The 70,343-nt window shown below is 38.7% G+C and overlaps 1 protein-coding gene across 1 annotated transcript; it reads right to left on the bottom strand.

Moving 5' to 3' along the window:
- Positions 1 to 11,454: 11,454 nt before the first annotated feature.
- On the bottom strand, positions 11,455 to 48,037 carry spsb4a (splA/ryanodine receptor domain and SOCS box containing 4a). Its single transcript, XM_060873902.1, has 3 exons — positions 47,610 to 48,037; positions 37,450 to 38,267; positions 11,455 to 12,426 (listed from the first exon to the last, which is right to left on the bottom strand). Exons 2-3 carry the CDS (start codon positions 38,153 to 38,155, stop codon positions 12,299 to 12,301), a joined length of 834 nt encoding a protein of 277 aa, XP_060729885.1. The 5' UTR covers positions 38,156 to 38,267; positions 47,610 to 48,037; the 3' UTR covers positions 11,455 to 12,298.
- Between the last annotated feature and the right edge of the window lie 22,306 nt (positions 48,038 to 70,343).

Here is a 70,343-nt window from a genome sequence, read left to right as displayed (position 1 = left end):
GTGGACAGTTGAAGTGTCCAATGGAGTTATGAGATTTGCGCTCAAGCTATTTTCAAGACTTTAGATTGGTTAATAACTTGTAAAAATAACAGACCCACGTGGGGACTGACCAATAGCATCGATATGTGAAAAAATATGAAATTGACCAAATTTGGACATACGAGGTTTCCGCCCGACAGCGACGATAAATTACTTCAGTTTGGCATCCTGTGGCTTTAAGGATGTGTGCACAGTATAAACAAATAAAATCCAAAATTGCAGGACGTGCTGGATCGAGTGCTATTTTATAAGCTGCTAAATAATTTTAAATAAACCCAAATAGTGAGACTATTTATGCAGCAATATGTTCGTAATATACAGTATGGTTAAGGCTCTGGGTTAGGGTTAGGTTTAGTGTGAGGGTTATATCATGGTTCAAATCCCAGCACCACCAAGCCACCACTGTTGGACCAGTGAGCAAGGCCCTTAATTGTGTTAAAAGTTCTCTATGTGATCCTCCTGTGTTCATGATTCTTCTTCTACTTTCTGACTATATGTACTGATAAATCTGTTCAGTAACACATGGCCACTTACAGACCCGTCAATCTCTATTTATCAATTCTTTTAGACATTCCTTACTTTTCTCCCTCATGCTTTATACTGCCGCCTTTTCCTTCTTTATGTTGTATGGAGCTCCCTCGATAACCAATGCTTTCTGATTTGCCGCTTCGTTCTCGCATCTTGATGGCTTTTATTTTACCGCAAACCTTCATCTGAAAGGCTGTGAGACAAACATATATTCTGAAGTCAAATCAAGAATGGCTTTCTTGTCGTCTTATTATTATTCGTATACGCTGACACAAGTGTAAAGCAAATCAGTGTTCAGCTACAGTTTCTGTAAACAATGACAATTAAAGGGCAATAAAATTAGGGAGTTAATTGTAATTTTTCAGCTGAGTTATCTGCTGCAAGGACTTGTGGTTGGAAACATTGCAATTCTAATAGCTGTCAGTGATGCAGCAACTCCGTCTATATAACCTGCAGGAAACTCAGCCAATTTTCCTCTATAAATGGGCTGTAGCAAATTTTGGCTTTATCTTCAGATTCCTTTTCTGTGTGTGCTCTAAGATAACACTTCAGGAAATATACAACAAAAGAGTGAGGAAACATAATGGAATGAAATGGAATCTGTCATGTACCATGCATTCATTCATTTTCTACCGCTTATCCAAACTATTCTCGGGTCACGGGGAGCCTGTGCCTATCTCAGGCGTCATCGGGCATCAAGGCAGGATACACCCTGGACGGAGTGCCAACCCATCGCAGGGCACACACACACTCTCATTCACTCACACGGACAATTTTCCAGAAATGCCAATCAACCTACCATGCGTCTTTGAACCGGGGGAGGAAACCGGAGTACCCGGAGGAAACCCCCGAGGAGAACATGCAAACTCCACACACACAAGGCGGAGGCAGGAATCGAACCTCCAACCCTGGAGGTGTGAAGCGAACGTGCTAACCACTAAGCCACCATGCCCCCATGTACCATGCAGAGGTGTGCAAATTATCAAAGGCGATGTCTGATGTTGTATGCTAAGACCCCACATGAATATGCCCTAACCCTAGGTTGTAGTTGCCCAACTGTAGGATGTCCAAGTGGTGCTCAGAAAACAATTAAACTCTGTTTTATTTGTAAAGTATTTTTATCAGTTTAGATCCCTAATGAGCAGTTAGGCAAGGGAAAAAACAACAAAGTGTGTTGTCTTACAAAGGGAACCTATTCTGAGTAACACAGGATAGTGGGATTATAAATTATTGCAGTAGACATTTGTAAAAGAGAAAAGACAAACAGTACTAAGCATATTAACACGAAGCTCAGTTTGAGCAGATTGCAGTTAAGACCCACTGAACGATCACATGTGCTTTTATTATTAACCATTTTTTTTCTTGCTCTATATGTGGTGTAAGGGGTCAGGTGAAGTTCTCTGTGCAGTTTGTAGCTTGGGGCTGTTTACATCATCATTACTGATTGGGTCCACCATGGGATCTAGATGATGTAATTTTAGCTGTTTTTGTCTATTTTAGCTTGCAATGAAAACAGCAACGGACTAAGCACACAACCCTAAGAGACATGGACATGATATAGTTCCCATGGGGAATTAAGTAAAAATGAGAAAAATCTATTATGTTAAAAGTTATACTGGATTCAGGCAGGTCAGTACCAGGTAAAAGGTAGTAGATATGGACATTTGTTCAGTATATACAGTTGCTTGCAAAGGCATTTAGACCTGCTTGAATATTTTACCCAAGTTTTTTGTATTTTTATCGCCTCGAATGGAAATGGAATTTTTTGTAATGGTTTGTTGTACATTTTGTTATTTACAAAATGTAATAGATTTTATTTCATAATTGCACTAACATTTTAAACTACTGTAGTTTGGGCACAATCAATTGCCATCAGAAATCATATAATTAGTTCAATGGAGTCTACCTATGTGTGCAATTGGTCAGTGGACTGCCCCAGAGTTTGTTTTACCAAAACATACGTAAATAAAACAAAATAAGTCTCAATCAGGGAAAAAATACTCATACATCCCATGCTGCACCATTAAATACATGGTTTAAAAATAGAAAGAATATAGCAAGACCATGACTCTGCCTAGAGGAGGCCATCCACCAAAAGGTAGTGACTGGATAAGAAGGGTATTAGTCAGACAAGCATCTAAAGCCCTATTCGGACGGGATTAGTTTTACGTGGGGACGTGGAGTAATGCTATTTTACCTTAGGACGTCTGTAATATTAATTGGCCAATTTGCACGGGACAAGACATCTCAGTAAAACTAGCAGAAGTGGGAGGGGTAACTCGCTTTACGCACCACAGTAACCTCCTTGTCGTCATGTGCGTATGACGTTGCTTCCTGTTATCACGTGCGCAAACAGACAACATGGCGCCTCCATGCTTGCAAAACGCGCCAAAAACTACTTTTAAACAGGAAATGACGGAACTTTACCGTACATATTTACAGCGGGTCTATTCGGACGGGATTAGTATTACCTGAGGTAATTTTTCCGGACCTTTTTACAGAAGGTAAAAGTCGCTGTAATCTTTACTGACATTGTCCGTAATGATTACCAAGATGGCACTTTCGGACGGGACTAAAATCACAGAGAAGCTCTGGTAATAATTACTTTACCCCCACCTCCTCACGTAAAACTAATCCCGTCCGAATAGGGCTTAAGAGGCTAAAAAGAGAGAGCCATAGTTTTGCTGATAGAAAATGTTACGAGACTGACATAGCTCCCACAAAGCTCAGGTTTATTGGTGAGATAAAAGTTATTAATGAAAAACTAATTCCGTTTAGAGTTTTCCAGAAGGTATATTAAAGAAACAAGTTCTCTGCCCTGGAACAAACTTTGCAGAATTGCCAAAATTAGGCAGAAACCCAGCATTGCTTATTACCTTGAAAACACAACCCTCATAGTGAAACACACTGGTGGTAGCATTAAGTCTTACTAAGGGAATGCGTTACATTGATGGGAAAACGGTCAGGAATGATTGGTCAAGAATGAATGGTGGTGCCACATACAGGGCAGTCTTAAAACAAACCTACTCCTGTCCAAGAGACTTAAGGCTGGGGTGGAGGTTTTACCTTTCAAAAGGGATATGACCCCAAGCATACTGGCAATGCTACACTCATGTGGTACTAAACCATAGTGAGAAACATAGAACTGTATGCATCCAATCTGACAGATTGTGGGCAATTTTTCCAAGAAAAATTGGAAGAAATCTCAGGATCCAGACATGCAAAGCTGTGAATGGAATGAATGTCTGGAATGAATACTTCTTCAAGGTACTGTACCTCAAAATGATCTTTTCAAAGCATTTCATGAATGAAAAGAGTGACACAATGTGGTAATAACCAAGAAAGGACACAGTTAGATTTTCATTGCCATAGAAATATTAGAGAATGGAGATAGTCAGCAAGGACACCAGCAAGCTGAACTTCAAATTACCCTGAGCTCAAAGCCATGTGTGTTGTCAGGGCCGATTACATGGGGTGACTTTGGATATTATTTTCCTATCATCAGCTGTGGATATGATGAGGATATAGTGCTTGTGGTCTTTCTTACAGTTTTGTATTTTCTGTAAAACTGCAAATTAATTATATTGATTTATTGATATTAAGATTTCGGCATCACAGTCCAACACGTGGCATTATTGTAGATGGTTTGATGCCAAGTTACATATAAAGTATTTTGTTGTTCATGCTGGGTGTGTGAAACTCGTTAGTTCCAGAAAAATATGTTTGTATATATTTTTTTTTGTTAAAATTCAATTTTTTGTTGGACTTTTTCCAAGTTATCTCTTTATACATAACTGGCAAAGATGGTTGATGAAAACTGATCTATATAACCCTGGATCTTGCTAAGTCTCTGAGCAAGCAGTACTCCTGGCAATGGGCCAGAATATGAATGATTTACTATTTTCTCTATGTTGGCTTGGTAAAGATAAAAACAGTCACTATTTCTATTTGCTCAAAAGAAAAAATTCCTATGTTTTCATCAAACTCATTCCTGTATGCACATTTCTGAAAAACACTAGTAACAGCTGAGGTCCGAATGCAGTATTTCAGTGTGCATCTTCTCACTATGCATGTTTAAGTCAACTCTGAAATGTTGTGTCACAACTCATTTTTTCTAGTTGCTGCTCTTTGCACTAGCTATAAATTGAAACAACAAAATAATTTGAAAAGTTTTCTTTTCAAATGCACAGAAACACAGTTCCCCAATACAAATTGTTCACACTTTAACTAATTAGACAGATCCAGGCCCACCGGTGAAAGACTCAAACAGATATGACGGCTTAGGACAAACCACATGAACTCTCCAAGCCTGAAAGAACTTGTTGACTTCTAGCCACTCCAGGAAGAGACAAGAAGACAAGAAGGTCATGATGGTGTCACAAACACAGACAGGCTCCAGATGGCGCACTAATTGGAATGACTCTTTTCACAAAGTTCTTATCTGACACCTGTTATTTATACTTTCCAAGGCTTTCTAAGGCTGAAGGTCTTACAGTAGACATAATCAAACTTTTACACCTCATGATGGCTGCTTCCAGGTTTTCTTGAGAACCCCGATTTTAGACCATACATGATGTTTCATATATTATTTGGAATGAAACAGATACAAATATAGATATGATTAGGGTACACACTATACATGTGTCCAATGAGTGAGTCGTCAGGTATGAAGATCATGGGAGAAACAAAGATTATGCTCATTAACACAGATTTACAGCATCCTTAGTATGTGCAACAGTGGTTTAAATGGTTAAGGCCCTGGTTTACTGAGTGGTACATTGGGGATTCAAGCCCTAGTACTTTTAGTACTTGATTAAGGACCTCCTCTTCTCCAGGGGTACTGTGTTATGGTTGACCCTGCTAACCGACCCCAGCTTCCTAAGCCAGAATATGTGAATAAAAGAATTTTACTGTGCTGCTTCTTCTTATAGTTACTGCCTAGTTAGGCTTGTGGTGGTTGAAAAAGACTAGGGGCTTGTTTATATTTGGGGATTAGGACCAACTAAACCTATTTGGACTGGTAAAGATAATAATTAGGGGAAGTGGTATTTCAAAAAAATCTAAATGTAATGAGCGAGAGCTGGTTGATATGGTACTGTGTTATGGGGCTCTCTGGAGGACATTAAGAGGGGGAATAGAGTAAGGTAGATGGAGGAGGAGGCCATGATCTTTCTTGTTTTCGATCATCCATGATGCTGAGTTACTGTGCTTTTGCTGGCTCTAGAGCATGTTCTTATGCAGACATCATGAGAAAATTAAGTTGTGATCACGACAAAACAACTTTTTTATGTTGAGATAACGAGAAGTTGTTTTGTCTTGATAATGAAAAAATTAAGTCTTTATCATGACAAAACAAGAAAGAAAAAATAGAATAACGTGTGGCCTCTGGGGGGCACGGTGGCTTAGTGGTTAGCACATTCGCCTCACACCTCCAGGGTTGGGGGTTCGATTCCCGCCTCCGCCTTGTGTGTGTGGAGTTTACATGTTCTCTCCGTGCCTCGGGGGTTTCCTCCGGGTACTCCGGTTTCCTCCTCCGGTCCAAAGACATACATGGTAGGTTGATTGGCATCTCTGGAAAATTGTCTGTAGTGTGTGATTGCGTGAGTGAATGAGAGTGTGTGTGTGTGCCCTGCGATGGGTTGGCACTCCGTCCAGGGTGTATCCTGCCTTGATGCCCAATGACTCCTGAGATAGGCACAGGCTCCCCGTGACCTGAGGTAGTTCGGATAAGAGGTAGAAGATGAATGAATGAGTGAGTGAGTGTGACTCACTAGGACTTCAATGAAGTATTGTCTTAGTATTTCAATGAAAAACTAATTGCTACTCTGTATAACGGTGTCTGATAAACGCTATAAATGATTTTTATAAATTTTCCTCAGAACATCCTTCATGCTTTTATAATTTTCAGAATACATTGTGTTTATGATTTTCCCATAGCTTTGAATACAAGCTCTTTTCTAATGCAGTGCCGCCCTCTGCTGGTCAATCAATTCACATCACATCACACTTATTTTAACTTTCACTGAGTAAAGAAATCAGCTTCCACAGATTCTAACATGATTTCTATGTCAGGGTTTTGGCTCTTTGCAATAATTCAGCCACATGTCCCAGGGCTCCTTGTGGCACACCCAAGACATTCTCTCTTTCCTCTGTCGATCACAATAACACTAGCCAATCAAAAGCCAAATGTGTTTGCATTATCCTGGCCTGTGATATGACTTTGTGTCATTAGTCCTCACACTTATTATTGTTGTTGTCGATTTAAAGACTTTCTCCATGCAGGATGGTGCTTCATTTATGTCTATCATTTTAAATAATTTGTAACTACCACTGTCATCCTGTAGAGGGCAGCCTGTGGTCTTGCATGTGCCCATTTTCAGACGGTGATCTCTGAACTTGCATGCCATAGAAAAGGAAATCCCAAAGCTAATTTTGAAAGATTGGGGTTAGTAGGGCTTAAATAAAGCAAAATAGTACAGAGAAGTTCAGGGTGTGTGAGACAGTTTGTATTGTTCTAGGTTGTCTGTGTAACAGATTTGACTGGAAAGTGGATAGAGAGGTCTATTGCCATTTGTCATGCTTGGCAAATTATGAGAAAAGGAATGAAGAGAGAGAGAGAGAGAGAGAGAGAGAGAGAGAGAGAGAGTCCTTGAAAAAAGAAAGCAAGGTTGACATCTCCAGAAAGTCCCAAGTCAGCGAAAAAAAGGTCATTTGTGAAATGACGAGTAGAACCAAGTGTCTAATGAGATAACAAGCAGAATATTCCTAACCAGTTCAAGAGATGGAGAGAATAATAGGAATAATACACAAACTAAATTATCTTTTGTTAATTAACAAATCAAAAATTCTACATTTGTCCATTTACAGTGGTGCTGTGGTATAATAGTGAACAACTATGGCTAGACATACTGGAAAAAAAAAAACACTAGTTAACAAATAACTGAAAATCACAGTTCAGATATTTGGTTTTTATTGTGAGATTTAAAAATGGTCACTTGTGCAATATTCTTTGACCCAGCATTCTAGCTTGTGTTACAGAGTCTGGCACTTTATGTCACTTTGAATGTCCACAGGAAGCGGATGTTTGAGCGACACAGCAAACGTCTATACATGTTTAATCTCCTTTAGTTGTTTGAAAAAGGGTGTTTCGTCAGACAGAAAGGAGGTGATTAAGAAACTGGTTGATTTAAGCATTTCTAATTAAAGAGAATGATGAAATTTGATGCTTTATGGGAAGTCAATGGAGCTGGTGAAGTAAAGGTGTGATATGGTGCTATGAGAAGGTAGGCAGCTGAATTTTCAATTCATAGAGCAAGATGTACATACACTGATGAGACATAAAAATCTATTTTTGGTCCATTTTACATCGTCATGTCCCCAACCCAGTCTCCCTTTTTCGCATTTTTGCATAGTTTTTCATCATATGAATATGTAGCTTTGGGGAAACATTTTCTTCACGTGTTACCATGTACACTATACTTTAACCTTAGCCATTTAAGCTTTCCCACAACTTTTGTTCACGCAAGGTTCTTCAAGCCTTCCAGGTCTGGAAACAGGTCCAAATAGAGGATCTGGATCCGTGCCCTCCTCTGTCTGTCAGTGGATCACCAGCTTTCTCACAGACAGGCAGCAGCTAGTGCGACTGGGGAAACTCAAATCCAGCACCCGCACCATCAGCACTGGCGCCCCCCAGGGCTGTGTTCTCTCCCCACTGCTCTTCTCTCTGAACACGAATGACTGCACCTCTCATGACTCTGCCCTCTGTCAAGCTCCTGAAGTTTGCAGATGACACCACACTGATCGGCCTCATCCAGGACGGTGACAAGTCTGCTTACAGACTGGAGGTTGAACAGCTGGCTGTCTGGTGCAGCCTTAACAACCTGGAGCTGAACACGCTCAAGACAGTGGAGATGATCGTGGACTTCAGGAGAAACCCCCCTGCTCTCCCCCCACTCACCATCATGGACAGCATTGTGACAGCAGTGGAGTCATTCAGATTCCTGGGAACCACAATCTCCCAGGACCTGAAGTGGGACATTCACATTGGCTCCATTGTGAAAAAGGCTCAGCAGAGGTTGTACTTCCTTCGCCAGCTGAAGAAGTTCAACCTGCCACAGGATCTGCTGAAACAGTTCTACACTGCTATCATCGAATCCATCCTCTGCACTTCAGTGACTGTTTGGTTTAGCTCAGCCACCAAATCTGACCTCAGGAGACTACAGAGGGTAGTCCGGACTGCTGAGCGAATCATTGGCACAACTCTACCCACACTCCAAGACCTGTACTTCTCCAGAGTGAGCAAAAGGACAAAGAAAATCACTCTGGACCCTTCACATCCAGCACGCTTACTATTTGAACTGTTGCCATCTGGCCGACGCTACAGAGCCCTGAGCACCAAAACGACCAGATATAGGAACAGTTTCTTCCCTCAGGCAATCCATCTGATGAACACTAACATACATCTGATGAACACCTAACATACACAGAACAAAACCTATTCTTACATTGTCTACAAGTACGCATTTATATTTTATTTTGCACATCTATATTTGAATTTGCACAACTTTACATTAATTTGCACACTTATATTTCAATTTGCACATACAACGGTCTATTATTTATGTGTTCATGCCTTACCATTGCTATATGTTTACACTGTGGAGCTCCTGTACTAGAAAAAATTCCTCGTATGTGAAAACATACTTGGCAATAAAGACCTTTCTGATTCTGATTCTGATTCTGGATAACCAGAATACTAGACATATCTGAAATCCCTTTTTGATCCACTATCATATTTTGATCACCACCCAAGCCTGCTTTTTAACTCACTTACGAAGGTCTTCCCATGATACTTCATAATTCACATGATACTTCTTTAATCTGTACCAAAATACCCTGGTGTCTATTGTGTAATACAGTATGAACATATGCCTGTGCTCCACTTCCTTTTTGTTCATCCTTTACCTTTGTTGTCTGTCAGCTGTGCCGTTGTGGTACGCTTTACATGTTAGCTTCATCTCTGATGCAATTCCTTCCATAAAATTGTAGTTAAAGCTTGTTCTTGGTGTTGTAGACCTAGAGGTGATTTGTCGGGACTTGAAGGAAGCTAAGGGGAAAATCAGCCAAACAGGAAGTAAAGAGGGTGGGAACAGCAGCAGCAGACTTGCGAGATGGGGAATGCTTTATTTACTCAGAGAGAGAGAAAGAAAAACAAACTGTTTGTACATCTTATCGTTGTTTATCTTGTTATATCTCCATGTTTTGGTGTGCTACATGACAGACAAAAGCAACCATGCTGAATTTCAATTCAGAATGAAATCCATGTAATCTCTTATTCAATAAGAAGACTTTTGGGAGTCTCTTGACTCTGATCTACCATGTTTGCAATGAAATTTAGAATAGCATAAATAAAAATCACACACATTTTTATTTCAGGGATGAAATCTCATTCATATTGTTGTTGGTAGATTTTAGCCTACCATTTAATATCACAACCAACCATCAGCGCTTGTTTGCAATGTCTATTAGCGTCATTTTCACGAAAACAACACTGAGAACGCTCTCAGGAGTTTATTGAATCCAGGATGCACCTGCATACAGTCTGGAGGTCATGAGGTCATATGTGTCACTGAGAAGCTCCCAGTCTGAATGCTGCTGTAGATATGTCACTATTTATATCTCCATTCTCTCTGATACGACACTTTGTCCCAATGGAGACGAGGAAGTGCAAGAAGGATGCCTCGCTCTTTTCACACTGTATTCACAAAGGCCCCACAGTGGTGAATGAGTTCCCTGTCTCTGTTTCTCTCTGTCTGTCTGTCTGTCTGTCTGTTTTCACACACACAATTATGTCTAATGGAAACACTCAATGAAAAGGCATTGAATGATTGACCGTTGCATATTTCCTGCACCGTGACACCTCATTCACAAGGACTAATTATAAATATTATAATACGTTCTGTTTTCTGGTGAGCTAAATGTTAAATGTATTTTTTTAAATAAAAAGAATTGTATAAGTAGTATAAGACTAATAACACTTCGGGACATGCTGATATTGAATAATTATTACCTTTAGGTTAGTATTGTTGGTATTAGCTGGCCTTTTTTTTTTTTTTTTTTTTTTGCCCTTTTTCAGTAGAAATGTCCTAACATGTATAATCATTAAGACAAAAGTGAAAAAAAAAAAACCTGACAAGGAATACTCACTTGCCCATGTTTTGTTTTTTTATTACTGTAATAAGGTAATAAAAAAATCCAACAAATACATATGAAATAACTAAACTTAGCTGTATATGTGAATATATATATATATATATATATATATATATATATATATATATATATATATAATATATAATTAATATTTATATCATTTAAAAGCTGTTGCAAAATGGCAGTATGTAATTCACTATAAACGCCTCCAGACTCATTAGCTGACAGCTGAGGATTAAATCAAAGTCTGCTTTCACATTTGTTTGGTCCCAAAGCGGGACATCACATTTATCTGAAGGACGATTTCACTGCAACACTGACATAATATATATTATATGTATTTTTCAGTTCTATCTGTGGTCACATCCAGAAGTAAACATATTTTGTTTTTATTTTGAGTGTTTGAGCTAAAGATGTTAAAGGACGGTATTATGGAATACCATCTTCTTGTAATTCTTCTTCTTAGTGCCACTTTTCAGTTATTATGAAGTGTCAGTATGACATAAAATCATCTCTAATTATGTTTTGAGTTTTGCTATAAATAGATTTACACAATACCTTCTTCCTCTACACACACACACACACACACACACACACACACACACACACACACACACACACACACACACACACGCACAACAGTGCAACATTGTTCTCATTCACTTGGATTTTATTCACATTTTTAAATATACTAATGTTTAGCGGTGTCCTTACATTCCTCTGTTTACTGCAGATCTCCTGTTTGATCAGGCAGACAAACCAGCATCAATAATAATAATAATTATAATAATAATTATAATAATAATAATAGAAAAAAGCAGCATCCTGGTTTCAAATAAAAAGCCATTTGGGATGGATTTATCACGTCCCTGTGCTCGTATGCACAGTGTCATTTTCATTAAAAAGGAATTAAATCCAGATAAATAAAAGAAAACATTGAAATAAACTTGTAACAGGATCTGTATCATAATATTCATAAATCAACCATGGGGAGAATCACACTCACCTTAAAATTAAGGTACACACTCAGGAAAATTACTTAAATTAGATCAAGTGGGAAATGTTTGCTTGGAGTGTTTGTGCTGCATCAGTGCACCTATTGACTAGACTCATTAATTGGGTCTTAATGTGGTTAGTGGTCGCCCTTGTGCAAAGGTAAGACCTGCTTGAAACCCTATACGGCTCCAGCTCCAGCTCCAGAGTCTGGCCTCTAAGGTGCCTGGTTTCCTTCTGGAATGTTTTAAGCATTCTTTGAATGAGCATTCTCAAGGTTCTTCAACTTTTTTTTGCCAAGCCCTAACATTCAGGGAGAGACTAACAGCGGCGGACACTGCGCCATCCTTACACTCTAACCTCACGGTCCACTCCTTCATGCCGTCCAAAATCCAGAAAAAAAAATGTAGGAAGAAACAGAACATCTCTGGTAGTAGCCACAGATTGTAGTGTAAACATTTGCCCTTGGTGGTCTGTTCTTAGGCGATCGAGATGCTGTGTGTGTGTTTGCGTGGATCTGTCAACATCATTGGTATTGGAGGTAATTTTTCAGAGATTGGGGTAAAGGCAAGGTCTCAATCTGTTGCAATCTGTCACGGCCCAGAGCTAGACGTGCCGCTCTCCTACACAGGTCCATAAGAGGCAGTGGCTCAGCTAAAAAAGAAGCAGAAAGAGAGAGAGAGAGAGAGAAAAAAAAATATTAGTTTGTGCTAATATGAAATGTAAACAGTTTTTCATACATCCTACTCACTTAAAGATCATTTTTGGTGCGCTGTTTTAGAATGGATGTTCTGTCAGGCCATCTGACTTTAGATGTTGTGTCTGTGTGGGATTGTTGTGGGCATGTTTGCATTTTTAGTTGTGTAAATAAAACTAATCAAGGTCAGGTTGTGTAAATAAAGCAGTTTTCCTCATGGTTACCAGCCAAATGTGCCTACAGAATAGCTGGCAGTTTGGCAATTGGGTTTTAAATGATAAAAATGGCATATAGGAATATACATTCGTTCATTCATTCATCCATCCATCCATCCATCCATCCATCCATCCATCTTGAGTAAGCTATTCATCCTAGTCAGGATTGTGTCAGAACTATCACAACAGACTATCACACAGACTATCTCAGGAATACATGCTGATGCTGGTACAGTACATCTCAAGAAAACAGATAAGGGTGATGAATCCTTGTAATCCATCTGTTTTTAGAAGGTGGCAGAAAACCCACACTGACAAAGGAAGAACATGTGAAACTCCACACAGACTGTAACCTAAGCTCAGGATCGAACCACAGACGAGGAAGCTGTGAAGCAGAATACCACCTGCCTACTGGAATAAGTTTGTTATAAATATTTATGTAGGATTATTGCAGTGTCATGGAGCCTGAAGTCCTGATTGGTACCAGTGAAGCTCTGTCAAGTGTTTCACAACTTTAGCCAAAGCAGAACACAAAATAATTCAACACATCTGTTTATGCGTGGCAAGATGGATAGTATTTTCCCGTCACTCCAAATCTCCCGTCACTGAACACCCTTCCACTCCAACTGACAGAGTTTTTGAATAATTGATACTACTTGCCAATGGAGCCAGTTCTTCCAAATGATACTTCTGTTACCCATCTGGCTATAACCAGACACCATGTGCCTTACATGCTCCCTCACTGCTACCGACAGCTTCAGCTAACTGAGACTAATCAAACGTTACAGAGAATGATGTAGGATTGTTAGTAAATGACGTGTCATGCTTTTTCACATCTGACATCCCAGAGTGCTAATGTGTTCTGCATGGCATGTCGTCAATTTGCTTCCAAAATGTGAAGCCAGGGAAAGGACTGAATCAGCTAGAACAATCATGTACCTCATGTATTTCAGTACTACATAATGGTGGATGATATAAATCTGTTTGCTCATGCAGTTAGGTGTCATTGTCGTAGCAATTGCTAACACAGCTGTTTGCTTCTCAGTTGCTTGAAGCAGAGGTTCTCAAGAGGTTCTTAAAGTGGTGGACGTAAAATAAAAAAGAGCTTCTCTTTAGTCTTTTACCACAAATTAATTCTAAAGATTAATATCTTATAGTTAGCGGGTTCAAAGTTGGAATTTTCATTTAAGTGAAATCATATTAAATGTCCTGGATGATATTAGCTAATATTTTTTTGTTGTGAAGGTCTATATTAAGGCTGGTTGGAATCATAAGTTTGGACATTAATAGAGAAACCATGCATTCATGCTAGCAGTGATTGATGAGGTAGTCATATTCCATCGCAGCCTCAATACCCATTATCATTTACCTCCTACCTCTCCTCACAGAAAAACACTCAGGATTTCTTTTCTACACCATACTCACAAATACAAGACCCTGCTGGCTTCAAGGTCGGCTTACCAAATTAGATAAGACACCACTATTTATGCAAAAGAGGGAAAATGCATGCCAAAGATATGAAATCAATATACACAGTAATATAATACAGCCTGCTGTGATACGATTGGTAAAAGCAAAAAAGCAAAAGTTTCCTTGTAGCACTAGATGAAAAGGATGTGATTCTCAGAGCATGCCAGTTTTTGTGTCCAAAATAAATTTTCGGTTCTTTAGACTAAGGTTATTCAGTTTTTTCAGATTATGCAACAAGTTATGTGTTTTTGATCACAAACTTTGATTTTCAGATTTTTCTTTTGTAGATCAGTCTAGCGCCAGATTATTTTTTTTTTTTGGATTGTCTAGTGCTATTAAAAACAGACTTTTGGCTTTAAACCTGAAAAAATAAATCAGGGAAAGAAAATGCAGACTTTTTTAGAAAAACATCCAGAAAATAAGGAAGTTTTTTTTTCCTTTGCTGTCAAATGTTATGCAGTTTTTTAATTAATTGCTTACTCTCTTCTCCCGAAGAAGTGAATTGCTAATCACGCTAATACATTACTATGCTGACAAAACTGTAATGACTTTGTAATGAATTTGTAACTAATATGACAAGAGTCAAACATTGCGCTGTCACTGACATATGTTGTGTTGTCTGAACAGGTCCTTAAAACTGAAAGCTAAAATTCCAATACCAAGAAAATTATTCAAGTACACAAAACCTCAATAGTCTATACATAAATGTTGTTGTTCTTTCGGATGCTCTGTGTTTGAGGTCACTACCGTGGATCAGATGGTGAGCAGATTTGATGTTGCTCACATTTTGGGGCTGGCACTGAGAGGTAGCTCTTCATTGGCTGGGTTAGCTCACTGCCTGAGAATCAGACCCAATGAGAGTGTGGGATCCTGCTTCTGGGCCACCAGGAGGCTAGCCTATACATAAATACACCCTTAATACACAAACACTTATTTGAACAGCACCCAAAATCCAACAAGCACTCAAAACTAAAAGCAGGTTTTTTATTACTCACTCACTCACTCATTACAAACTCCACACACACAAGGCGGAGGCGGGAATCGAACTCCCAACCCTGGAGGTGTGAGGCAAACGTGCTAACCACTAAGTCACCGTGCCCCTTATTCCTAAATCATATCTCTTTAATTTAGCATCTGGACTGTTTGTAGTTGTGTAGAATCCAGCAAAATATATATTGAAAATGCAGCATATTTTAACTAGTTAATCTAGTCATGAAATTTTTGAGCAACTCAGCTCAAGTGCTTCCTTGAGAGTCGTTCTGTTACCCATACCTGACCATTATTTTTCAATAACCATGCATCCCGAAGTGTTTAGCAATTTGCCAGCTATAACCATTTGAATTTCTAAATTTAAGCTTGTCGATTTGCCAAGAAAATGCAAAGCCATCCAATTGTTTTTTTTCGAGGCAAAAGTAAACATCTTGTTTTATTTAATTTCACTTGACTGATTTGACTTAATTAGAATATTACAAGCCAAGTACTTGATTTAATGGCATTATTAGTCACACATCTGCTTAGATTCTTTGTAAATAATTAAATTATTAGTTCTGACCCAAAGGCTTTCTGCTAGGTCATAAAAATTTGCTCATCATCAGTCAGAGTTAAGTTTCATTTTCTGCTTTTCAAAATGTTGCCATGGCTTTCAGTAAAGACGTTTCTGAAGAGCAGGAGAGTTGAGACTTTGAGGTCAGTGCGTTTTGCAAGTCACTAATAGCCTCAGGGAACGATGTGGAAGGATGCACTTGATGTCCAAATGACTCAGTGAATACCATATGAGTCAGACCTGAATCAGGTGAGAGCTAGTTTGCTCCCTTTTCTGTTTCATGAAAATCTCTTAATCTCAAGAATCATTCTTGCCATTTATGGGCTAAGAAGACAGTGCTGGCTGGTGGGGATATAAGATGGTCTAAAATTGAATATTGAGTTTGTGCACCAAAGTCCACTAGTCCATTTATACCATCAATACTCGGTTGGCAAAAATATTTTGCTTGTGCCATTGTCATGCTGTTCAGAGTTCTACAGCACAACACATGTTTTAGTCGTGGGTGAGCGTCTGTCGGATGGTCTCACTCTAGCAGGTTTCATGCATCGTCCTCTATGTTTTCTTTCAAGTCTAATCTTCCCATCTGGTGTACCATGCCGTTATTGTGTCGATGCTGCAGGTCAGAGACTGGCCAGACTGTGTGTTTCATCACTGAGATGACTTTCTCAATCATGATGTCCTCTATAATCAAGGGGTATATAAATGCTGAGATTTGTGAAAAGTGTTTATTCTGGACCTATACACTCCTGTTGTTCTCGGAGGTGTTGAAGCCTGTTTATCCCACCGGATGTATGTTTAGTACAGTTTAAAAAAAATAATAAAAAACCTGGGGGCACGGTGACTTAGTGGTTAGCATGTTCGATTCACACCTCCAGGGTTGGGGGTTCGATTCCCGCCTCCGCCTTGTGTGTGTGGAGTTTGCATGTTCTCCCCGTGCCTCGGGGGTTTCCTCTGGGTACTCCGGTTTCCTCCCCCGGTCCAAAGACATGCATGGTAGGTTGATTGGCATCTCTGGAAAATTGTCTGTAGTGTGTGATTGCGTGAGTGAATGAGTGTGTGTGTGTGTGTGCCCTGCGATGGGTTGGCACTCCGTCCAGTGTGTATCCTGCCTTGATGCCCGATGGCGCCTGAGATATGCACAGGCTCCCCGTGACCCGAGGTAGTTCGGATAAGCGGTAGAAAATGAATGAATGAATGAAGGAATGAATGATTTAAGAATTAAATACATTGTCAGGTGTTAGCAAAAGGTTTTTACAGAAGTCAAGCATTCAGTCAGTAATACTAAATCAGGCAATTCTAGACATAACATTTTTCCTTTATTGTTACAAACTGGAGTAGAGTTATTTTTTTAATATGCAGATTAGAGATGCCCAGACAGCCAGGATTTTTTTCTCACACTCCCAACAAGCCAAATCCAGAAACTGCAAAGTCTACACAGAATTAAGCCGTGTCATGGTATAATGGTATGACTGTAAACCATGAAAATGGGAGAATATATGGAATAATGGAAGAAAAGTGTTATTACGGGGTACCTTTAAAATGTGACTACCCAAAAATAGGCTAAAACATGAAAAAGTGTGCTGTTAAATCCATATAATCAATGACTTTTCCATACTCTTTCCTATTTCAGAGGCACGGTAAATAGCTTTGTCATACTGACAGGACATCCGGAGAGAAATGTAGTAAATTACGTGACTCCAGGGCTAGAACGGATGGTCATCTAATGGAAGGATTCATCACCTAGCCAGACCAGAGTGACACTTTCAGATATCTCTGTGTCTGTGTACAACAAACAAGCCAGTTTTACTACTTGGGTGGAATATAACGCTTCAAATATTTGGAAGGATTTTTGGAGTACACTCAGGATAATGGATGAACAACTTCTAGAAAACTTCTGCTCCGTTTCATGCAACTTCCAGTTGGTCTTTGACAATTGGACGAATAAAAGATACAAAGAAAACTTAGACGGATGTTCACATGAATACTCACAATTGCTGCCCACAAATTCTCAGAAGCCTAACCAAAATGGAGCCAAAGACTTGTTATGTTTATTAGATCATTGTGAGGAAAGTAATACTTTATCCCTATCATAAAAACAAACATTGTTGGAGTTAAGGGAGTTTAGAAAATGGCTCTAAACTGTATTAAATAAGTAAATGTTATGGTGGCATAGAAAGTCATCCGTAATGCTGATGTAACTCAAGCTAGATGAATAACACCAGTTCAATAATGTTAAGCAATGTTTCCAAGTCTGTTGGTCTAAAAATTATATGGTCTATTGCAATCCTCATAAATTAAAGGTAGGGTCTCCGATTTTTGAGAAACGCTTCAGAAAACTGAGTCGGGCCGAATAGTAAACAAAAATCAAAAAAACCGTGTAGCCAATGAGCAGAAAGTGGCGGGTCTTGTCAATATGGGAGGAGAGAGTGTTCAGTGTGCATGTGTGACATTAGCAGAAAGCGGTTTTAACATTGATATGAAGGATAAAAACAAAGAAAGAAAGCGAAGAAAGGCTTAGGACGTGTTAATATAGGATCAGCTTTCCAGCGCTGGAGAGAACTGAAGGAGCAGGAAGTTGGTCACATATACACAAATAACACCTCTTTTCTATCGTAGTAATGTAGAGACGCAGCTACAACCGTGTTTTGTGTAGTAACAGCGTTTAGCTCAGGAGTTATTGACTCGGGAAACTCCAATCTGTGAATATGCGGACAACTTTACTTAAGACGCCGAGGCGCTTTTTTCCTTCTCGATAGGTGAGTAACGTTGGTTTTGCTTTGTTACACAGAACTAATATATGTCTTTGTCCTTTACATGATTATGCTTGTGTGTCATTTTTGCTTGTTTGTTTATCTGCAATCGTATTGTTCTTCCCTTCAGCTATGATAAAGACACATTTCTTTCCATTAGTTGCCTGGGTTACGTATGTATGTGTGGGTGGAGCTATCACTACAGGGGTGGGACCCATTTGGGTTAGGGGCGTGTTTGTTTTGGTGATTTCAAATGTCAACATTGGCTTTCAAACATCGGAGACCCCACCTTTAAGACATCAGCAGTGGGTGAGTATTTTCCTACAAAACCAACCAGTTAAACAGTTTTCCAGAACTATGATTTGATGTGAGAGTATGAGGGTAAGAAAAGGTAATGAAGATGGTGTTTGTGTTGGTGGTGGAAGTATTAGGTTTGATAAAGGACTAGCAAAACATTTCAGCTAATCTAACAATGATCAAACGGATGGTGTACATTTTCCAGCAACTTTTTTAAAACTGCATGATTCTGAATCAAGTGCTATTTTCCAAACATAATAAAATAACAGCCATATTATTGGAGTTCTTATCACTTTGATGACGCTCTGTGCTGCTGAGGATGGTCCCACGTGGACATCCTGAAGATACGTGGGGTTGTTGTAGATAATATCACTTACAGAAACCACAGAGCTGGCTTAGGACTGCATGTGACAATGTCTATTATGAAAAGTGCTATAAACAATACTGTGTTGAACTGAGTCACTCGTGTTGCATACTCATTGAAGTCCAAACACTTGAAAGCAATTTCTTTTCCATGTACTTAGAATTTCAAAGTTATTATTCGTGTAAACAAAAAACATATGATTCGCTGTGTGTATTATTCCAAGCAGCAAGCCTTACCTTATGGGTCTTCAAATGACTCATTTGTTTAATGTGGAGGTTCTTTGTCTGAATGAATGGGACATTTTCCATGACTGATATGTTTTTGAGTTATATGTTATATGCTTATGTGGGTGTGCATTAAAAAACGTGTTCTTGTAGCTTGTTCTTGCATCTCATCCATCTGACACATAATTAATGTGACTTCATCCTCCCTGATTGCTTACATTTGTCACTAAGCATCTATCTCTTATACACACATACACACATCCTAGTCCAATATAAGATACACAGTCATCTTTTAAATGTGTAAGGCATAGCATTCGTACTTTATGTGGCTAAAGAAAATTGTTGACTTTTGGGTAAACTGGTAGTACTGGTAGAAACCCTGCAGGTTTTGGTTTTATGTGCAGTTTCTCTCCCTACAACATATTTTACATAGCACAAAGTTATGCATTATGCACTATTAGATTGCGACTCACACTCAGACAAATCTCAGCACATATTATTTATCGGTAATGCCTTTATACGTCTGCGAGTAGGCGCTGTTTCTGCTTAGTTAGCAGAGCAGCACCTGTGGTATTGCACTGTCCTGTACTGCTATGTAATTCATAATCTGTGGGTGATGATTTATGGCTGGATTTTGGATGCATGTTTTATGAAGATGTGAATTTGCAAATAAAAAAAATGATGGAGGTTTCACAAATACCACAAAAACACAGGTTAAATTTTTGAACCTCTAGGGTGGCTGTTTTTATAATACAAAACCTGGCCAAAGAGTATTATACTGAGAGCACAGACTGATATTTGGAGTATCTTGTGGCCAAAATGTAATAATTCATACATACACTCACCGGCCACTTTATTAGGTACACCTTACTAGTACCGGTGTGGTCTTTTGCTGCTGTAGCCCATCCGCCTCAAGGTTCGACGTGTTGTGTGTTCAGAGATGCTCTTCTACATACCTCGGTTGTAACGAGTGGTTATTTGAGTTACTGTTGCCTTTCTATCAGCTCGAACCAGTCTGGCCATTCTCCTCTGACCTCTGGCATCAACAAGGCATTTGTGCCCACAGAACTGCCCTCACTGGATATTTTCTCTTTTTTGGACCATTCTCTGTAAAGCCTAGAGATGGTTGTGCGTGAAAATCCCAGTAGATCAGCAGTTTCTGAAATACTCAGACCAGACCGTCAGGCACCAACAACCATGCCACGTTCAAAGTCACTTAAATCACCTTTCTTGCTCATTCTGACGCCAGTTTGAACTGCAGTAGATCGTCTTGACCGTGTCTACATGCCTAAATGCATTGAGTTGCTGCCATGTGATTGGCTGATTAGAAATTTGCGTTAACGAGCAGTTGGACAGTTGTACCTAATAAAGTGGCCGGTGAGTGTATATATATATATAGTAACATGAATTGAGACAACATTTTATATGTAGTTGGTTTTTCCTACCTAATACCTAACACGTACAGCTAAATATTTGGTGAAAATTGACAAAAATTTACTGAGAATTTGAGTATCATATAGTATAACTATGGGGGGCATGGTGGCTTAGTGGTTAGCATGTTCGCCTCAAACCTCCAGGGTTTGGGGTTCGATTCCCGCCTCCACCTTGTGTGTGTGGAGTTTGCATGTTCTCCCTGTGCCTCGGGGGTTTCCTCCGGGTACTCCGGTTTCCTCCCCCGGTCCAAAGACATGCATGGTAGGTTGATTGGCATCTCTGGAAAATTGTCCATAGTGTGTGATTGTGTGAGTGAATGAGAGTGTGTGTGTGCCCTGTGATGGGTTGGCACGCCGTCCAGGGTGTATCCTGCCTTGATGCCCGACGACGCCTGAGATAGGCACAGGCTCCCCGTGACCCGAGGTAGTTCGGATAAGCGGTAGAAAATGAGTGAGTCAGAGTAGTATAACTATTTCACAAACACCATTATCATTCCATGATTGAGGTAAAATGTAATATTATGAAATCCTACACTTAGGTACTTAAGATACCTCATTTCTCTCAAGAAACAAATTGGCGAAATATTACTCAGAAAAAAACTAATAACAAAAAGCAATCACTAAATCACAATTCCAGCTCTGAGGCACTGACTGTGAAATGATTTCTGTATTTTAAATAAATTCCTCCTCACGTATTAAGTGATAATGAGTTAGAGGAGTGACAGTTAGTGTGTCGCTAATGATGTACTTCTAGTTAGTGTGAATTCTTCCGGGAGATGCGGAACCACACACAAATCTATACAGTTTTTTTTTTCTCTCTCATTAAAACCAGAAAAAGTGCCAGGCAAATCCAAATTGGTGATATCCTGCTGACAAAGCAGTGAGTTGCGGAGGGGGATTTGAAATAATGAGCGGCACTTGGAAAAAAACGGCGCAAAACCCTGCAGAGTCTGGCCTGGCAAGTGGACCAAACTGAAACTGCATTTCTTATTGAATCTAGGGGAGAAAGGTGACATAAACGCTTCAAATATTTGCGGTGATGTGAGAGCATGTGGCTGAGAAATGGTGGTGAGGATGGGTTCGATGATGGAGAAGCAGAACCATTACAGCAAACCTAACAATGAGCAAACAGATTGTATTTATTTTCCAGTGACTTGTAGAAAACCACATGATGCTGGATCAAGTGCTATTTTCTAAGCATAATGAGATAACAGCCATATTGGATTTCTCATCACTTGGATGCTGCTCTCTGCTGCTGAGGAACATCCTGGAGATACGTGGGATTGATTTGGATTGTACCACTTATACTGTAGAAACCATGGAGATGGTTTTAGGATTAAAACTGATAGGAACATTTTCGCACTCAAATCTCCATGAAAGAACAACTTCAACAAGACTGACTTTAATTTCAATTCATTAAAATCTGGTTTCCTCTCAAGGTTTCTTCATAATATCTTCTCATGGAGTTTTCCCTTGTCATCACCATCACCCTTGGCTTGCTCATGCTTTACTGTAAAAACCGCAAAAACTGAATTCGATTGAATATTGTTGAATTAAACCAGATTTTCCGCAAACGATACACTAAAACACAACTAACAATACTCCTGCAGTGATATATTGGAAACACTAGACTCTAATTATTTGTTTATTTCAATCGTTTTATTCGAATATCATTATATAAGTCGCTTTATTTCTTATCGTACATTTCTTCTTCAGTCTGCATTTTCTATGCCTTTTTTTTTTTATGATAAATGTTCACATTTTTAGATGCTTTGTCTCACACACTTCTCTCACACAATTAAAAATGAGGTTATTGCTTAAATACCGACATTAATCTCAATTAAACTTAATTTGCTGATTCTTAGTGGCATGAGCTAGATTCAAAGGCCAAAAAAAATCTATATTAAAAAGAAATATTGAAATTATACTGTAATCCTTGAGTGATAGCCTCATACACAGAATACTAGACAGCCATAATAACAGCGTATTTGACACCGCCAACACAGAAATGGTGTGTGTGGGTGTTTTTTTTTTTTTTTTCAGGAAAGCCATAATTTCAAAAAAAAGCCATCATCTACTCTTTCCACACATGTACACACACACACACAATTGGCTGTAGATTTGGCTGTAGAGAGAAATATCATCCAGGTGCTACAGTAGCTCTCTCTCTTTCTCTCTCTCTCTCTCTCTCACACACACACACACACACACACACACACACACACACACCGAGAGACAATAGATAACACAGATGCTGAGATGGAGTTTAAAGTTTACCACACATCCAAACTGAGAATGCAGCATGCTGGGAAATATACAGCACATAATCTAAAAAATAAAAAAAAAAAAAAAAATGATTCTTTCTCTTGCCCTTTCTTCTCTCTTCAGCATGTTTCTTTCTTTCGTTTTTTTTTAAACAATACTCTTTAGCCGTGTCTCTGCTTCCCTGTTCACATGTCATCCTTTTTGTCTCTTTTTCATTTTCTCACTTCTATATCAAGTACCTGATTTCCCCTCCACCCCAGACATGAGTCATTTAATTTGAGTCAGATGAGTCATTTAGTCTCACTCCTTTCTTCTTCTTGTTTATCCTTCTCCATGGGGGAAGGAATCTAAATTAAGCTTCCACTATCGCTCAGGGAAAGCACAACACAGAGGGAGAAAAAGGAATGAGGAGGGAGTGGGAAACCTTCACCTCATACACACAGTTTAAAAGGATATTTTTTGGCTACATATAGCAGCTTTATCTGTGGCTTTCTCAGCTGTAGCATATGACTAAAACCATTCTACCACAGCGATGTTGAATTCTCAAAGCTGATCGTTCAGATGTGATGGAACAGATTATAGATTCTATATTATATTCTACAGGTTATAGATTTTCTATAACGTCACATTCGCTATGACAGATGTGCTGCCCGCAGGTTTATATTAGTGCTCTTTTTATTATGTTGTCGTTTATATAGTAACAACTTATTCACAGGCTTAATATTTACGGAAACAACAGACGCTACGTATCGTCTTACCCTAATAATAAACAGATTTTATGTTACTTAATAGAATGTAACAAAATTAAAGAAAACAAAATGTTTAATTGTTGATATTATGAAGTTTCTGTGACATTTTCTAAACCTTGGTGGAAGGAATGTTTGGAACCGTCAGTATGTTTTTACGCCACAGGAAAGTCTTCAGGACCGAGGACCTTGAGCTGTCTGAAGTCATATTTATATGAGTTTTTTTCTTTCTTTTTTTTTTTTAATTTAACAGGCTTGATCAAGGGGGCACGGTGGCTTAGTGGTTAGCACGTTTGCCTCACAACTCCAGGGTTGGGAGTTCGAGTCCCGCCTCCACCTTGTGTGTGTGGAGTTTGCATGTTCTCCCCGTACCTCGGGGGTTTCCTCCGGGTACTCCGGTTTCCTTCCTCAGTCCAAAGACATGCATGGTAGGTTAATTGGCATCTCTGAAAAATTGTCCGTAGTGTGTGATTGTGTGAGTGAATGAGAGTGTGTGTGTGTGTGCCCTGCAATGGGTTGGCACTCCGTCCAGGGTGTATCCTGCCTTGATGCCCGATGACACCTGGTTCCCCGTGACCCGAGGTAGTTCGGATAAGCGATAGAAAATGAGTGAGAGAAAATGAGGATCGATCAAAAATCTGAATACACACATCCTGCATGAACCCTTTTATAATATTTATTGCAACTCATAAATATTTGAGCAGACTTCCTGGAATCCAAAACAACTGCCCAAGGTTGTCACCAAGGTTGTATTCAACATAGAGTACAACACAATCAATAAATTTTCATTTTGATTACTATTATTGTTTTAAAAAGGAATCAGCATAATTTTGCATGGTGTGATTCTGAGCTCAGGTTACTCCTGGTATATAGTTTCGCATGTTCTCGCTTGGTTGGTTTCCGTTTTCCTCCCACCTCACAAAAACCTGGTGGAAAGTAAACTCGCTACTCCAAATTGCCAGCATGTGTGAGTAACTGTGTGAATGTGTATGTGCCTTGCCAGTATGTAGTCCCGTCTCACATCATTTGGAATCCAACTAGCATCAAGTGACATGCCTGTTGTTTGTGCTAGCATTAGCATATAAAATATCAATTTCATATCAGTCTCTGTTTTAACACCATCTATTATAAATTAATTTCTTAAAATGCTTTGAAAAACTGGTAGCTGATTGTCCATGCTAGTGATTTTGTCTGCCTCTGAAATTGTAATCTTCTTTAATTTATTATTATAAAAAAGAATTGTACATTTAAATTCATATTTATCCTTAACGATAAAGCCAAATGTCACGCTGGTGAGGAAAAACTACCTGAGATGATACGAGGATGAAACCAGGCTCAAAAGGGAACCCATCAGCATCTGGATGACACCGAATAGTGTGATTGATTTGGAATAATTTCCTTTCTATCACTGCACACTATATAGTCAAGTGCAATTGTTTTTTTGAATAACTTATGAATATGAGCATCAACGTAAATTGTATTTTATATATTATCTAAAATGTAACTAGTTACTTAGAAGCTTGCTGTTTTGAAATGTGCTGTATGGTAGTGTTTAATTGATATTTATTGTTATATAAATATTCTTAGCATAAATAAGGTTTATTTACAAGTAAAAACTTTTGGAACTTGTGGAATTTGGCAGAAGGACTAAGTCATATCTAGACCAATTTTATCATTTAAAATTATATATCAGATTTGTAAATTATATGAAAAAATGTTACTTGAAGTGTATTATTTTACAATGATACAGAAGACAAGTTTAAAATCCTCTAAATAGAGACCACCTTCTTCAATATATGTAAAATAACGTTGGGAATCCTCCAAATTTTTTTTTTTAAATGCTATTTTTAGTGACCCTAGAATTGCAATATTCATCCACTTTCTTCTCCACCTCCACCTCCACCTTTTTCACTGTTATAAAATCACTCCCATGTTATCTGAAAGGAAACAATGGTTGAAAATGCTTACAAATGCTTGCTAATGAGCTAGACAGTTCAATACCACCCAACCTACATCATGCCCTTTTAACCAACTAGAACTCTTAGAAAAAAAGTTACATTTAGGTCACAATTGGTTCAGATTTTATTATTATAGATAGTTTTAGATAATATATTACAATATATTCATTTAGAATTCCTGAAGCTTTATCTTTTTTCAGAGGGCAGTTTAGCATTTCAAGTATTTTGCACTAGCAGCATGTCTAGAATTGTAATCTATAGATTAATCAGGAGATTTCACTTCTTCATACCATTCTTAGTGTATTTTTTTATGATCATTGATGGTACTAATGCACTTGTTTCCACACAAAACAGTGTCTCATAATCTCATAAGTATCAAGCCAGGAGAAGCAGCTTTAACTAAATATGTGTGTAATGTACCTGCCCTGTGTGAGAAGCTTGAAAGAATAAAATGTTTGCACTGAAAAGTCACCTGAGAAAACACAATATGATTCACATTGCTGTTTTTAGCTCTAGGTTTCCCCAGGGCAGGTGATACACTAATTTGCCCTTTGTTTCTTCGAGCTGAAACCTTGAACTGAAACATTTTCTCAAAATCTGTATGTTGGATTTAGCTGAATTTTGGTGTACAGTATCTTTGTTCCATACTTTAAGAGGCTGCTGAAAAAAATTCCTTCAGAAACCTCAGCTATTAGACCTAGTAGCATGTTATGCGGATGATAATGTTGATGAAACTGATTGATGATTTTTCATCCTAAAGTTGTTGGGGCCTTTTTTCCATAAACTTTATTAATAAAGCTGTGGGTTAGAAAATATTAAATCAAGTTAAGACAATTCCTCATGACACAATACAAAGATTACAACAGAGTGACTTGGGACTGTATTTTGACTGAGATGCATTCACATGAAAAATGTATTTCAGCAATGTTTATAGTCTGGAAAGAGAAAATGTAAATTCTTTTCAAGCCATTAAGCACATAACATTAATTTGTTATTACAGAATTTCAGGAGTCAGTTAACCAGCTAGCCATTAGTGACTAAACATGATCTGGTTGAGTGTTTAATGTACTAAAGTTAATGACAAGTGAATTATAAATGCCTGCCAAGGTTACTTTGGAAAAATGTGGCTTTTGAGGCAGCTGCTTTTAAAATCCGTTCAAGCATGACGGTCCATCTTAATTTAGCACACAGGACAATAAGACCGAGACTTGGTCACTGAAAGGATTGTGTCCGATGAACCAAAAACAATTTTGTTCCCAGATATTGGACAAACCAGTTGGGAAAGAAAAAAAGCATAATGTTGCTGCACTGTGGGGAGAGACATTCAAGGGATTAGAAAGACCTGGTTCACCTAGATTGCAGATCATGTAGCAGGAGGCGAGGCAGAGCGAAGTGGAGAGAGAATCAATCAGACAGCAAAGAGATAGAGAGAGAGAGAGAGAGAGAGAGAGAGAGAGAGAGAGAGAGAGAGAGACTGGCGCCCAGTAGTACACAGTAAGACCGTTAGGCCCTTCATTGATTCATTAGTCCTTGATCCACTGTTTCATTTCCATCTCCCCATCACCAGCACAAAGCTTTTAAGGACAAATGCTGATTCGCTGAAATCTTTAGCTGAAGTGGAGGAAGGCGAGGAAGCCAAAGCAGACAGAGCAGATGTCTCTATCAGAATTCCCACGCTATCGCTCCCACTAAACACTCGAAGGCGTGAAGTTAAATTTGGACCTAGAGATGGAGAGTTGCAAAAAAAAAAAAACCCTGAATAAGTTCTGCAATAAGTTTCCTCTCTGCAGTTGTATTAGCATTAGCTCAGTTGTGATTTGTTTAATGCCTTCATGGAAGTATTTGGATCCTCTCAGTTCTTTTATATTCTCAACTCATGTAGCTTTAAATGTAGCCATCAAGTTTTACAATCCCTCCTCAAATCACCATCAATTATTTAAAAGCACACTGTTGACAGTCTTATTCCTGAACGTACATTACAGGATTGTTTTAATGGACCAACAAAGACAAGTGGAGTCCTGCTAGACCAAAACCCAGTCCAGAAGGAATTTCAGACCAAATTGCAGGTTGAATCAATGATGGGTTTATAGATCGCTACAGGCAATAAGCCTCTGTTGTCAACTCTGAGAGCAAAGCACATTCTGTACAGCTCAATTTCAGGTAGACAGCTCCGTGGATACGTCGTCTTTCCCCAAAGTTAGTAGTTGTCACCGTTCCTTTCATTGCCTCCCACTTAATCTAACATACTTTTTCAGTGTCTATTAATTTTTAAGTGCATATGAGCATGGGACCTTCATTCATTCATTCATTTTCTAACGTTTATCCGGACTATCTCGGGTCACGGAGAACCTGTGCCTATCTCAGGCATCATCGGGCATCAAGGCAGGATACACCCTGGACGGAGTGCCAACCCATCATAGGGCACACACACACTCTCATTCACTCACGCAATCACACACTACAGACAATTTTCCAGAGATGCCAATCAACCTACCATGCATGTCTTTGGACCGGGGGAGGAAACCGGAGTACCCGGAGGAAACCCCCGGGGCACGGGGAGAACATGCAAACTCCACGCACACAAGGCGGAGGTGGGAATCAAACCCCCAACCCTGGAGTTGTGAGGCAAACATGCTAACCACTAAGCCACCATGCACCCCCAGCATGGGATCTGTTAAGGGCAATTATTATGAATGAATCAAGAGCGATAGGTGATAAATACATTATAAATCATATTGGTGTTTTCAAAGAAACAAGAAAGCTTAATTAATTCAATGGGGATATCAATTTCCGGTTAAAACAAACTGTGATAATGTGTATTTCCCAGTTTTTGCCATTTTTCAGTGGCACTCGACATAGACGCCTGGCCAGGGGCAGCAGTGGGCAGGGGTGGGATTAACCCACCCAATTAAGGGGTTTAGGCCACCCAAATTTGGGTCTTAGCCCACCCAATCAAAGTTTGATTTTTTTTTATTAGTATTATTATTTTTTTTATTTTAGTAAAAGGGGAAAAAAAAAACAGAAAAAAACAGCATTATTTCTAACTTCTGGTTGTATGGGAAGACAATAATCTATCTGCAGCAGCCCCACATCATGGTACTTGGGTGTCGGGTATGGGGTCGGTTGTTGGGGGTTAGAGGGCATCGTTAATATTGGAGAACTAGTAGGTGTTTGCCCATTATTTGCATCAGCCCACCTCAATATAATGGGCTGGAAATGGACCTGCATAAAAGTACAACTGGACAGACTAAAGAACTAAAGTCTGCTCTGATGAGTAGTGGAACATTCTGAACTAACAAGAAAGAAGTCCAGTTGGCATGACTTAACTTCCTGATAACCTCACCAGGATGACTGAGAATCTTCACTGACAAAAAGGACTAAAGAAATAATGCTGTGTTCAATTAACTCAATATTTCCAACCACTGACTAAAAAAACAAAGAGATTTTGGAATTTCTACTTTAGATCAATCAACACAAGACACATTAGTTGGTAAAATTGGTAACACCGTAGAAAGGCATCCATGTAATTTGCTGGAATTTGGCTGAGCTTGAATCTTCCCACTTCTGAAAGTCAAATACAAACAGACGTGCGAGCAAAATGAAACCTGAACGTATTTGTGAATGTGAACTAAATCTTATAAATATTCGATATTCCTATGCAAATCGTTCATTGTGGATTTTTTCTCTCAAAGAATGGCGGAAAAGTAATAAACACAGACACATCTTAGCCCCAGCACAGCCTTGACACGAGTTAAAAAGGCTCCTGCTGTGAAAGTTGTTCGATTCCACATCCCACACCAGAGCTCTTTCCATTGCTTTCAACAATCGACGCTTGCCTCAGCTTTGTTTCCTCCGGAACAGAGAAATAAAGCTGACGTGCTGACAGCTCATAAACAGACGCATGTGTATATCACCCCCCAAAAAACCAACTGCTGGTAGTGGAGCAGCTTTTATTTCGAAGTGCTTTTCGTTCTCAACACGCTTTGCTACAGTCTAATCTGTTTCTATTACACAGAAGCACTCCAAGTCCAAGAAGAGTTTAAATACAGAGTGTTATAGCGTGACACATTTGTTCTAGAAAAGCATTCTTTTCCCCATTAACATTCCTCACTTTTTCTTCCTTGTCTTTTTCTCTTTTCTGATGTGTGTGGTATAGAGTGAGGACAGATGTAACAGCTGTACACGACAAAGTGGAACTACAGCTGTGCAACGTTAAAACGAAATCCGATCCAACCGCATAATCCTCAAATAATAAGCCCTCAATTAGCATGCAGCCGCTTTTCCTCGAACGCCAGACTTTCCTAACGTTTTCCTCCAACGTGCTTCTATTTTTCTGCCTTTTTTTTTGTCTCCATTACTTGCAGGTTCAGTCACTTCACTTCCACTCCACCTCATTTATAAACTTCAATAGCAAAGCTGCCAGGAAAACAGGTGAACAAACAAACGTGAGGTGTCCCATTCAAGCAGGAAATAAAAGACTGCAGACAAAAAAAAAAGGCGCCGTGTCCTAAGGGTGAATCCACGATTCATAAAATCCATTCAGAATTTTTTTTTAACATGAACTCATTTATAAGCTTAAAATCTCTTTCTTAAAATGTCATCTGTTCAGGTTTATGTCTGTTTTGTGTCCTACAGCTTTCACTCAACCCTGTTACCTAAACACGTTCACCCCCATGAAAGATTTGGTATATTTCATTGTTAAGTCAGAACAGATTTCTCAAAGGTCTTATTTTTCATTTATTTTTAATGATAAAGTAAGTGTGTGCTGTTGTACAAATATTCAAACCAAACCATTCTTAATGTCATCAAAGTCATTCATTTGGATGCTAGTTATGCTAGTTAGGATTTTGTATATTTATGTTGGCTTTGTAGAAGCCAACATTCTGTTTTCCTATTTAAGCTTAGACAAAAATTTATAAATAGTAACTTAGGGCTAGGGCTTTCGAGCCACATTCACCAAAAGTTTGTTGCTATTACTTTTCTAAGCGATCCGAGTACCGGTACTTCCGGTACCGGGTCTCAAAGTGGCCTTTTTTCCCCATAGACTCCCATTCTAAACTTTGGAGGTTTATAACTCGGCAAGCTTTTGAACTATCTACACCAAACTCGGCCAGCTTCTTTAGGGTGATAATCTGAACAAAGTTGGTGTACCAACTGGCCTTTCGGTTGTGCCGCAGTCCCGCCCCAAAATATGCAAAATCAAAAAACTTTTTACAACATGGACATGTGACATATCAAATCACTCAGCCCAATTTGGGGAACTTCCTCAAGAGTATTCGGATGACATCACATGCTCGTCTCCACTTACCTCCAAATGTTTTGCCACCCTAGATTTCTGTCTACTTGCTTCCAAAAGTAACACTGACCCTTATGTCCACTCGCCTCCAAAAAGCACTGGCCTTTGCAAATACTTGCATCGTCAAAGCCAACATCAATGTTTGTCGTGACGAATTTTACAAATCTAGTTGTAATTGAAATGTAGGCATTAGCAGGAAAAGTAAAAATGAGATATTGATAATGAAGTTTATATATATATATATATATATATATATATATATATATATATATATATATATATATATTCATGCTGTATATTCAGTCATAGAATTTGGACATTTTAAAATTACAAAAGCGATAAATGGCAACAAAATCACAGAATGACAAACAAATGAAATGGTAAGCACACATGATCAATACCAGCTACTCTGGCATTCTGCTACTGAGGGATACATATCGAGCGAGCGTACGTTTACACACGCTTTCAATATTTAATCCTCACGCTTACCCTTGCACAAGGTTTTTCCATTTTTTTCACAGCACATGACGGTTTAAATCTGTAAGATAATATGATTAAAACTTTACACTGAAGATTAACAACAAGGTTATTTTTGATCAGAATTTATTATACTACCAATTTAATTCAATATGTGCTCAATACAAAGTCCCCACCACACACACACTCTTGAGCTCCTTATAGCTTGGGGTAAAGATGCAGCCAATCCTCAACACGCTAGATGTTGCAAGTCCATTGTAGCACAACTCGGTAAACAAATTATTGACCCCTACATCAGGCTTCCATTACAATGCATGCTTGAGTAAATCTTTTACGTATATTAAACCAGACATGTTCAGGAAGATGCTTAGAACTGGATCAAACTGGAATATTTAAGCAAATACTAATAGTCTGACACTGATGGCCCGGACGTTCTCCGTCTATGTGGATATCACGATAGCAATTATCTCTCTGACGCTCGTCTACCTGCCACTGTCTCGTGTCATTTCTTTCTGCCTCTGTCACCTGCATGCTGTTTCCTCATTTATTCTCCTTTCTATCTTTCATCCCTCATTGCCTATTAGATGAAGGATGTGTACCGCTGGGGCAAATGCCGCTGTTAAAGGAATTCGAAAGTGTCCTAATTAGAATATATAATAGGAAACACAGTGCATTATACTGGATCTGGATCTTACTGTGCTTCCATGCATGAAAAGAAAATCCCATCTGTATTTTGCTATAACAATGTTATTGTATGTAAAGCTCACATTGTTACGTGAAAACATCACATTAATACAAAAAAAATACGATATCATTGTGTAAAATATTATATTGCATTCACATTATTACGAGAAACGATCACGTTATTATGAGAAATACATCGTGTTGGTGCTTGAAAACTGATTGCAAGAAAAGGTTTACATTACTTTATGAAAATTTTGCGTTATAGCAATAAAACATTGTGGGGAAAAGTATCACGTTATTATATATAATTTTATATATAATTTGGCTTTATTACGAGAATACATTACGTTTGTTAGACTTCAACGAAGATGTAAAACGTAGTCGTGTCAAAACTGGTCAGGAGTCATGTTCGGATGTTCAGCATCAATTAAAGGGCTTGTTCTAATGTTATTATCTTACACAGAGGTCTGAAGATGTTAAAAAGTAGTTATTTAAGCATCTTTGGAAGGAGTCTCCAGTGTTGATTTTTTGATCTGTTTGATATCTGTGTATCCACAAGACCTTGGGGTTTAGACCTTGGGTATCAACGAGACCTTATCATAAAGGTATGAATTAGCATGCAGTACTTTTGGGGAAACGACACAAAGACTATGGAATTTATACAGACACAGCTTATCCTGTGCCAATTGATCAGAATTACTACAGACATCTGTTGGCAACGTTAATTAACAGACATTCAGCACCCCAGTGGGTTCCCAGTGCCATGGAGGGAGCATTGTGTTTGTGTGTGCCGCATTTGCTGCTTTTCATTTGCAATCATTATACATAGCTGTAATAAATCAACCGCTAGTACTACAGTGCTACAGCTTTGATACACACACACACTTTTTTTTTTGATGACACACAAATCATCTCTCCCACACTCCGTCTGTGCTTCTACAGCTTCACATAATCAGGGTTTCCAGACATGCAAAACACACACACACTAATCTGCATCTTAGAATTCCAGCAAAATTATTCCTACACATAATCTCTTCCTCTCACATTACAGTACCGCTCTCTTTCTCTCTTCCTCTATATGTGTGTGTGAGTGTGTTTGTGTGTGTGTGAACAGCTTTATAATAATGCATGTCATGCAAAATGTCCTGACTCTAATGCATTATCTCACACATTTTAGTGCTTAATGCAGTATTCTAAAAGCAAGCTGCAAAATCTAACGCTGATTCAATTGATTTTTTTTTTTGTTGTTGTCCCTGCAATTTGGGGTAAACTGTTTATTGAAGCTTTGTTAGAGATCCAGTTTAAAAAGCTGCTCCATATGGATAAAACACTGTTAAAAGCCTTATTCAATGGCCAACCATGTGGCAACAGCTCAAGACCTAAACTCCTTTAGCAGGCATGGAGAAAAGTTAATGGCAAGGTTGCCAGTTTTGCACTTTTTTTACACCAAACTGGGGGGAAAATAACATTTGAATATATACAGTCATGTTTATCATGTCTTTTGTGAAATATGTTACCATATGTTTGGAAAATTTATTATAGTATGGGAAATGTCCGCACGTGTGCACATTAGTGACCTTCTTTCCCATGCAAAGGCTAAAAAAATTCAAAGATGTATCCCTTTATTATTTTTTTTCAATAATGTAAATGATGGGTCTAGTTTCTTGTGGGTGGTTTTTGACATGTAGTTAGTCTGGAAATCTTGATAAAACCTGGCAACCCTGGATAATGACTTTAGCTATAAAAAAAACTCTATACATTACAGCACACTGAAATTCTTTCTTTGCATATCCCAACTTTGGATGTTGGGGCCATAAAACAGAACCCCAGAGAGGATTAAGGGCATGGCTCAGGGGCCAAACAGTGGCAGTTTGGCAGTGCTGGGGCTTGAATCCTGATCTTCCAATTAACAGCCCACAGCCTTAACCACTTGAGCCACCACAGCCCAGTGTTGTGTGCGATGTCTAACACAGCTGCTGTATCATAAACACTTGTAGAAATGTACATCTAAATCTGTTCAAAACAAGCTGCAAGACTGTATCCTGCATGACTGGACGTTGTCACTCAAATCTCATATGCCTGTTAAGCGGTTACTTGAAGCATTTACTTGATAGTAGGATAAATAGTGATGGATTCTCGACTTGATTTTGTTTGACACTATGGTATTACTGGAGTAGTTCTGCCTCACCAAAGTCTATGGTCCTGTCATCAAGAGAAATCTGATTGGCAGGTATGTATTACGTTCTGATGGACAGTTTTCTGTGGATAAACTCTGATAAGACAGAAATACTACTTATAGGTCCAAAAGCCAGTACACAGAAACTCACTCACTCACTCTCTCTCATTTTCTACCGCTTATCCGAACTACCTCGGGTCACAGGGAGCCTGTGCCTATCTCAGGCGTCATCGGGCATCAAGGCAAGATACACCCTGGACGGAGTGCCAACCCTTCGCAGGGCACACACACACACACTCTCATTCACTCACGCACTCACACAATTTTCCAGAGATGCCAATCAACATACCATGCATGTCTTTGGACCGGGGGAGGAAACCGGAGTACCCGGAGGAAACCCCCGAGGCACGGGGAGAACATGCAAACTCCACACACACAAGGCGGAGGCGGGAATCGAACCCCCAACCCTGGAGGTGTGAGGTGAACGTGCTAACCACTAAGCCACCGTGCCCCCCTACACAGAAACTCTCACAATTTAACTTCCATTTAGAGGGATGTACTGTTACTAGTAGCTCGACAGTGAAAGACCTGGGTGTTTATTAGACAGCAACCTGTCTTTTGAAAATCTTATCGCCCAAACCACAAAAACAGCCTTCTTTCATCTTAGAAATATTGGCAAGCTGAGAAACATCCTGTCTGTATCTGATGCTGAGAAGCTAGTTCATGCTTTCATGACCTCTAGACTAGACTATTGTAATGCATTACTAGGCGGTTGTCCTGCATCTTTAATTAATAGGCTACAGTTAGTCCAAAATGCAGCTGCCAGAGTTCTTACCAGGACAAGAAAGTATGACCATATAACCCCAATTCTATCATCTTTACACTGGCTACATGTTAAGTTTAGAATTGATTACAAACTGCTGCTACTTACAGTACATACAAGGCTCTTAATGGTTTAGCTCCCACGTATCTAACTAGTCTCCTAACACGTTACAATCCTTCACGCTCTCTGAGATCACAAAACTCAGGACTTCTGGTAGTTCCCAGAATATTCAAGTCCACTAAAGCTGGTAGAGCGTTTTCTTATTTAGCTCCCAAACTTTGGAATAGTCTTCCTGATAGTGTTCGGGGCTCAGACACACTTTCCCAGTTCAAATGCAGATTAAAAACTCATCTCTTTAGTCAGGCGTACACATAATACATCCCATAATCATGTGCACTATTACATTAGACTTGCACATTTTTATGAAAAGCAGATATGTTAATTCTTCTACACTGCTTCTCTCTTTCTACCCATCCCGAGGCATCCAGACATCGTACCAGCTCCGATCGTCTTCCGTGCGATGAAGATCTTGGACCTCCACTGAGATGAGGCCGACTCTGTGAGCATCCTGAGACATCTACAGATCTACCAGCTCCAGTTGGACTCTGTGATACTAAGAGGAGATCTGAACTCCATGTGATCCTTACACCAATACAACACTTGTTTGACTGTATATTTATAATCACACCCTCCAGTGTCACCCATATGAGGATGGGTTCCCCTTTGAGTCTGGTTCCTCTCAAGGTTTCTTCCTTTACCAATTTAAGGGAGTTTTTCCTTGCCACTGCTGCCTGAGACTCACCTCAGACTTGCTCATTGGGGATAAATACATATACATACATACTTTCATACATACACACTGTGAACTATATATATATCTTGAATTTTTTATTATATTAATTCTTTATATTTCTCCTTATGTTTACCTTCTGCTCTATGTTTATGTTCTGTAAAGCTGCTTTGAGACAATGTTCATTGTAAAAAGTGCTATACAAATAAACTAATTTAATTGAATTGAACAGTTCTTATTTACAAACAAATAGCAATGCACAGTCTCATTACATCTTATCTATCTTTTCCCCCCACATCATCGTCCAAAAAAGGAGAAGAAATAAGTCTTTGCATTCTTTCTTTCTTGTTTCTAAGGCTAAACAGATCATTCTTTCCCTTCACATAAAACCAGACTCTTAAACAAAGCTTTGATGAGGTTTGAGACTTCTTAGGCTGCACGCTGAGTTCTCCCATTACAATTTGCATCGGATCCCTTTGTGTTAAATTAACCGTAACTACTTTCAACTTCAAATGGTGTACTGGTTGTCCTCAGCTGAGGAAATAGACAAAAGAGACGACTCCAGGAAAAGGAAAGGCTGAGTGAGCTTAATAGGACAAAAAGCCATTCTGCTCATTATGGGGTTTGGAAATGCCAATGAGATGTCAGGTGACATTAAAAATACCTTCTCTTTACATCCAAATTCTGGTGTTCGATTACAAGAGATCTCGGATTATGTTTATATTAAAAGGTTTTTTTATAGACCAGCTTTGGTGTACAGACAAGAGATTTATAGAGGTTACAGATGTATGAAATTTATTAGCACAGATGATATCGCTAGGCATTACCGTCCTGCAAGGATCACCAACAGGCCACAGACCCTTAATGGAACGACTTCCACTGCACTTCTGTAATTCACCTTATTAAAAACACTTACATTAATGTGTGATTTAGATAAAGCAATCAATCCAGACTGCTAAACCATGTTCACTTATAAACTATTATGAAATAAATGAGACATGGTTTAAAGGAGTGTTTGTTTTATGGATGAGAGAAGTTTGTTGTTGGGTTAACAAACAGATTTGAACAACCACAACAAATTAGTGATCAGAACAAAGAAGGTGGCCATCATGGCAGAGACTGATTACCAAAAGTGTTTCAGCACACATCATATAGGGAAAGTACAATTATAAAAGCAAAAAAGTAGACACATTCTCGTATATACCCTGTACTCATTAATGTGCATTTTCTTTCAGGTCAGGGTCAAAGTAGAACCTGGAAACACTGAGCTCAATGCAGAAAGACATCCTGGATGTGATGCCAATCCTTTGAAGGGTGCCATGAGCACACAGATTTACAGCTAGCGGTAAATTAGTGTTAGGTAGTAACAAACCAGGGAACTGCCCATAATCAGTATCTGAATAAGAATCTATGTTAATAATCTTTGTATGTCACTAGAGCCAAAAAATAGTGCAAAGTAAAAGACTTACGATCCAAGCCGTTGATGTAGCGCATGGTGATCTCACAGTGTCCCCATACTGCACTAACGATGGGATACAGCTTCTTTCCCTTGAGCCCTCTGAAGGCCACTCCAAGATACTGTCCATCCACCATGAAACTAAGTGTCCCCTCATCCATATCCAGCACCACCACCAGGGTGTCAGGAATAACAAAAGCTTCCTCTGGCTCAAGGAAGCTGGGGTAAGTAGGTGCTGAAGAAGCTGGTCTGTTTTTGCTGTTGTGGTAGAGCTTGTTGCGGCCCAGGTCCCAGCCCCAGGACTCACTGTCACTACCTACTAAAGAGGTGTATCCTACTGAATGGAGTGGTGCCTCTGATGTCGCCACGCCCACTACGGCATGGGTGCCCCGCTGCCTGGCAGGCCAATGGATGCACCAAACATGGAGGCCACGTGTGTAGCCCACTCGCCCTCGGATGCAGTCTGTGCTCTGGGCCACTGGGTGGCGGTGGAAAGTCAGCTTGTCATCTTCCTTGATGAAGATATTGAGAGAGCGATCATCTTGGTTCCAAGCATGCTGCAGCTGATGCTCCGAGGACACTGATGGCATATCCAGCAGCAAGTCAAGCCTGGCTGGCTTGAAGAAATCGGGACCTCTGAGTTCTCTCCGTAAGGGGCGGTAGGAGGGCTCGCTTCTCACGTCCACTGACTTGATGCTTCCTGAAATCTTCTGGCCCATGATTCCTCAGTGGGATGTTGGGCAAATTGATTGACTGTTACCTCATCAAAGCGCAGGGTGTCAGGCTGGTGTCTGCTGAATCCAGCCAGCAAATGCTAGCTTCACACAAGCCCTAAGAGGGAACACAGACAACACTTGAGCAACGATTTATAGATGTATGTGAATTATATACAGTATAAGGACATACAGATACAAGGGTTTAGAAACAAATTCATCATTGATGACACAACATCATGGGATATTTTAGTTTATTAAATTAACAAGTGGTACATCATTCATCATACCTGTGGTTATGTAGTTATTTTTTAATGTTGTTCCTTTTTGTTATGACTTATCCTAACATAAATATTCAAGAGTATGCATTCGCAGCATCCTATACGGTGTACAACAGTGTATTTAAAGGTTATTGTACGTATTTAAACACTAAAATACTAGAAAATTGTATCTTACAGCTAGATGAAGAAGAGCTCTACAATAGAACATTGTGATAGAACATTTTAGAAATGTAGCCAATTCATATTTAATGAGGCTCTTTTCAAAAGAGCTGTAGCATGCAAAAACAAAGCAGGAAGGGAGCAAAGTGGGTAATAAGTTATTATCACCCCATCCAACCCCCACCCCTTCCATCAAGTTTAAAGGCTTAAGAGGTGTATGCATTAAATAGCTCGAGAAAGGTCACAGTTTGCATAAGAGAAAAAGTCACAGAGCTGTTTCCACATTAAAGGCATACTTCATCAAATGCTAAGCTAACCAATTAATTCAGTTAATTCTAGTGGGGATCAGGTAACATGACTGGATTTAACTCTCAAGGGCTAACTGGAAGTGCCTCTGCTAGCCACAAAAGCATTTTGGCCTCCTTTAATAGTCAGGTTGAAATCAAACAAGAGAGAAAACAAATTATGTACAATAAAGGTAATGATGGAAATGTGCTAAGAGAAGAGAGCGGTATGAAGCGCTAGCATGCAGGTTCTCCTATGGTGAGTGACGCACTTTTTCCCCCCAGAAATGACTAGATGCTTCCTGTTCAAATCAACAAGAACCTTTTTGTCTTGTGAGGACCTTCTATGTACTAATATGGTAATGCAGGTAATTATGGCCAGAATGTCTGGGACTTGGTCCCCAGAATGATAAAAAAAAATACAATGTGATACCATGCTTCCACTCGAAGTGACAAAAAGATGACAAATATTACATCAACACACACTTTTAGTCATGCAATGATCAAACAGAATGAAAAGAATGAATATGAGAGATGCCGGGAAGAAGAGTGGCCAGATGTCCAGTCATCAACCTGGGTAAATGTTACCAGAAATAATGGGAAAACAAATGAGGTCATGAGAGATGGAAAAGGGTGGTGGGGGAGGTTCTGAGGAAGGGGTAAACAAATACACAAGGGCTGCTGTAGGTCCCTTTAAATAGATTAACATACTTGCAGAAGCCAGATTGTCATTAATATAAATCAGAGATAATAAAAGTACAGCTAATCTAAATTAATCCTCTGGTAAAGGTTGAAGATTAAAATTAGTCACTCAAGTTAAAATAAAAACGTTTAAATTTAGCTCAAGCATGAAAGTAGAAGAATGTATTAGAAAGTTAAGGAATGATTTTTGGTACCTGATGATAAACTAGCGACTTAAACGTGAAACCAATATTAGCTAAGGCTAAATGCTTTATCTTTACCTAATCTCTCAAATGTTAGCTAGCATGCTAATCACTCTAACAAGCCAGCAAGATAAAGGCTAATAGCTAGCTATATTTATTACAGTGATGGATATTAGGTCGCGGTCTAGTAGTGCAGTGAGTAGACAGATTTTTCTGTTGTGTTACAACCCAGTCTAGGGTTGGGCTGCACAGCGTTATAGCTCGGGATTCAGTGATTGGATACCTTTGTAAATACCAAAGAAAAGACACAAAGTACGATTTCTAGGTAAGTGTATTCATGTATTCACAGATATAAATAATATTTACAGCTGACAGTACACTGGCGTCTCTTCAAGGTGGGCCAAGGCCAAAATAATAAACAAAAAGGTCTAATAGTTAAATAACTATCCTTACCTTAAAGCAAAGAAAAGAAAAATACAGTGGACCTTCCCTAACTCCCTACCAAAACAAACAGGGGAAAAAGGAACCCACTCCCAAAGAAAAAAGGCAGCCACACCCCTACTGCCAGTGAAACATTGACAAATTTTACAGTAAATAATAATTTACTGTAATAAATAAATAGAAACAAGTCAATAAAAGTCAAAAGTATTGTGTGAACTTGAAATGCATATACAGGCTTAGTTACAATGAGAAAGTAAAATGAGCCAGTTTGCATAACTGGATTGGAAAGTCCAGTCATCCACAAGCTGTAAAACCTAAATGATATCAATTCTAAACTTGGAGTTAATAAGGCACAAGATAATGATGTTATGACAGTAATCCTAACATACACTGAATATGGTCTTTAACTACCCAACTGCATAACACAGAGTTATTGGGCTTTATTAGATTCATTGCTTCTTTGTAGGACCTCTGTTTTCTTTCCGAAATATACCACTGCCAGAATCTTTTGACTCAGGATAGCTAGATCATCGCAGATGCAGTTGTGAATCAAGCTGCTATGATACAAAATCTGAGGTTTGTGCTGATATACAATGCAAAACTATGTTTTCTCTTATTTTATTTGCATTTTCTAAACAACACATGACACAGAGGGTTTCAGAGATCTGACATTCTTTTGCTTTAGTTTACGATGACAGGAAGGCTATGCTAACTTAAATAACCACTCTTTACAACACTCTCTCTCACTCATTTTCTACTGCTTATCCGAACTTCTCGGGTCTCAGGCGTCATCGGGCATCAAGGCAGGATACACCCTGGACGGAGTGCCAACCCATCGCAGGGCACACACACACTCATTCACTCACGCAATCACACACTACGGACAATTTTCCAGAGATGCCAATCAACCTACCATGCATGTCTTTGGACCGGGGGAGGAAACCGGAGTACCCGGAGGAAACCCCCGAGGCACGGGGAGAACATGCAAACTCCACACACACAAGGCGGAGGCGGGAATCGAACCCCCAACCCTGGAGGTGTGAGGCGAACGTGCTAACCACTAAGCCACCGTGCCCCCCTCTTTACAACAGTGTAGAGCAAAAAAAAGCAAGGTTGTGAGTTCACCAAGCTGCCACAACTGGGACCCGGAGCGAGACCCTTAACCCTCAATTGCTCAGTTGTATAAAATGTAAGCCGCAGTAGGTAGATAACAGAGTCTGCTAAATGTCAATGCTGTTATTGTAAAATAGCTTCATCACACCTCTTCATTGTTGTTTATCTTCCTCATTGTGTTTTAATTCCTGAGATACAATCTCCTGAATATGTATGAACTACTGTATTGGAAATCATTTAGCCCAGTGCAACGACCTTGTTTAGTAATTAGAAGGACGTCGGCTCAACATCGATTAAATCCTTTTGTAAGACAGCGCCTTCGCAGAAAACAGATTTGTTTCATGTAGCTTTCTTCCTAAAATTTGTCAACATAACCAACTTTTATGGGGCATCATTAACACAGTAACAGGCAACAGCAATGGATTAACTTTATAAAAACTATATAATCTGAAGTTTTCCAATTAAAAAATGTGTTGTAAATTACACACATAGCTAGATGTCATCCTTGGTCTCGAAATCTTGTACCATTTGTCAGACGACAAGAGTGTGAACAGAAGGTGTTTGGGGCAAGTATGGACTTTAATTATATTGCTTGAAGAGTCTCATGTGAGTAATGCCTTTTAGTGGTTAGAGAGCCGTGGTCTGGTCTGTCTATATTAGAGGTCGTCCTACTTGTTTGGGATTTGGGTATTTGGTGAAGGTGTGTTCAATTGTAAAATAATAGAAATGGCCAAGATAATTTTGGGGTATGATATGTATATGTAGATACCTGGGAACAGATTGTCTGCATTTGAAGCTATCATAAATGGTAACACATTACTGGAACTTGAAAAGCAAGGGATTTAGAGAAGCTACCCTTGGAGATTAAAGACACGATCAGAATATACACGACCAGAATCAGAAGTGACCTTACCTATTTGAACAGTCTGGGGTTGGCTTGTGAGAAAATCCAATATCCAGTGACAAAGCTATACAATTTGTCTGGCACTATGGAGGGGATGATTGTGTTGAACAATCTGCTAAGCAACAATTGACGAACAGCTTTCTCACGTAACTGACAGGAGCGACAATGCAATATGGAAAACAGTGAAGATCTCATTATCCCTGGATCTGTTGTGGTGACAGGAAAACCATTTTCTTGTAGTACTTGAGCGATGCTTGTCTTAGAGTCAATGAAACCAAAGGTTGCTATTTTCTTTGGGACACTTAAGCTATTCCCCAATGAAAGAAACCAGATATTGTACAGAACCTGCAACCTTGCATGGACATGTATACCTACATACCCTACAATGTCAATGGAGGGTCTATGTATGGTGTAACTGAAACCTTCCACGTTTTTCCATCATTAAAGAAAAACCTTATCATACATCTAGGATTATTATTACTGTAGAAATGTAGTAATCCCATATAAGGAAATATAGGAGTTTATCTAGGCAGTGGGTGGAGCTTCAAGCATTGTGGCTTAAGGTTTAATTTCACCCATTACATATAAACCCAGGTAGTGATTATTCATTAAATCATTAAAAGTCAGTAAAGTCAATAAATAAGCTCCACCTCTTTGGTCCTACATGTAAATCTTTTACATGGATACTTTCCTTGGAAATGGACAAAATGGTTTGGTATATTTAGACAGAGATTTAAATTTTTGTTAAACAAATTAAAAAGTGCTAATGAGACAGTTTTTCGATATGTATTTAAAACATAAACAATACACTCAATACAGCAGTCAATCAGAGGAGAGATAGAAAACAAAGGAAATGGGAGTGTGAGAGTAAAATCATCTGATTCAAGACAATTAGCTTAATGCTTCTTGTTCTTGTGAGGCTCTTCATCATGGAATTTGTATCAGTCGTGAAGTTGTCCAGCTAGAGAACTCGTGATATCTGCCTAGTGACTAATGGGATGTGGATGTGTTTGTGTAAATTTGTGTATTTTTGTACTCAGTTATATCAGGCAAGAATGAGTCATCCAGGGCATCTGCTCAACTTCAGTGTAAATCTTAAATTTATTGATCGTTGTTTTGGCTAGCATACTAACCCTATCTGACTCATGCTTAATGTGTTTGACTTGCTGAAGAAAAAACATACACAGATTATATCATGAACATTCATTTTGGGAATAAAAGAAAACACACATCAGAAGCGAAGAAACGTGATAGATTTATTCTTTGTGTTATATTCACGTCTCTGTCGGCCTCATGGATGCTAACCCATACTCATCTCTGATCACATGCGAGCCTACAGAGCTGCATGCTGTGAGACGAGAGCCGACACAGCAGTGCGCTCTGAGATCACAGTGGAGCAACCAAGAGGCTTTTTTCTTTCATCTAGTACTCTACATAATAAATTTTTTTCTCATAATGCTTCTATGATAGAGATTAAACATCAGCATTTAATTATACCCTCAAAACCACACACTAAAATTGTAAAACTATTTAGTTTGTCAATACAGTACTGTTTCATTACCACTAAGACATATAACTTAAGTGCGTTATGTGGTTTGGGACACAGCTCTGAATTCACACTTTGTGCCTTAACAAGCCATGAGATTAATCCATGCAAATGAGAAGAAGACATCCCTGTTGCTATAAATTCAATGCATTGAAACAGCAATTTTCGATCCCATGGGAGCGAAAAAAATTCTAAAATTGTATTAATTAAATCCGTGAGAGTAGGACAGTGTAAATTGCAAGTCGAGTGTTAAAGTTTTTCTGCATATTCATTCAGTCTTTTTATAATGAGGGTTAAAGGGGTAATGACACATCCAGTTATTTTAGTATAGATTATTTAGCACTGGAAAGAAAAGAAGCTCTTCAAAGCAAGTTCTGGGTGACTTTGGTGACTTTTTATTCATCTGGGGGAAAAAAAACTTTCCTTAATCTAATGGATTTTGTTTTTGTGTATCATCAAAACACACTTGGAAATCTTCCCAGAAAAATGTCTAGCACAGCTTATCCATTTTCTATCTATTTTTTTTTATAATTAGTCTCTTAACCCGCGCTCTTAACACTAAACGCAAACATACAAAATGAAATTACAATCCATGATCAACTGTCTGTAACCAGGCATTGCCAAAACCACAGGAAAACACAGAGCAAACAAGGCAGAGGATAATCCGAAGAACAAACCAAGATGGGCAAAAAGGTCAAAACAGCATTAATCAGGAGAATAACAAGGTTCAGACCTTACACAGTTGTCATGTTTGGCAGTGAATTAATGTTCTTTGTGTCTTGAAGAAGTGAAGCGGAGGTAGAAAGGGGGTTGTGTACGCAATAGGGATGTAACCGTATATGTCATGTGTTACGTGATAATGTATTTTAAACACATTAGTTGTTTAAGGTATGCAACTTGTAGGAGAATCTTTAGGTACGTAGTAACTTCCTGATCAGCATTAAATTTGACTAGTAATTTGTTTAGATTTGAACCCAGCAGCATTAGAAAAGATCGCAGGCAGGTTGTGGCATTGTCTTACACCTGGAGGGCTGTTAAAGGGCGGTAAATATATACTCACCATCTGGTGGTTAAACTCCGCTTACTGACTTTATTTGATTTGAAGACCTAACCCCCCTCTCTCTCTCTCACACACACACACACAGACACACACACACACACACACACACTCTTGGACTAATGGACAGCTATACTATCATTCCTCCATTCCTCAAGTCACTCTCTATATACTCCCTTAATTAAACACACCCCACACACACTGTTCTCCAAGACAAACTGTTGCCACCACACAGACATATACAGACGCTGTGTGACCAATATGCACCATCCCAATAGCAGCATCTGTTCTGCCAGGTGGTGGTGTTTTTTTCTCACTTAGAATGTTCTGGAAACGGCAGGAGAGGCCGGCCAGGCACAGTTCCTCTTTCCGTTGCAGGTTATTAAAAAAAAAATAGAGAGAGAGTTGATTTATAGTGAGAGGGCGTCTTTAAAGTGTGACACGTGTGTGGTTGTCTTTTGAGACGACACACAGATGGAGGGGAGGACATCGGAGGTTGTCAAATCCAAACTCGGTCGGGGGTAAATGAAGTTCAGCCAGGATAAACACAAATCTAGAGGTGGGAAATTGGATTAGCCGCATCAACAGTTCTCAAGTAAATGTTTTCTTCCATTGACCACGCCCAGAATAGATTTTGTGGTTCTTTAATCAAGAATGGGACAATGGACAGACTGATGGGATCACACACAAAGTTTTGAATGAATCTTTACCTGTAAATGCATTGTTTGATCAAAGGGGGATTAAATGACCGAGTTGCCATTTCTGTTGTGATCAATCTCAGACTACAATATCTCATTGTTCACAGCGATTATTTGCAGACAAGCTGCATTGGATGATCAAAAACATCAACAAAGTGTTGGTAGATAGCACCCACTATTAGACAACTAAGTTTGCTTCTTCAGGAAATTCAGGAGGAATCACGTTGGTAGTCCCTGACAAGCATATAAACCACTATAGGGACTACATTTAGTAACTGTATACCTATGAAGTACGAAGATTAGACGAAACAGCCACTTAGTGTACGTATGTCCACTATGATAACTAAAGCAAATCGAGGCAACGGTATGTTAAACAAGTCATAGACGTAGGTACTAGCAGTAGCGTCTTTAATATGCTAAATCTTCCCTTATTTTTCCCTGACCTTAAAAAACAAAACAAAAAAAAATTAAATAAGATAGCTGAAAAAGAATTCTACACAAACATACACAAGCTTTCTGCATTTCTAAAGCAAAGGTGGCTTAGCAGTCATCTTGAATGGTTTGCTAAATCAAGAAATGATCAGCATAAATTTAAATATATAAAAAGGAAAAAGGTTGTTGATGTTGTTCTTTCAGCTGCTCCCTGTTTGGGGTAGCCACAGCGTATCCGCATATTTGATTTAGTGCAGGTTTTACCCTGGATGCCCTTCCTGGCACAACCCTCACATTGTACATATATATATATATATATATATATATATATATATATATATATATATATATATATATATATATATATATATATATGTATAAAAAGTATAGATTTAAACTACTCAAGAGTTCAGGAAAATGAGTAGATTTGTGCCATGTGTAGATTTGTGTCATGTGTAGAGAGATGCTACAGTTTGCCAAAGAGGATTATGAGGAGAGAGACAACGATTGAAGGCTAGTCTATGCACGCACATACACACAGACACACACATGCATACTGAACCAGTGCTGTCGCTATAATTCAGCCTAAAAGACACTGGAATAGTCTGACACACATTAGGGGTCATTCTTAGGCGCAGCTGAGGCCAAATGTGTCCCCAAGGGACAGCTTGTGTGTCCAATACTTAAACAGATATAGATGTGTTTTCCATCCAGAAGTGCAGTGTTTTCAGCCTGCTGGGGTCACTCTCACACACACACACACAAACAGGCACATATCTAAAAGTGTGCTCGTCCCAACCAGACCTGCTCACAAACACACACACACACATTACCATCTGGACTTAGCTTAACTACTTCAACTCAGCTAATATAAACACATTCCTGTGCTGGCAACTGGCAGCTACAAACACACAGAGCTGAGAGAACATACCCTAACGCACACACACTCAGTTGAGAACACAATAAAGAGCATTCAAATCTCATTCCAGAGGTGGTCCTTTTCCAAAAAGAAAAAAAAATGTAAACATTTACAAGACAGGAGAAAGACTAAACAGACGGCAGGTGACGCAAGGAGAGCCGACGATCAAGCCACGGGTCTTGCACTCTTTCTCTAATCACTTTATCTTATCAAGCCAAAGCAGCTGAGAAAACAGCTCACACACACACACACACACACACACACACACACACACACACACACACACCTGGCTCTATCAGCAGTTCTTTCTTCCTTGGCAAGCTATACTGTCCTACTGTATAAGAGTTTCACATTCCCAAGGTTCCAAATATTGGAGAGAAAGGAACAAGAGATTATTCCTACTGGCCAGAAGCCTTCTTTCCATTAGAGGAACTAAAGTCAACATTGAAACACATTAAGAGAGAGACCCTGAGAGAAAGACTTGAGACGGCGTGAAGAGGAAACACTTGTGTCTTCCCGAAACTCCCAGACAAATATATATATATATATATATATATACATATATATATATATATATATATATATATATATATATATATATATATATATATATATATATATATATATATGTATATATATATATATATATATATATATATATATATATATATATATATGTATATATATATATATATATATATATATATATATACACACACATACATACATAGAAAATGCTTACTGTTGTGGAAGTCCTGTCTGCAGTCCTGTAGTTCACTTTTGTCCCCACTCTCGGGACAGGAGGGGAACGTAGAAACAAAGCAGGGCGAATAAAAGGAAATCCAAAGAAAGAAAAAAGCTCCTCTACATTGAAAAGCATACACTGCCTCTCCCTTCCCTTTCTTGTCTTTCTTTCTCCCTGCCCTGCTGAGGCAAAAGAGAAAAGAAGCTTCTCCCCTGAGATGTCACCCCCCTTCTGTTCTTCTGCAACCCCCTCCTTGGGGCTAATCTGTCCCGTTCAAGCTGGGAAAGTCCAACTCCTCTTCTTCAATCAGATCACGGGTGAAGAGGAAGAGGACGAGGGAGAGAGAGGGAAAACGAGGGAAGGTAGATGGTGTAGGAACGCAGCAGCGCAAGAGCTGCCTCATGGTGAAATGCAATCCTCTGTTCTTGTCAAGTAGAGACAGGGAGTGAAAGGACAGGAGAAAGAGAGAGAGAGAGAGAGAGAGAGAGAGAGAGAGAGAACGCCCCTTGCCCCACCCCCAACTCTCACACTCTGCCTTTCTTGGCCAATCAGAATGCCCAAAAGATACACCAGGAGCAGGAAAAGAACACACGCGTTTCTCTAATTTGGTACTCACGACTTGACTATGAATGTGGAAGGCGCATCTTTTGTTTTCTTTTGTTTCTTTAACTTTATTGCTCTAACCGTCTCCATTTACATTTCTTACATTACTGCTTCGAAGAGAGAATGTCCTACCACAGGTATCGTTACAGAAAGTTGCTTGCTAACAAAGACCGAACAACGACAGCCATTAGCTTTTCACGCGCTACCATAAACAATTTGTTTGCAGCTATAAACAAGGCAGTTAATACTGGTTGTGCTTTGTTTAGTCAACTTTTCTTTAAACCAGGCATAATGTCAGATAGCTAATGAGACTAGACTATGGTATTTTTTTATTTTTTTCATTCGAATATATCCCTCTCTTCAACACCCACTACACATTACATCTATAAAACACACTCTCCAGCCTCCTGTCGAGTGTGTGTACATTTTGTGTGTACACACAGAATGATATGTGCTTCCTGACCACTTCCTCTCAACAAAAAAAAATAGACTGAGAGTGAGTGAAACAGAGCAATGTTGCTTTTTACATCTTTCAACCAGAAACATATGCCTTTCGTCGACTCCGCTAGCAAACTCTGTCACCCTTTTCAGACCTCCTGGTATGAAAGAAAGGTTGTAAAACCATGCACTCACATATCCAGCCGCAGACACATTAAAAAAACTCTTACATCCTTCAAAACGTGCTAGCTGGTCACTGCGGTTCTAAAAATAAGCCGACTTCAGTAGACGAGCCGCTAATCGTCGCGCTGTGAGGAAGTTGGGATGGTTTTTCACATCATAAAGCTACAAAAAAGATCAAGCTGTATGGTTGGGAAAATGAATCGTTTCCAGGCCTGTACTGTTAACTCAACGGAAATCTCATAAATACTTAATTTGACCTTGAGGAATCTATTTTCCTGTATATCAAATAATAAAAAAGCTTACAGAGAAAGGAAATGATATTTGAGTTGAGAGAAAAAGAGTTGCATCTCTCTGAGTTTAACTTACTGTTCATCCTTTCTTGACCACGCAGGCTGTAAATTGCCCCTTGTTTTCTGCTTGAGGGCATTTTAACACTTTAGGAGCAGCATGTGGTGAAGAAAAAAACGGGTCGGGGGAGGAAAAGGGTTAATCCGGCAGACAAAAGGGAGTCCTCAGCAACCCACACACTGTCAAAGATAAGGGGCCTTAGGAAAGACCCAAATTTAGGTGGGGTTTGGGGGTGACGGGGATTTTGCAAAAAGACCTTCTGGCAAAGCACGTGTCACAAATAAAGTCGGCCAATTGTCCACAATGAAGGGATGGAGATGGGGGATGGAGGGATGCAGGGCTTGGGGGAGGAGCACAGAGGTAAAGAAAGAAAATAGAGGGGGATATTCTCATCTGGCCAACGTCAAATAGCCAGCACAGATGGTGTACACACAAGCAACGATGGACAGGCAGGTCAGGAAGTGAGCGGATGGGTGACAAATCTGTTCGCTTCGCTGTCTGCTTTATGTAATGTGTATGCGTTACATATCTTCTCACACTGTGAACAACACACATGGGGAATGTAGATACAGTAGGGTTCATGCTCTTCATTTGTCAGGGTGTGACAGGATACAAATCGCTGCTACGTCTTATTAAAAATGATGTGTGTATGCGTGTGTTGTGTGTGTGTGTGTGTGTGTGTGTGTGTGTGTGTGTGTGTGTGTCGACCAATCACAATACATTAATTTAAAATGGCACCAAAATGGCCTACTTGGTACATGTTTGACACTGATAACACCTTTCTAAACACACACACACATACACACACACACAAACGAGATGTTTACTGTGAGTCACTGTACTCGATTCTAGCGATTCTAGCATATAGTAGATAAAAAGAATGTGTTTAAAAAACGATTTGTTATATTAAACAATTTAACCGCTTTTTAAATCATTGTTTAATTTTTTTAAACTGTTTAATGATGAATGGATTATCTGACACAAAGACACTCCTCATTTTATGTGTGTCTGAGTAGGGATGGAATAATCCATACTGTCAGCCCTGGAGATGAGGGGGAGGGGAAATAGCAAGAGCATGCTGCATCACACACTGAAGAGAAAGCCACACACACATACACACACACACACACACACACACACTTTCATACAAGTTTCTTTGTAGATCAGCATCTAAATAGACACACACATGAATACACCTGCCTGGAAATGGAGGGAACAGACAGGAGACTAAACAATCTCTAGGCAAACAATAAACAAACACGTGCATAAAGGAGAGAAGAGAAAGCAAAGCCTGGAGACACCTTTGAACAACGAACACACACAAACACACTGCAGACGCTTCGGGGAAGACTTCAAACACACACACATACACACACTCACACAGCTTTTCAAAACTACTCCAGAGAAATAGACATTACAAATACTGTCCCCGCTCACAGACACCACAAACTAAACTCGATTGAACGCAAACAGATGACATCACTTTTGGGAACTGACCCTGGCAGCCAATTACAGCACAGCTTTGGTCAGAGACACTTAGAAACAAGCAAAACACTCTAACGTCTGTCACTCTTTAGTCTGAGAGTAAACCATTTGACAACTTTTCACACAACAGCTATTTTTATTTTAGATCAATTTTAGACTTATATACAAGGTGACATCAATTCGATTTGTTTAGATTATTATTATTTTTTTTTTTTAAGGTTAACGCTGCATTATTTTCTGACCTTATTTCCCATATGGCATGAGGACTCCTTGAATATTTTGCTGAGGATGTCACTGATGTATATGCCAAGAGCTTCTCAGCCGAGTTTAACACCAGTTTAACACATATGTGAGATATTTCCTGAGGGAATCTTCCAGAGATGTACAGTTCTAGTGCGCACACGATGGCATAAAACCTCACTAATACACTTTATACTGTATGTTTGTTTTTCTTTTCTTTTCTCACCTGTTTGCAGCTGTTAAAAGCCAAAAATATCATGTCTGGAAATAATTCAGATGAATATTTTAAAACAAAGAATGGTGATAGAACCCCAAACTGTAATATGATAGATGTTTTTTTTTCACTAGATGCTAATGCCTAGTAATAAGCATTAAACGCAAAACCCTCTAGAACTAATTAATTAGCCACATTAGCACAGAAGATTGATTTTGTGCACCATTTTCATTCATCTTAAAAGTTACAGCGGTGTTTTTTAACATATAGAAAGTTCCAGAAGTTTACTTCAAGTCGATTTTATGGGTTTATTTGAATGACTAAAATGACAGAACAGTTCACGATTTCTAGGTTGTGAAGATTTATCATAGTATTTAACAGTGTGGGATTTAATAATAAGCCCTTGCTTGTAATCCCAGAATAAATCAAATGGGATAGAAAATGCAGACTGATGACGCAGGATAAAGTTCTAGGCCATGAATTGGCTATATATTATTTATATCATGCTTACAGCTCACATTGTTAATATCGTCCATTAAAAAATCATGCATAATTGAGACACGCCTCTATTTTAAGCAAACTCCACCCTGAACACTTAACACAGGCCCAACTGTCTGAAAAGAGTTTCACTCTGTAATTATGTCTGAGGTCTAATTACTAATTTGCATAATTTCTGAATCCGAATATAGCACATAATGAGCATGTGGGTGCTTTTTGTATGTTGTGTATTGCTGTCGTCTATGACGAATATAGACGCACCGTGGATTTTCAGCTTTTCTAGTTGTTCAGTTCTTCAAAAATTGTGCTGTTTTCCATCAGACTAAATAAGAATGTCATAGCTATAACTCTAACTTCTCATTCTCTCTTCACCCTGATTGCTCCTGTTGAAATCCAAAACTTGAACAAGCTGGATTGAGGTCTCAGTCAGGTCAGAGGTCAGGGCTTAATCAGATTGATGAGCCCTCATACCCCCCCTCCTCGCATACACACACATGACCCCGTCACCCCCACAGCTTCTACATGGGTTGTGACCCCAACCACACAGGAAGCTGACCCACACCATGTGACCACTACCGCTACAACCACACACGGGCACTGACTGACAGTGGGTAGTTAAATACACCGTAGACACACCCCACCCCGGCAGCTTTAGGCCATATGTGATTGCTCTCATGGTGTTCAGGGGTTCATTTTACCTCTTCATTTGCTATTCTATTCAGTTTGGCTTGCAATCATGTTACATTTTGCTCAGTTGCTGTTGAGCAGCTGTGGTGGTGACAACGGCAGTTTAATAGCAGCTGTGTAGTGTCTATATGTGTTATACCACCATTTTGATGCACAAATACAGCATGTTCAAAGGTATATGTCTTTGTCCATTTGTCTCTCTCTTTCTCTCTCTCTCTCTCTTGCTCTCACTCTTGCCTTCTTATTATCGCTCTTTTTTCTCTCTGTCTTCCTCTCTGTCTAAAATATTCAGACCTAAGGTCTCCAGTTACTTGGCTGGCTGGCAAGCAAAAGGCTCAGATACACTTTCCGCTATTCTGGGCTGGAAGTGTTTGAGCGTCTGTGTTTGTGTGTTGGTATGATTGTAACACCATGACTTCAGCCCCAAGAATAGCTTGTTTGCGAGATAAATCACAAGGCTACATGAATTCATTTGTTCTTAATACACTTTAATATTAACTTTTCTTATTAAAAGGGACGTTTACGGTGAAATTTCGACGTAATGTCATTCTAATAATAGACACATTTTAAAATTTCGTGTTAATGAATTCTCCAGCATCAGCTTGTTGTTACAGTTTTCCTCCACAGGAAACAAGTATGATTACTATCGGGCCGTACTCTGACGATTCTGAATTATTTACCACACTTCTCCAGATTCATTTCAACTTAAAAAAGCTGCCTATTCTTTGTATATAACCACTCCGGCAGCCATTTGTAGGGTCATGTTGATTTCAATTCAACTGCTGCTTTAGTGTCGTCTTACTCACCCATTCATCCCCCGCTGTGGCGCATGAATGTGGAGCCGTTGGTGGATAAAATGAGGTTGAAAAACGACCCCTGAAATGGCATTTAACCCATATCCAAATAAATACATGTTGAACCATTGGAAAAGGGTAAGTCAACAGAGCAAAAAGGGACATGGAAGAGTTGGGTTACGTAGCTTCATTTATCTTAATTCACATGCAACTGACACCTCTTTGCCACCCAAACGTTCTTAGTTGTATAGATGGATGTATAAAATTTAGCAAATGGAACATAACAAAATTGTTTTGATTCTCTGCAGATGTTAGCATTCATTTATTGTGAAAAGTCTGGTTCGTTTTTGAAAATCAATGTATTTCATTTGCAAAAAAAAAAAAAAAAAAGGATTTTCAATGAGCTAGAACCAATTACAAACGATATGTTATAATAATAATTATAGCGAGTTTGCATTTTCATTCCCCATGTTTTGGGGGTTTCCTCTAAGTACACCAGTTTCCTTCTCCAGGGTTAAGAAAATGGCTGGAAGGATGGATGGATGGAGGGATGGAGAGATATAACGCTGATGCTTTTGAATGCATTATTCTGATTTGTCAGAAAGAGTGCTTCAAGCTCGGCTACTACTAATGCTTCTCATTGTAATATGTTGTGCTACACAGACATTCGTATGGTGGACAAGCCACATAAACAGATTAAAAATTTAGATTTAGCATTTATGGAAGGAGTCTCTAGTATCAGTGTTTCGCAACAATAAGTTCACCAGGACGAAGCGATTTTGGAGTAATGTGAGAAGCCTCACTGTGGATATTCCGCAAAAATAAACGTAACAATAAATGGATAAAAAGTATGGTGTTTCATTCTATAACAGATTAAAACACTATTGTTGGACTTCTTGTTGGTAAATAATCAACTTCAGGGAGGAAACAGGAAATAGCTTTACGTCCTTATTGTGGATTATTTGTGTTTTTAATAAGCTAGTATTTAGTTTAGTTCTTTTTAACCAACTTCTTACCATCTCTGCTTATTATCTCTACAATATGTTGACACTAATAGAGTAAGTTTTTAATTATGAGAGGGAAGAATGTAAGTTTTCTCAGTAAAGATGTTAACTGGGGTTATAAAAAAAACCCCAAAAAAACAACATTACGATTAAATTGCCAGCAAGAAAGATAGATGAAGTGATGAAGGAGCAATGTGGTGTCTGTCTTTATCGCCGACTAATGCTTTCCTCATCCGTCCTTAAAGGACGTCTAAATAAACACACAATCTCCGCTCCTAGGTCAAAGGTCACCTAGGTCGTACTTATTCTAATCCATACTTATTCTAAACAAGCCAGACAAACTACACACCGCTTTCTTTTCTCCGCAAATCATTCCAGACATCATCTAAAGGAATAAATAGAAGGTTATATCAAAGCTCAAGTATAACTAGGTTTTTTAATACAGTATTGCATTTTTTTTTGTAGCTTGGCTGCTGCTTGAAATAAAGATGAAGAAGTACAGTGCAGACCGATGAGATTATCGATATCCAGCTTAATATATTATACATTCAGCATCAGGGCATCATAGAGATAACCATATTTATGCTCTTATTTACCACTTCATGTAAATTAAATTGGAAGAGACGGAAGAACTAATAAAAGTCCCATATTCTTCGTCATGACCCTTCAACATAAAATAAATAAATAAATAAATAATCCCTAGGTTTCCATGACGACTGGGAAAATTGATGGAAAGATGGCGACTTTCGGTATATGGAGAAATGGATGAAAGAGAGAAGGGGACAGAAAGAGAGAGAGAGAGAGAGAGAGAGAGAGAGAGAGAGAGAGACGTGAAAGGAAGCGCATATAGGGCAAATACCAAAGTCTAATGAACATCCTATAGAAGCGTCACGTATTTACCCTTCCCCCAACATAGATGTTTCTAATTCACTGTTAATTTGCTAGGAAATTCATCCGTATCTGTACAAGCGCTTTCCATGCGCATAAATATATTACACTGTCAGACTTTGCTGAATTTTTTTAATAATTATAATATAATTACCCTCTCATATCAAAGTTTCTGGGGAAAAAAAAATAGTAATTTTTTTTTCATGTGGTATTTAACCACGAGCAATGCATTTTTTCCACATCCTTCTTTTTATTTATTTATTTATTTATTTATTTATTTATCTATTTATTTATTTATTTATTTATTTATTTATTTATTTATTTATTTATTTATTATTATTATTATTATTATTATTATTTACACTTGGTTCATTTATTTGCACTTTCCGTTTGTATTTCTTAAACACGATTTTGTTTGATATTTAAACACGATTCATTTATTGTCGTATTTCATTTTTACATTCAATAAATTTTCACTTTTACCACTCATTCGACACGACTTGATTTCATACGTGATTTTTACACACAAATCTTTCACTTTCACGTCATATTTATACATGATTCATTTTGCTATGTGATATTTCCACTTGATTCATTGAATCGCTGAATATTTATACGATTCCTTTATTTGCACACGCGATACTTACACATGGTTTTTATGATTTGTACAACGAATTCAAGAATTTTCACATTTGATGTTTAAACCCAATTCACTTATTTTCACATGGGACATATGATTTACACATATGATCTTAGGTTATTCACATAATCACATGCAGCTTTCAATAAGGGTTTCCTTTCTAGTCACTCTTGCAGAAATTCAGAAATTTCTCAAGGCAGAAAATTAATTACTGCTGTATTCAGTAATTCTATGTCATTCAGTAATTCTATGTCAATTCTATGACACAGTCATAGGTTTTTATTTGAACTGAATTGGTTTACCAAAATAAATAATATCTAATGTGTGTATAGAAAGAACAAAAGGCTCTTTGTGGACTGTTCTAGTCACATCTTTCATCTTGATATTGCTTGATCAAAATAACAAAAGGCCTCAGGATCACAGATGAGATACTGGATGACGTGACTCCGTCCGACGGTGTTTTGGTGTCTGAGAGATATGGGAGGATGAGAAGAGTCTTTTATTAATGTAAGCATGACACAGCCTTGATCTATACCAGCCTGAGAATTCCTTTCCCTGTGCAAGACAAATACACAGAATTTGACAATATTATGGAATAAATTAACCATGACCGGGTGTGATGCTAAAAGAAAATAATGAATGTTTATCGTTTTCTAAGGACTGCACGTCCAAATGTGTTTTATTCTTCTTATACTGCAGTAGTGTTCCATCAAGGATGATTATTTATTAAATAAAGAATAGCACTTTACACTTTTTGTGTGATTTTTCCTCAAAGTTAATTAGCATGTTATCGAATAATCAAAAAGAGTCCTAAAGACTCTCATTCATCTATGGTAACCAATTCATGGATCTGGAGAGTATTCTGGGGAGACTGGAAAATTTTATATATTCAATCTACCTCTCTTTACACCTAATAGACATTAACCTGAGTTCAGGCTCGAACCAAGATCCGTGGAACTGTGAGGTGGGACTTCTGTCTATCAGAACACCGTTACAAAAGCGCTGACCCCGGAGACTCCTTCCCTAAATGTTAAATGCAAAAAAATCATTATATCAACATCATTTTAAAGAAATGGACGGTGGCCGAGAAGTGCAAAACACATTACCAAATCCGAAAACACATTAACAAATCCGAAAACACATTAACAAATTCGAAAACAAATGAACAAATCCGAAAACACATTAACAAATCTGAAAACACATTAACAAATCCGAAAACAAATGAACAAATCCATAAACAAATGAACAAATCCGAAAACAAATAAACAAATCCGAAAGCAAATAAACAAATCCGAAAACACAACGACAAGTCAGACAACCCGGAAGAGGTTGGTATAGTTTGTGATTGGAACAAGACACCTGTCACTCAAGGTATACAGGTGAATGAAAGGTGTCTCGTCCGATGATCGGTAAGTTTCCATTCACAAACTATACCAACCTCTTCCGGGTTGTCTGACTTGTCGTGGTGTTTTCGGATTTGTTCATTTGTTTTCGGATTTGTTAATGTGTTTCGGATTTGTTAATTTGTTTTGCACTTCTCGGCCACCGCAGAAACGGACAAATACGAACAACTCCGTTTAAAACTAGTGAAATTAATCCCACAGATATTGGAAGACAAAAAATTACCTGTGAAAAAAAAACTGTTTGGCGAAGAAACTAGTCGGACACTACAGAAATGAGACAAACCTTCATATCTAACAGAATTTACATTACACGGTTTACTGAATTAATCATAAAACAGTTTGAATAACTATTGTAATGTTTCTGTAATCTGCAAATGTATCTTAATTGAACAATTTAGACTCCATCCACACTGTCATTGAGCCTAATAATAATAATAATGCAGACCTTTTTATTTAATTAATAGATCAAATACATATTTCTCACCATCATGATCTACAGTTAGCATGCAGCAATTTACACATATGTTGCTACCATTTTTCTGTACCGTCTTTACACATTGTGTAAACAATTTGCAGAATTTTTTTTTTTTTAAAGTTACCTTAAAGCCATATTTTTTGTATTATTTACATTGCCCAGATCTTAAATGTCAGGGAGAAATGTTGTGGTTGTAACGATTGTTGCCTGATAGTGGAGCCACACATGACTTCGGATGATGTCATGTAAGCAAAACCAGTCAAGATTAAGGCCACAATCATAAATAACTGAGTCAAGAGTCTGTTTCTGAAAAGAAAAAACCTCCTCCAACCTATCACTTATAAAGTTCATTGATCATTCTGAGGTCTGAATACTGAATACACATGTGCACAGCATTCTCTGTTCACTCAATTATGAATAAAGCCTCTTCAAGTTCCGGATTATCGCTCTATATTTCTCTATCATAAAGTACATACGCTTCTTGGCTTTCCGACCTTCTTCACGAGGGTATAAGTGTTTCAGTGTTTCTTAAGCATCCGTCAAATCCTGAACATAATGAACTCATATTCTCAACTCATGTGCGAGTTCTTCTTCCTGTCGCTCTGTGCAACAGTAGCATGTGTTGATAAAGGTGACCCTTGGCGAAATCAATAGGTGCAGCTTGAATTAGTCAGAGTCATATGAGAAGAGGATGTAAGTGGAGCTTCGGCTCAAACAAATAGTTCCCCACCCTCTCTCTCTCTCTCTCTCTCTCTCACACACACACACACACACACACACACACTACTGCATGTTCAACTTTCTGCAGACTTTGCATATACAGAAAAAAAGCAACATCATTGCTTTCTCAAAAGTGAGTGGATTCGTACATGATCTAAAGAATATGAGGTTCTCATACTGCTTCATTTCCAATGTTGCTTATTCACTGAATCATGACGATCATTTGTATATTAATATACAGTATGTTACATGAAGAAGGACACATTTTCAGCAGAGAGAATAGAATAGAACAGGCCCTAGACATAAGAACATAGAAATAACGAAGTCATGAAGAAACCAATTATTATAAAAAAAAAGCATGTTTTACTATGTATAAATGTTTGTGTGGGAGGAACAATAGTGATCAATGATTGGTCTTTGCGGAATGTTATGGATTAGTAATTGGTTATTGGGAAAAAATGTTGATCAATGATTAATATTTGGGAACAACAATGAACAAGGATTGGTCTTTGCCAAAAAAAAATAATGTTTGTTTATAATTGGTTTTTGAGGGCAAAATGGTCTTTGGGAACAATATTGATCAGTGATTGGTTGTTGGAAGCAGTGGTGATCAGTAATTGGTCTTTGTTTAAAGATGGTGATCACTGATTGGTCATTAGGAAACAATGGTGAGTAGCAGTTGGTTGTTGAGGGAATTAGTAGCCAGTAATCATTGAATCAATCAGTAGCCATTGGAAATCAAAGTGAGCAATGTTTGGTGGTTGAAAGTAATAGTGATCAGTGATTGGTTTTATTTAAAATAGTTGATCAGTGATTGATCACAGGAAACTATAGTAAGCAGTGATTGGTTGTTGGGGCTGTGGAGATCAGTAATTGGTCTTTGGTAAAAATAGTGATGAGTGGTTATTTAGTGAAAGCAATGGTGATCAGTAATAGGTTTTTGGTAAGACTGGCTGGTGAGAATAATGATTATCAGTGGTTGATTGTTTTGAACATTGATGATCAATGACTGGCCTTCAAGCACAATGTTGATCAGTGATTGGTCATTGGAAACAATAGTGACCAATGATTGGTTGTTGGGCCAATTGTGATAAGTAATCAGTGTTTGGTTAAAAATAGTGATTTTTGATCAGTGATTGGTCATTTGGGACACAATAGTGATAGATGACAGGTGGTTGGCAGAAACTGTGATTTGTGACTGGTTATTGGAAACAATAGTGATTAATCTTTGTTAACATATATTCACAACTCATTCAGATTTTCCACACTGGTGGTTAGTTGACTGAACCTGCTGTTTCACCATGTATGACTTTGATGTCTGTATCAGGTGCTGGACATTTGCTAAAACGTGCTAAAAATGTTTCCAATTGAGTCTAAAAAGCCACCAAAGTTAATACGAGAAATGGTGGTACAATGATTGATCATTTCAATATTCAGTATTAAATAGAAAGGATGGATTCCTTTAGGGCCCTTTCAAGGTTTCTTCATCATGTCATCTCAGGAAGTTTTCTTCATATTGTCACTTCTGGCTTGAAGTTCTGAATCTCTTCATGCACAAGTCCTTGGTTAAAAGCATTACAAACAGTTAAAAAACTGCCATAAAATGTATTTTCTGAAACCACAGGATCCGTACTGGAGGGCCAGGTACGGTTACGTACAGGTACAAAACGCCACCAAATAACCTTTGTTTTATGACCAATCAGGTTCAAGCATTCTGCAGCACTTTGGCGTTAAACAGTAGTAATTTTACTATAAAAAGAAAAAACTATTTTCCACTACTAAACTCGTCTTGTTCGATTGATTATTTTTAGTCTTAAAAGGAAAAGTTATTGATATCTTGTTCTTGGAGGAAATATTTCATTTCTTTAACACACTGCTGGAAAAAGTACTGTCCGGGTTGATAGCTGTCATGGACAAATTGGATAAAGTGCTAAGCTAGACATTTAGACGTCAGTTTATCGGACTTGGGATGCACACAGCACTGAGCTAAAAGCTCTTATACTGCCGTCTTGTGCATCGCTTAATGGACACTAAACATGTCCCTGAACGTAAAGGAAAAGCGAACGTAGACAAAGCAAACACACAAAGCACAAAATGCACATAAACATGATCGTGCATGAAGACAAAACACAAAATTAGGAGTGTACTTGCTAAATTTCTGGGAGTGAGGAAGTTAAATTTAATTTATTTTAATTCATACCTTTTTTCTTTGTCCTTGAATATACGTACCAGGCTTATTCGCTCTATTTTGCTCTCTGTGAGCCATATTGTGCTCTTGGCATTCTAGTCTGGCTCACGCTCTAGAAAAGAACGGGAGACGTCATGGAGTCTTTCCCCTCAGACACACTGTGAAGTAAACAGGGCAAAGTTATACACCTCTCACCTTTTCTAACCCGGACCTAGTTTAACCTCTCATGACTGTCATCTGTCAGCTACTGGACTGATATTCAGACCGATACATACACTCAGGTGCTCTTTTGGGGCTTTGACCCAGTTCTTGTTCCTTGCCTCTAAATGCTAGGACAGAATGAATGAATAAATAAAAGGGTGAAGCTATGTGCTATTTCTGTGAGTTTTGGAACCAATTTGCCAGACATCTCCCTCTCCATGTCTCACCTTTTGTCTCTAGTCCTGCTTCACTGTTTCCAATACACACACACACCACACACTGCCTCTGGGATAAGTGAAGATAGTGGTGTCATGGGAACCCATTTATTTGACTTGTCATACACACTTGAAAGTATATAGATGTGGTACTAATAAATGAGAAATAGCAACATCACTACCAGATTTTTATTCTGGAGTTGAGTGAATGCTCATGTGTCCAGGCTTCCCGATGCATCGTTAATGATTAAAGAACAGCAAATGAAGAATGATATCAACCCATAAAACTCTAAAGCAAAAAAACAAACAAAAAAAAAAAACACACACTAGGCTGTAATGCTGTAAAAGAGAAGAGTGTGTCGTCATGGTAACTCTTAGCAAGCCTACCATGCAAACACACTTGTATGTATCAGGTCTCTCTGCCATTACCTTGATTACAATTACATTAAAAATTACATTTTTAATCAGACCTCTTTCATGACATCCATGAAACAAATTAGTTCCTGTTTAATTGTGTGTACTTGTCACCAAAAAAAACACAAAATGCAAAATTCTCTGTCGTGTAAACTTAATGTTACAGATTTTCTCTTGACCAATACAAAATCTTGACACTGGAGACACCTTAAAAATAAACAAGAAACATTTTTTACAGAAAACTGCACTGTTTTAATGCCAATACGTTGTTTTTTGTATTGTTGTAAGTTTTTTATGAGGAGCGTCAATTTACCAGCATTGTATTATATTATATTATACTGGGTGTATATATATTATACACCCAGTTACACCATTCATCTATACATCCATCCATCCATCCATTTTCTGTAACCAATTTACTTACTTCTTATCCAACACACCTGGAGACTATTCCAGGGGACTCTGGGCACAATTTTGGGTTAAACACCCAGGATAGGGATGATACACACACTACAGACAAAATAGAAATGACTACAACGCATGTCTTTGGACAGGCGGAGGAAACTAGACTACATGGATAACAGGGAGCACATGCAGACAGAATGCAAACAGGGTGCACAACCTATAATAGGGCAGGACCCCCAAGAAGGACTCCAAACCGTGGGTGTGAGGCAAATCTATAATTATATTAGTGTAGATATTTAGTATCAAAGCGCTGCTGCTATTCACTATTTGTATCACATCACCTCACTGTGTTTGCTGTACAAATGTCCAATTCTAGATATAGTTATACAGGTTATTAGCTTTGGAAACTTTTTTTGCAATATTAAACACAATACGGATTGTGCTAGGCACTCAATAGTAATGTCTTGTTAATGTAGTGGTTAGCACGTTCACCTCACACCTCCAGGGTTGGGGGTTCGATTCCCGCCTCCGCCTTGTGTGTGAAGTTTGCATGTTCTCCCCGTGCCTCGGGGGTTTCCTCCAGGTACTCCGGTTTCCTCCCCGGTCCAAAGACATGCATGGTAGGTTGATTGGCATCTCTGGAAAATTGTCCGTAGTGTGTGAGTGCGTGAGTGAATGAGAGTGTGTGTGTGTGTGCCCTGCGATAGGTTGGCACTCCGTCCAGGGTGTATCCTGCCTTGATGCCCGATGACGCCTGAGATAGGCACAGGCTCCCTGTGACCCAAGGTAGTCCGGATAAGCGGTAGAAAATGAGTGAGAGAGTGAGTGAGAGTGTTCCACAAAAAAAACAGAAAAAGTATTTTCTTTTTAGTATTTTCATATAAATGTTTCAAAGTATATGGTGATATCAAACCCATTTCTGATCTCTGAGATATCTCAAGTGCTTGTTCATAAGCTTCGAAATTTTTATTGCTATCATTTGTTTATTTGTACTGACTAAAAGAGTTAATACATCCAGAAAAATTATTTTAAGCAAAAAATCCCCAGTGTTGAATTAACACTTAACTCTCTCGAGTTCATTCGTGTTCATTTGAAGCTGTAGGTGTTAATTCAACTCTGGGGAATGTGCATTTCCAAATGCCTAATGTTGTAGAAACAAATGAGTGTAAAGTTTGAAAATGAAATATTTGAGATATGTAACATTAAAGTTTTGACGTTCCAGCTTGAAAAACCTTTTCGCTTCAAGTTAGTTCAAATTTCCATTACTGAAATAATGAGACAATTAGAATGTACATCTTTTAAGAGTTAGCCCACCATAAATATAGTAATTTATTGCAAATAAAACTAAACAAGCTGTTTTTTCTTGATAAAGCATAAAACAATACATTAAAATTGATGCTAGCTAGCTAGATGACTTTCAGTCCCCACTTTACACTGAAAGGTTTATTTAGTTCTTTGTTTGTTGCTACCTAAATTTAGTAATACTTAATGCCAATAATGGGGCACGGTGGCTTAGTGGTTAGCACGTTCGCCTCACACCTCCAGGGTTGGGGGTTCGATTCCCACCTCCGCCTTGTGTGTGTGGAGTTTGCATGTTCTCCCCGTGCCTCGGGGGTTTCCTCCCCCGGTCCAAAGACATGCATGGTAGGTTAATTGGCATCTCTGGAAAATTGTCCGTAGTGTGTGATTGCGTGAGTGAATGTGTGTGTGCCCTGCGATGGGTTGGCACTCCGTCCAGGGTGTATCCTGCCTTGATGCCCGATGACGCCTGAGATAGGCACAGGCTCCCCGTGACCTGAGGTAGTTCGGATAAGTGGTAGAAAATGAATGAATGATTGTGCTGAAGGTGTTCTAATAGTTTAGCTGGCTAATAACAAAAAAAAAAAGCAAATGTGGTTTTTTAGATATAGCTTTTCATTTTTATCAAAAACTACACCAATGCATTAACACCTCACTAGAATGAACTCTTTGTGGTTAACTTTGAGGTTAACTCTTTTTATACCAAAATGGTACATACTAACTACTAACATACTAATAATACTGAAGTCACAATATGGCTCACGGTTCTAAGGGGGTTGTGCGGCACACCTGTGTTTGTAAAACCGGATGTGTGTGATCAGAGATTGTGGTCGGTTATGGCATGACAACAGTAACTAAGGTGAGAACAGCAAATACGTACGAAATTAAAACAAAAATAGGATCAAAACAAGCCACAAACAACAGCAAAGTGATTCAGACACACTAAGGCACTGAGATATATTATATATAAAGATATATGTTGGACATACTGCATATTCCGTTGAGCAGTGAGGTGAAATTTCAACACCCTGAATGCGTATGCAAAACAGAGACGTGAGGCAAAGCTTCTGGTATGCACTAGACAAAGCAACTGCTTTGTTTAAAAAAAGAAAAAAAACGATGAAACTAAAGTCAGACTGCAAATGTAAAATAAGTCCGAGACAAAAGGAGGAGTTGAGCAATACGCAGGAAAGCAGTCTGAATTGAGCCAGTTGTCTATTTCATTATGAAAAGCGTGAAGAGAGTGAAGTCTTGATAATGTGGTTGCAGATTATAGAGTACTGCGCAATAAGCAGTGATGGTTTCTTCTCTGACTTCAGAGTATCTGACAAAGACACATAAGGACCGCCTATATACTTAATCCCATCGTTCCCATTGTATTTAAGTTCTTGCTGAGAGCTATGTTATAGATAAACATCAGACTTACATTGCTGTGATATAAAGTAAAAAAAGTCAAGTCAAGTCAAGAAGAAGCATTTATTGTCATTTCAACCATATATAGCTGAGGCAGTACATAGTCAGCCACATTAAGTGCATCTTTGCAACCTAGTGCAGGACAAACAACAGTGCGAACAAACAATACAAAACACTACAGGACAATTACACAAAAATGAGATATTGAACTGTTGTGGGCAAAACAGCAATTGAATGAATGTGCAAGAAAACATGTACAAAAATAGAATATAAACAGTTTAATATGGGTGGTGCTGTAGTCATGGATTTATAGTTACCTGATCAGAGCAGAAAATAGCAATTGATGCAGCACACATTCAGAAACTGAGCTATATTACCAAAGAAACAATTCTAAAATACAGACAGCTCTAAAAAAAAAAAAAAAAAAAAAAAAAAAAGATCCTGGTCAGGCTTGATCACTAAGGCAGAAAAACAAAGTGTGGTCAGCATGGAGTGTGATCTCTATTCCTCCAAACAGGACATCCATCACTCCCACACAGCATCCCAGCAAATGATCCTAATTAAAGTAGGCTAAGTGTGCCACCTGGCCCATCCCATGGGACTAACACTCAGGCCAGCTGAGCTCACAGTGGTCATTCAAAAAGGCTACACCCATCACAGAGCCTTGCATTTTAAGTAATAGTAGTAGGATGTTCTCTAATCATAAGATTTGACAGAGATGGGTGAAAGACATAACCACAAATCTTACACACAGACATAATGGTTTACTATAATGAGCTGTAGACTATTCAAAAGCACAGAGGAGCCAGATGTCCCAATGAGTAGAAAAGAGAGCACCAGGTGCCATATGTATTTGTGGTTCTACTAACCCATGATAATGCCCCAGGGGTTGTGTGGAACACCTGGATTCCACCATATGTGATTGTGCACCTAAAACTATGTATGTGTATACTGTATGACATACATTGACACTATAGACTATTTATTTGGGCTCTTGATCTGATCACACATTGAAGAATGTCACACATTTGATCTAGATTGTGGTTAAACAGACATAAAAGCAATCTGTTCAGTCCGAAACAAGATACAGACTGTCAAATTGTTCACAATGTAATAATGACACCGTCACGTCATTATCAAAACAAAACAAAGTGTTTACTCACTCTAATCATTTTAAAATCACCTAAAATAGATGTTAACAAAGAAAAACGACCAATTGTTTCATCAGTGTTAGCAGGAACACAAATTGGTCAAGTAAAACAAATGACTTTTACCACAATTTTGACTTTTACAATCAAAGTGACAGCAATGTATCCCAAGATTTGAGAAAAAAGATGCCTGTTGCTGGCCATGGTCAAAAGATAATCAGATAGCTCTTTACCAAGAACATACTTTCTGTACTGCACTTGTACTGTACTGCCGTGTTTGTAGCAAGTACTAGGACTTGGTGATATGATATGATATCATTATTCTAGTTTATATTAACAACAACATCAGTATAATGAATATTGCTGGGTCTATAACACCCTTTCCCATGTAGCTGAACGTAAGTAATAAAATGGCTCCACTCAACTGGTGCAATTTGCCACAAGCAAAACTGAAATGGTTACACTGTAAATGTCAGGCTTTATAATTAATGGGAAAAATGCATTAAATAGCTTCAGTTTTGAATATTAATGTCCTAAAAAATATGCTATTACAAGAGCATTTCTCCAGCCTGAACCGTAGGTATCCTGAAAGCTGCAACATGGGACTAACATATCATACTATGAATTCCACCCCTATGCTTATTTCAGTCCACTGTCCATCACGATAATCATAAAAATAAGAAGCTATAAAGTTATTGCTATTATTATTGAAGGATACATGACTCCTACGGGCAGGGTGGCTTAGTGGTTAGCATGTTCGCCTCACACCTCCAGGGTTGGGGGTTCGATTCCCGCCTCTGCCTTGTGTGTGTGGAGTTTGCATGTTCTCCCCGTGCCTCGGGGGTTTCCTCCGGGTACTCCGGTTTCCTCCCCCGATCCAAAAACATGCATGGTAGGTTGATAGGCATCTCTGGAAAAATTGTCCGTAGTGTGTGATTGCGTGAGTGAATGAGAGTGTGTGTGTGCCCTGCGATGGGTTGGCACTCCGTCCAGGGTTTATCCTGCCTTGATGCCCAATGACGCCTGAGATAGGCACAGGCTCCCCGTGACCCGAGAATAGTTCGGATAAACGGTAGAAGATGAATGAATTAATGAACATGACTCCTACACCAGGTCCTAGTCTTAACCACAAGCTAGTACCAAGTTAGATATGACTTGAATAACTAGACTAAGAAGGGTGACAGACTACTACTATATAGAATATAAACCTGCAGGAATATCAGAAAAAGGTATAGGGGTGTTTAATTCACGCAAATGAATTGTGCATCCCGGTCATTTGCTAGCGGAACAAAAAGAAAGAGCTCATGAGACTGAAATTCATCTTCCAGGCTAAATTGCTCCAAGCAATGGCGCTATTTGCATTTTTATGGCCCTCAGGCAGGGAGACAGGCAAATAAGCCAGGGTGAATGGGTAAATAGTTCCCGTGGAAATGGATAAAAAGCAAGGAGGTGCAATGTTTCACAAATTTTAGGCACTTCCAAAAATACCATAAGCAAAATGAGAATCATCATGACTTTTTATCTGTATTGTTATTCAGATTTCAAATAGAAACAAAATGACTTAATTCTATTAACACACTAAATAGTATGGAACCATAGAATAGAATAGTTATTGTAAGTGGTGAAATACACATTGGCTAATAGAGAGATGGTGGTGTATCATGGGACGTCATAATCTGTGGGGAAAATGTAGGTTTTTATAGGTCCTAAGTCTCTGAGTTATGCATGACAGACCAGACTAATCCTTAAACCTAGTAAACTTAGGTAGCCATGGCTTTATAAACAGTGGATAATAGCAAGGGTTGAGAATATCAGCTGGATAGCTTCCTGCCAGGGTGGCATACAACGACTGTATTCATGCAACATCCTCGCAAATGGAATCACAGTTAATTTACCCTTACTCGGTTTCAGAGATGGTAAAATTACCTAGATTACATATGCCACAATGTTATGAAGAACTGACCCACCATAGGACTGGAAAGGTATTGTGAATTCCAGCACAATCCTTCCCCTATTATTTATCTTGTAGAACATGGAGAAGGTGCACAGTGAGCCCCAGGTATCAGTAGCCCTGACTTTCTCACTGGACCTGCCAATACATAATGCCCATGAGAAGGAGATACTCTTTGTAGTGTGGGATGTCATGGTAGTTCACACAGGGTAACACACCCCAGGATTTCCCTAAATAAAGATGAACAGTTCACCAAATGATTGCTCAACAGGTACACCATTACTGAAAAAAATTAATCTGCCTATTGGTGCATGCAAGGTTAGCTCATCAACAAGGCAGTTCTCCCAATCTTTTCGCTGACATGACTGCCAGTAAAAACACAGTCTATAAAGAAACCAACTACAGTCAAGAATCCTGTACTGTTTTATAAAGAAGGGTTAGGGTTAAGGTTTCTACAGGAAGGCAGGTACTCTAGGAACCAGACATTGCACCAAATCTACATGTTTGGGTGGAAACCATTCACAGAAGTGTTTCCATTTGAGGACATACACACTAGGAGTTCTTCTTAGACTGCTGGGTTGCGGTCCTCAACCTAAACATATTAGTAGTATGCAGGACCAAGCGATAAATCTTTCCAACAGTTTGGGACAACAGTTCAATTTACTAATGAAGCTGCCAAGGTGTTCTGACCACTCATCAGAGCAGCAGTGCAAAACAATTTGTACCCTATGTCCCGGCAAAGTGGTTGCTCTCAGGTTGACTCCGGGTAGACTTTTATGAGGAGCCACACTTGCTGTTGATGTAATTGGCCATCATGGAGTTGTCCAAAACAGGCGATCTAGTTCTAGTTTCATACTTGAAGCCCACACTTATCCTGTCCCTCTATCTGATATAAGGACTTGTCACTTCTTTGTGATATTTAGATTTTAGCCAAAGAGTGATAAATAAATTCCCTTAATTCCAACATGCCCAAGATAACTGCTTTTGAGTCTGTGGTGTTCTCAGTGAATCCAGCTTAATGCTAATAATTCATTAGCATTAAGCTGGATTCACTGAGAACACCACATACTCAAGCTATAGTAAGTATAATCCTATGTCCTGCACTGAGGGTTCTACTAAAAAAACCTCTTGAAAGGTTTGAAAAGGTTGGTAAACTCCCCATTTACAATCCTTGTAGAAGCCCTGGGTGGGGGATGTCAGGGCCTTGTGGATTACAAAGGGAGATTCTACTTGGCAGAAATGCCCAGTAGGATAAGCTAGGACCACTCAGCTGTGATAGTGACACATACTGAGCTCAGGGATCATCAAGCTACGGACAGAGCTTTAGCTAGCAGCTTAAAGTTCTGAAAGGACTTCAAAATGTAGGAAACATATCAGTGAAGATAAAATAGAAGATTAGAGGAACTTATCATCAGCTTTTAAGGACAGAGTACCTTCATTCATTCATTCATTTTCTACTGCCTATCCGAACTATTCTCGGGTCACGGGGAGCCGTCTCAGGCGTCATTGGGCATCAAGGCAGGATACACCCTGGACGGAGTGCCAACCCATCACAGGGCACACACACACACTCTCATTCACTCACGCACTCACACACTACGGACAATTTTCCAGAGATGCCAATCAACCTACTATGCATGTCTTTGGACCGGGAGAGGAAACCGGAGTACCCGGAGGAAACCCCCGAGGCACGGGGAGAACATGCAAACTCCACATACACAAGGCGGAGGCGGGAATCGAACCCCCAACCCTGGAGGTGTGAGGCAAACGTGCTAACCACTAAGCCACCATGCCCCCCCCAGACAGAGTACCCATACTACAAAATATGGTCACAAGCTGTTTCAGAGATCTCTGTCTTTAGGTGAGAAGAAAAAGCAAAACAGTGAATGTATGCCAATGGAATTTATATCAAATACTATATCATATGGCCACTCCGGGGTGGGTGAAACCCTAATATTGTTATATGGGGTGTTGTCATGCATTGTGAAAATGCTAAAATGTAAAATGGAGCCAACCATATTGCAGCTTCTACAGCAGTGAGAGTACAAAATAAAGAAGGGCTAAAGATAGATGGTAGTTAATGGCAAGATGATGTTTCGAAAAACTTTTATTAAGGACTTAAATCTCATGACTGTCTTTGTTATGGTGAAAAGATCTGCAGCGCCGCAGCATGTGATAAATAAGTAATAAATTAAAGAATGCATTTTGAAATCTGCTGCAATCCAGTGTTATGGAAAAAAACATAGGTGAATAAACATATTCTGTAAGATAAAAATGCTTTAAATATAAAAAAATCAATTATATCAGTTTTAGTTTGCGTTTATAAACAGATAATCATAATGAAGCTTGGAAGGACGTAGCAAAGATTGTTGATCTGCTATGTATGAAGTCTAATATCTTTCTATCCAAATATATTTTCACATTAATTAGTACATCACTGTATGTGTGTTGATATTTTAATGATCCATAAATGAATGCACTGCGATGAAGGGGAGTGGCATAAAAAAGGAAACATGGTTCAAAAGAACTGGTTATATAATAGATATATAATTGTGGGACATAGTTTACAGCCTTGCTAGACGGAGAAGTTGACGACAACATATGAATTGTTATAATAATTGATTTATTACTATAAGGTTGTTCGTTCTTCTGAAATATAAAACTCAAGGACAAAATTAAGAATTCAATAAAGATCATAATCTCCTGTATTACTTTTATCCAGCAAAGTTAAATGTCACATTGTGAATGTTACGAACATAAGAATAATCTGTATTCTTTTACTATTACTTTTATTTTGCTTATTTGTTTAAAAAAATATCGACTGTTGAGATTCTTAATCATATGAAATGACTATGTTAGAATGTGTCTATGCAGGAC

Source organism: Tachysurus vachellii, chromosome 7 (assembly GCF_030014155.1).
Source record: "Tachysurus vachellii isolate PV-2020 chromosome 7, HZAU_Pvac_v1, whole genome shotgun sequence".
Lineage (NCBI taxonomy): Eukaryota > Metazoa > Chordata > Actinopteri > Siluriformes > Bagridae > Tachysurus > Tachysurus vachellii.
Note: the sequence above shows the minus strand (reverse complement) of the source record. Positions and strands in the feature narration are given on the sequence as shown.

What these genes read in the sequence shown, in the direction of transcription:
- spsb4a (XM_060873902.1), bottom strand. Translation starts at nt 38,155, where the DNA reads ATGGGCCAGAAGATTTCAGGAAGCATCAAGTCAGTGGACGTGAGAAGC. An exon ending in CTACATCAACGGCTTGGATC is followed by an intron (nt 12,427 to 37,449) that starts GTAAGTCTTTTA and finishes CTTCTTTTTTAG; the next exon opens with CTGAGCCACTGCCTCTTATG.